The 57,017-nt window shown below is 45.2% G+C and overlaps 3 protein-coding genes across 9 annotated transcripts; all 3 read left to right on the forward strand.

Annotated features, from left to right (window-relative positions):
- Positions 1 to 7,268: 7,268 nt before the first annotated feature.
- Positions 7,269 to 24,287, forward strand: fam189a1 (family with sequence similarity 189 member A1). Of its 3 annotated transcripts, none has more exons than XM_060071739.1 (10): positions 7,269 to 7,411; positions 9,699 to 9,830; positions 15,098 to 15,205; positions 16,003 to 16,163; positions 19,707 to 19,842; positions 20,700 to 20,775; positions 21,116 to 21,892; positions 22,590 to 22,661; positions 22,859 to 23,130; positions 23,443 to 24,287. In XM_060071739.1, the coding sequence occupies exons 1-10, from the start codon at positions 7,313 to 7,315 to the stop codon at positions 23,644 to 23,646; spliced, it is 2,037 nt and encodes a 678-aa protein (XP_059927722.1). In that variant the 5' UTR covers positions 7,269 to 7,312; the 3' UTR covers positions 23,647 to 24,287. The 3 variants fall into 3 exon arrangements, with proteins under 3 accessions (XP_059927722.1, XP_059927721.1, XP_059927723.1); XM_060071738.1 differs by having other exon boundaries at positions 7,280 to 7,411; positions 9,666 to 9,830; XM_060071740.1 differs by lacking the exon at positions 7,269 to 7,411 and adding an exon at positions 7,424 to 7,682 and having other exon boundaries at positions 7,777 to 9,830.
- Positions 24,288 to 26,706: 2,419 nt separating this feature from the next.
- On the forward strand, positions 26,707 to 41,858 carry golm2 (golgi membrane protein 2). 5 transcript variants are annotated; one of them, XM_060072148.1, is made up of 10 exons: positions 26,715 to 27,710; positions 30,591 to 30,645; positions 32,073 to 32,175; positions 32,655 to 32,745; positions 32,968 to 33,082; positions 34,134 to 34,217; positions 37,545 to 37,916; positions 38,042 to 38,179; positions 39,394 to 39,561; positions 40,773 to 41,858. In XM_060072148.1, the coding sequence occupies exons 1-10, from the start codon at positions 27,384 to 27,386 to the stop codon at positions 40,847 to 40,849; spliced, it is 1,530 nt and encodes a 509-aa protein (XP_059928131.1). In that variant the 5' UTR covers positions 26,715 to 27,383; the 3' UTR covers positions 40,850 to 41,858. The 5 variants fall into 5 exon arrangements, with proteins under 5 accessions (XP_059928134.1, XP_059928133.1, XP_059928131.1 ...); XM_060072149.1 differs by having other exon boundaries at positions 39,394 to 39,480; XM_060072151.1 differs by lacking the exon at positions 39,394 to 39,561 and having other exon boundaries at positions 26,707 to 27,710.
- Positions 41,859 to 42,363: 505 nt separating this feature from the next.
- On the forward strand, positions 42,364 to 56,755 carry ctdspl2b (CTD (carboxy-terminal domain, RNA polymerase II, polypeptide A) small phosphatase like 2b). The gene is made up of 13 exons (XM_060072153.1): positions 42,364 to 42,577; positions 45,076 to 45,266; positions 47,611 to 47,734; positions 48,073 to 48,222; positions 48,708 to 49,007; positions 49,311 to 49,407; positions 49,944 to 50,055; positions 51,094 to 51,180; positions 52,004 to 52,066; positions 52,161 to 52,240; positions 52,960 to 53,086; positions 53,551 to 53,646; positions 53,811 to 56,755. Exons 2-13 carry the CDS (start codon positions 45,099 to 45,101, stop codon positions 53,874 to 53,876), a joined length of 1,470 nt encoding a protein of 489 aa, XP_059928136.1. The 5' UTR covers positions 42,364 to 42,577; positions 45,076 to 45,098; the 3' UTR covers positions 53,877 to 56,755.
- The last annotated feature ends 262 nt before the right edge of the window (positions 56,756 to 57,017 follow it).

A 57,017-nucleotide genomic window follows, 5' to 3' on the forward strand; every position in this document is an offset into this window, starting at 1 on the left:
GTTTCACTTCATTTTTACCTTTTTGACCTTTAGTTTGTTCATCCACTGCTTTGGCAGTGTGAATGTTTATTTCTCATGAAAAGCTCTTAAAGCTATATGAAATTAATTGTTTGAAATTGTATGGAAGGATGTTTAATGGCGAGACAGAAAGAGACCATAAAGAGACACTGAGCAAGAGAGAGACTATTTTAATACAATTATTGATGCACTTAAAAAATTGAAGTATCGAAAACGCAAACTAAAATGCAAACCCTTTTTGTAATAGCTTAGTCTCAGTCTAAATGCTTTTTCAATGTTCACTTATTTGTCTTTTTGTTCTATATTTATATTGTACTTTTCTTGCTTTTGCATTGTAAATAGAGAGAGAGGGAGAGGTGAGCCAGAGAGGGGGAGAGAGATGGGGAAATAGAGGGTGAAAGAGTAGAGACATTGTAGTGGGGATAGAGAGAGAAATGGTGGAATGGGAAAGGTATAAAGGTAAAAAGAGAGGCAGAGGTAGGAGATAGATGACGAGAGAGATATAGAGACAGATGGAGAGGTTGACGAGCAGGGCGCGAGACAGATGGATGAGAGGGGGGGAGCGACAGGGGGGGGGGGGGGTAGAGTGGGATAGGGTTGGCCAGAGGGCAGAAGAGAGAGGGGAGATCAGGGCTCTCAGATAAGGTCTGATGAATAGAGTCCTCCCAGGAGCCCAACGAGCCAGGAAGGAGCTCTGTGGTCGTTACAACGTGAACTGAAGAGCCCTTATCAGATGGCCGAGAGACACCAAGAGACACATAGAGGGAGGGAGTGTGGGTATGGTTGGAGGGGTTTATTAGTACTGTAGAATGTATTTGAGGTAGTTCGCTACTTCGGATTTGGATGAATGAAAGGCACTCCAGCTCCACTTCCTTATTTTGGAAGGTTTATAACCACTACATTACATTTATTTCGCTTTTATCCAAAGAGAATTACAATAGCTGCATTCAACCGTGAAGATACAACCCAGAAATTGATAAAGTCATGCGAGTGCAGTACAATTAAACAAATAGGCGAACCGCTTCCATTTTTCATATTTTAGAATTTGAATACCTTGCGTTGCTCACTTCTTCTCCTGTCTCGATCCCGCTCTCTATTCAACCAATGACAGGGACTCGATGCTTGACGGACAGGCTAGGCGCACAATTGGGGAAATATCATGCATTTTGAATGGCTGAATGTCTGAGGTTGCAGTAGGCCTGACTTGAGATGCCAAGAGCCCGAACCAAAACGAGTGTGGCCTCCTCCTGTATGAGGAACCAGCCTTTCCTCCTGATGTTGTGCAGCATGAGTCTGCAGGAGCGCGGGGGGGTTGATGCAGCGATGTTGGCAGCAGAGGAGTGCTGGTCCTCCCGTGTCAAGCCCAGGTTCCCGACCGTCCCGAGAAGCAGACACCACAGAGCTCTCAATATTGACGGGGAAGTCAGTGATGGTAGAAGAAGCCTTCTCTGGCAGGAAGAGCGGCTCAGTCTTGTCAGATCAAGCTTCAGGGGGTGGGGTGACATCCACTGAGAGATGTCATCCAGACACGCAGAGATCTGCACTGCCACCTGGTTTTCAGACTGTGAAAAATACAGTATCAGTTGTCATCTGCATAGCTGGGGTTGGACAAACCATGAGGGTGACCGACAGAACCCAGGAGGGAGAGGGAGAGGGAGAGGGAGAGGGGGAGAGGGAGAGGGAGAGGGAGAGAGAGAGAGAGAGAGAGAGAGAGAGAGAGAGAGAGAGCATTAGATGGGAGTGTCTGTCCCAGCAAATTACATTCCCAGAAAGAAATCCGGGTTCCTGTCTATCCGTCCCTCTTTCTGTCTGTCTATCTGTCTGTCTATCTGTCTGTCCATCGGTCCATCTCTCTTTCTGTATGTATGTCTTTGTGTCTTTCAGTGCGGTCGGCTGTCTCTTTATGTCTGTCCGTCTCCCTTTAAGTCCATCTAGCTGTCTGTCTGTCGGGCAGACAGACCACTATAAAGTCCTCGCTGTGCATCCAGCCGTAGGGTCGTCCCCAGGGAGGCCAGGCCAGGTCCAGATGTTAACGCTCTCCTGCAGCTCTGGTGGGCCCCGGCCGCGGGAGTGTCAGCTCGTCGTGTTCAGTAGCAGAAGCGGCAGCTCGCTGATCGCTCAGCGACGTGTAATGAAGTCTCCCCCAGCAGGGTGCCGGGGTGGGAGGGGGATCACGGCTGCTTCAGGGGAGCCGTCCCTGGGGAGCTGCTTCACCGTCGCCTGCCTCCTTCTGGTGCTCCAGATGTGGGGAAGAGCTGGGATAAGACTCAGCCATATGGGAGACGTTGTTCCCTGTGATATCAGGCTATAGCTGGAGTTCGTATGGGATAAAATGGATTCATGATATGATAATCAATTGAGCTCACATTATTCATATTACACTAATAATATGAAATAATGGTTATTTATACCGCTATAGAATAATTCCATCAAATGTAGTTAGCAAAAAGATATCTAAATGTGGTCATAGCACCAGACTATACAGTCTAACATGAGTCAGTCATATCAACTCTTATCTGACCAAATAGCCGAGGTCAGGGGTCACCAACACGGTGCCCGCGGGCACCAGGGCGCCCGGACCACATGAGGCGCCCGCAGGCCTGGTCTAAACATAGCACTACTCTTTCTTCAACAACACTTTCCCACCTTTTTTAAGTCATTGTTGATAATTATTGGGAGAAATCATTAACATAATCAGTGTCTTCACATAGATGATTATCATTAATCATTAATAATAATATATAACTAAAGGCAAACTGAGCAAATTTGTTATTTATGAAGTGTATCAAACTGGGTGCCCTTCGTATGACTCCGTACCCATGAAGTAGCTCTCAGGTTCAAAAAGGTTGGTGACCCCTGGCCTAGATGATCCAGTTTTAAAGTTTAACATCTAATCACATTTTGTCACTACTTTTTGGCCAATGCTAACCTGTTTTACTTGGAAATCCCTCCTATACGATAAGATACCTTCTCAGTGCTATCTCCTGTTGTATCCATTCTGACCAAGTCTGACCTAGAATTCATCTGAATGTACCAGAATAACCTCCACATCTAAACCAAAGCCTGCATAAAATATATATTCTAAGCAGAAAATAAGTGGGAGGGAAGAAAACAAACATAAAGGGACCCAAAAAACTAATATTAAAAGAAAAGGGGTCAAGGAAGCGCCATACATATTGATGATGTTTACAGGAATGAACCCAGTCACATTCGGCAGATAACACACTCAAGATGGACCACAGGTTCCTTATTTATTCTTTATTCCCTTCTGAACCTCGTCTTGTTTTGCGGCCATTTTAGGAACTTAACTGCACTTTAAGTTGTGTAGTGTTTTGTGTATTGCATGAACAGAAATATGCATTGGAATGGTGCTATGCACAGTAAGTGTATATGGATGTGTTGGTGTGTCAGTGGCCGCTTTACTACAACTGGTTTATGTTTTAAGCTGAGCGTCGGTTGGGGCATGGGAGCCCGGCTCCGATCCCCTTGGGTGCAGAGGATAATTGAAAATAAATTGCGACTTGACGCAGTGTCTCTGCTGTCTCGCTCTGGGAAAACCAGAATTATCTTTATATAGAATAAACAGCTTGTTTTTTCTGTCAACCCTGATGTGTCACCCTACTTGATCTACCACCGCATCCACACCATAAGTTAGTCAACTGGGCTAGGTGGGATCTGTCTTTAGCAAGTAGGGCAAGTCATGAGACAATATAATCCTGATTTAATTATAAACAGACCGTCTAAACAGTATCATAATCACTACATAGCTTATACATTTATGCATTAGCTTAATTTGAGACCAACCAAAGGGTTGCAGTAGTCTAACCGGGCACAATTTGATCTTTGTGTACTTTGCTAATGGGGAATATGTTCTTGAGCTAATGTAATGAGCAATGCTAATGCTAATAGAATGACTCTTGGGAAATGTAATTAGCACGCACCTTGAAGTGTGCAGATATCTAACATAGAAAACAAATAATGAAGCGCAGAAACTGATAACTTTGACCAAAGAGCTTTTCATAGCAAATACTTATTTCATAGACAACACTCTTTTGTGTGAAGGCATTCCTCGGTGTTGATAGAACCTGCCTTGACAATACAAGGTGCCAATATTCTTCCAGCTTTTCATAACAGCACAATATATTTGTTTTTCACACCATCGGTTTAAGAAAACAACCATGTGTTAATCTTTTAACACATACTTTACTGGAAATGCATTTCAGACCGTAGAAGCAATATTACAATTGTGTAGTATATCTACGTAATATCTTATCTTAAATTATATTTTTGTGATGCTTTGAAACAAATGACTAAAAAATCAATAATAAATCAGTCTAGCTAATAGAATAAATCTTAAATTTATTCTGGAAAATGCTTCCTATTCAGGGATGGTAAATGTTAGGGTAACTGACACAATATTTATTTTAAAACTTTTTCTGATAATTGCGATGATGAACATTGATGATGCAATGTAATGAACCAAAATTATTGTGTGTGTGTGTGTGTGTGTGTGTGCGTGAGTGTTTGCTTCCTTGTTGGAAAGCACTATCACAGCACTAATTAGTAGGTAATTGCGAGACGCAGCGAGAGAGAGGTAAACAGACATATAGGACACATCTTTGTTTAGTCACCAGTGAGAGAGGGATGTCATGTTTGATTTTGTGTTTCAATGATACTTTGGTGCTAATGATATGTTGGTTCAAGATGGTTGGTCTCATGTTGTGAGTGTAGAGTACGATAAAGGAAGGCCGGATCATCTGACAGCCATTAACGCTTCCCCAAACAAACAAGACCCTGGGTGGAGTGTGTATTTAGAGCTGTGCGACTTCACGAGATTGCTTTGCCTAAGATTGGGGCTTTGATTAAAAATGTGTGGTGGAAAGCCCAGCTGGCTGTTATTTGCTCACAGTGAGTATTATAATAGCCTGTACTCAGCTGGGAACCAGGCTAACACACATAGAGCTAATTTAAACATGTGTGTAGCCAACACAATCATTTCGCCGTCTATCCTATGGGATGAAGTCATCAACATCAAACTGTAGCGTACCCTCCATAAAGTGTGCAAATATGCCAGTACCTAGGTACCTAGTGGTACCTTTTATAGACTATTCCATATTCTATGCCTGAGGCATAGAGTAGACTATAACGGAACACACAGTAACACAAGGCCATCGTTTACAGTTGAATGATCAACTTTGAGAAAGTTTTTAGAAGCTGAGTTGTGGGTGATGGGAAGTGTGACTTAGTCATCTGACTGAAAACAGATATGTGTTTCCGTTAAGCCGGTGCAGCGTGGACATGTTCGCAGTCTGCAAGCCATTTTCTTTATCTATGATCTAGTTTCCTGATTGAACACCTGCTTCTCCTGGCCGCTGCGTCAACTCTATACTTTGTACACTGTCTACTTTTTATCTTTTACTTTAACTTTTATTTATCTTTAAGTGTGAAGTTGTCAAGAAGGAAAAACGATTAGACCCATTTCTTTTTTTCTGTCAGATGAGAGATAATGTGGTGGTTCGATGTTTGACTCCAAGCCGAACAGTTCTGTGTTCAATCCCCAATATCCTCACTCTACCCGTGAGCCATTCTTGATAAGATACCCTACCCCACTGCCAGCTCCTCGTTCTGTACCGGGATTCCCTCAACGTCCCGCCTTATGTGTTGAGCCAATGGAAGATAACCGGCGACTGAGTTCTTGAAGGAGACCCTCGACTCCTAACTGCCCCCCATGAGTTGTGTGTCACCTTGCGCTGTCTGACACCTGCGTGGACGTGTGCATGCGTCGACGGCGCGCACGCGACAAAGAAGACAAACCATCAAATTAAATATAAAGCGTTCGGAGTGGCGCTAGCATCTAGACAGCGCTACATCATAAAACGCATAAACGCAGTCCCTTTGCCCCGCAACGTCTTCTTTTATTTGCATTGAGTTATGTCAGGAATGTGGCCAGACGTTAATATCCGAGGGCGTGGGTCACAGGGGTCCCGGCCTAAGGCCTATAAATCGCGGTGAGGCGGGTCGCACTGTCCAGGCTGATTTACATCTCCATCCGCTGCACAGAGAAAGGGGCCATCATCATTAGCAGCTGTCTGTTTTAAGCCCTTCCTGTTGCAGTTGAACTATCATTTAAAAGTCTTAAAAGGCTCTTCCTATTGCTGCTAATGGCCTTGATATTAGCAGAATTGTCAGAAAAATAATTGAGACTCTGGGAAGTGGGGGTGGGCAGGATGGATGGTGATGGAGGCGGAGGCGCTGGAGCTCTGCGCTTCGGCAGCCGTTGAAAGCATTCCCCTCCCTCTGTCGCTTTTAGAGGGAATATATTAGAGAGAGGGAGATTGTCTCAGTCTCAGCTCGCTAACCCCCTAGGCTGATGAATACGAGGCGAGAATGAAATTTATATCCCATAACGTTTAAGTGCCCGGGGGGGAGGCGGCGCTGAGGTCAGAGCCGTCCTTCGGCTCCCATCCTGGTTATAGAATGGAAAGTTGTGTTAGTAGTCACAGAAATATAGTCCTGAAGAGTCTACTGAAGAGACTCATACGGATGGAATTCTTAGAGTTTATTCTCGGGAAGTCTCATTGAGCCCTGAATTAATTACATAGATACAGTTGCACCAACCGAAACTTCGCAAATATGGTAAAGCGAGATGGTGTCTACTAGCGTACGGTAGATCCCTCAAGTTGATTTCTTCCAGTGGTCACATCATCTTTTTGGTCAAACGTTGCTGTTTGAGGTCATATTACAAAATATTACTAATAGATCTGCTTGCTAGCCTGCGGGTAACATATCATCCTTACACGTTGTACTCTTGTGAGATGTCTTGAAATGCTGAGCTAACAAAATATCAAGTAAATCGACTGCAGTGAGAGGTGAACCAGGTTTAAGTGTGGGACGTGGGTCTACTTAATCCCTGGTCTGGTGGGAACGCTTTGGAATATTCTGTTTTAGGCCACGCCCCTCTCCTGTCAATCAGGGAAGGAGTTAATCTACATAAACTAACAACATTTACATAAATTTACCTCAGTCTCATTTACACATCTATTTTACTCTGATAAATAATGCCTGCCTGTTTGACAGGCCATGGATAATTGACTGAACGAAAACATTTATACTTTTTAAGTCATAATGTCAGTTAAAGACATTACAGTATAGGCCATGTTACACATAAAAATGTGTGACAGTTAATGTAATTCCTAATGTTCCGTCTGTGTCTGTGTGTGTGTCTGTGTGTTTGTCTGTGCGTGTGTGTCTCCCTCCCTCTCTCCCTTTGTCTCTCTCCCAGATCACCTTCTTCATGCTGCTGTCAGCGGTGTGTGTGATGCTGAACCTGGCCGGCTCCATTCTGTCCTGTCAGAACGCTCAGCTGGTCAACTCCCTGGAAGACTGCCAACTGGTGAGAGACATATTCACACACTGACGCAAACACAGACACATGCTCATACAGACAGACACACACACACACACACACACACACACACACACACACACACACACACACACACACACACACACACACACACACACACACACACACACACACACACACACACACACACACACACACACACACACACACACACACATGCATGCATACAGGACATCACAGAGCCCAGACGTTTTTTTTGTTGCAGAATTTATGAGACTAGCATACATGTGCCACACTCGTGGCATCACACACACACGCACGCACGCAGGCAGGCACGCACGCACACACGCAGGCAAGCAGGCAGGCAGGCAGGCAGGCAGGCAGACAGACAGACAGACAGACAGACAGACAGACAGACAGACAGACACATGCACTCACACATGCACATCGCCGCAGCCCCACAAACACACACACAAGCACAAACACATTCCAACGCTCACACAGACACACAGACACACTTAAATACACGCATACACTTACATACAAATACTTGCTCACACATGCATAGAGACACATGCATAGACAGAACACACACTCATACCAACATTGTTGTACTCTTGCACACACACACACAGACACACACACACACACATCTGAGTCCCCAGTCACCTGCAAACCAGTCTGAGGACCTTTTGAGAGGACCACTAGAAACGTCTTCTGGCCCACTTGCCTTTAATAAGCAAGGAGCTCGGGGATCCATATTAAAGTGTTCTAATGTCCAAATTCAGCTCCGCTTCATTAATCTCCACTCCGAAAATGACTTAAAGAGATATATTTTCCATTACACACTTTTTACAGCATATTCTCTAGGCACCCAAGACATGTGAGACGTTTTAATAAACGAGGAACAGACCGTGAGGAGCTCTCTCTTGAGGGGAATCCTGAAACATTTCACCTGCAGAGGATCACAAAAGGTCTAAATGTAGAACAGCAGAGTAGAAAATCGGACAATGTTCTTCTTCTTAAGGTGATGTCCACGGTTGGGGAAGCTTCGGGACTTCTGATGGTCCCTGAAGCCCCGCTGCCGCCCTCCCCCAAGCCTTTATAGTGAACACTCTTCCTTAACACTTGAAATTAGAAGTTGCTCTCTGAGCGCAGTGTGCCTGCTCAGCACAAAAGCTCCCTAGCTCGGCCACGTCATGTGACTCCTTTATGTGATCCTCACTTAGTCGTGACAAAAAAAACGCACTCCTTCATCCTCGCATCTCCCCGATGTAATTAACCCTCCACCTGCTAGGTACGTGTCCCCTATTCCCTCGGTATGCTTCTAGACGTCTCCTCTCCTCAGGCTGCTCCTTCAGGCCAACCCCGGAGTCCTGAATAGCCAAAACCTTGGCTGATGTCAATGTCTGCCTGGACTCTCGAAACAACTACTGCACAGCCTTTCATCCACACTTAAAAAGCTTTTGGCATCCACTAGATTTGTTCACAAATGCCCTCTCGAGTGGATAAATCTGTAAATGCTGGTCTCTTACAACGATATTGTGTTTATTAGGGTTAACGTAAACTTGTGACACGATCCAGACATCTGCGGCAGTCAAAGGGGTTGGCTGATATGCGAGGAAAGAAGGTCCTGCAACTTTTCAATGTGGAAAGACAGCTTTACGAAAAAAAAACGTTTTTACAAAATAGCACAATTCTTAATCTGCGACGTGAAACGCTCCACAGTTAGCAGGCACGTGTGACAAGGTGCTAAGCCAGGTAATAATGTGCTGCTGCCTCATAGCGGGCTTTAAAAGCCTGGCAGCAGGAGGCATGTCCCTCATGACTGATGAGAAGCTGTCTCATCGTTCCTCGTCATCATCATCATCAACACACCTCCCTTCAGACCTCTTAATCCGCTGTTCTTTTAAGAAACATATTGTTCCTTTAATCATATCCCCTCTCCCAGAGGCCCAGGTCTGATGTGTGTGTGTGTGTGTGTGTGTGTGTGTGTGTGTGTGTGTGTGTGTGTGTGTGTGTGTGTGTGTGTGTGTGTGTGTGTGTGTGTGTGTGTGTGTGTGTGTGTGTGTGTGTGTGTGCGTGTATCTGTGTGTGTGTGTGTGTTTCTTTTGTGCACGATCTTGATTTTGTGTGATCTTGTGTGTCCTCGGATGAATGTGCGTGCTCCCCTTTATGCGTGCGTGTGTGAACCTATCTGTCCTTATTTCGCTGGTGTGTGCGTATCCGTCTATCGTGTATGTGTGTGTGTGTCCCTGCGCATGTGATGTGCGTGTGTGAGTGTGTGTGCGTGCTCTCCCCTGCCGCCCCACAGCTTAAGTTTGACAGCGACGGCGTGTGCGTGTGCTGCGAGCTGCCGCAGCAGAGCTCCAGCTGCACCAACCTGGGCGAGACGCTGAAGCTCAACCCGCTGCGGGACTGCAACACCATCCGCCTGCGCCTCAAGGTGACACCGCCCTCTCCTCCTCCTCCTCCTCCTCCTCCCCCTCCTGCTACCTATCTGTCCAGACACCCTCTCCTCTCCCTCCTCCTCCTCCTCCTCCTCCTCTTCCTCCTGCTACCTATCTGTCCAGACACCCTCTCCTCTCCCTCCTCCTCCTCCTCCTCCTCCTCCCCCTCCTGCTACCTATCTGTCCAGACACCCTTCCCCTCCTACCCCTCCCATCCTACCGCTCTGTCCAGACACCCTTCCCCTCCTACCCCTCCCATCCTACCGCTCTGTCCAGACACCCTTCCCCTCCTACCCCTCCCATCCTACCGCTCTGTCCAGACACCCTATCCCTCCCCTCCTAGCTCCCCTCTAATGAACATACCCAGGTCCCAGTGGTAGCCAGTGTTATCCATCCTGTCTTCCATCTTATGTATCCCCCCTCAGCCCCCTGAGCGTGGTGTAAGTACCCCTTCAGCCACACCAAGCTTTCCCCTGGAACCGATCATACCATTGTCATTCAGCAAGCTTATTAATATTGTATTGTATGCGTTTCTTAAGCTTTCTCATCTCGGGACCCAAGAGTTATTCTCAGTGTGCCCGTGGGGTTGGTGTTCCTTCTGTTGCAGGGGTTCTGTGGTCCGGTTCTGACCCACTTCCACAAGTTTCTCAATCCATTTTGGGTCGTAACCTATAGTTTAAAAGCAGCTATAAGAATCAGAAAGTTTGAATTCGAAAAGTTTTTTGTTGATATGTTTTAATTAGTAACAGTATGACCATGAGTGAGCGACTCAAAGGGCACAGAGATCATACAGCACAACAAAATTACCTTTGACCTCAACACTAAATTCATTCAGCAACAAGAAGAGCAAGAAACTAAAGAGATATAAACAGCACAGTGCACATCTCAGTTAATGAGAATAACTGGGATCCGTGTTTTAAAGTCCAATTTCAGCTTGGCTTCTTAGGTTACTTCTTTGTACTTTCCACAAAACATCCTCAGCCTCGCAGAACGTGGTAGAGGTTTAATTAAGTTGAATTAAATGACCCTTACTTTGAAAATCACTGCAGGAACCGCAGGTCAGATTAAGTGCTAAGGATTTGAGAACTTGACCTACATGAGCCCCTTGACTCTGTGCCACGGGCTCAAGCCCTGGAACACGCTTCAGTGTCCTCCGCTCCTCCTACGTTCATTCCCTACTGCTGCACAACGCTTGTGTCTGTCCACAGGGTAGCACTTGACAGTATGCTTGCTTTTCTACCTGGATATCGTTTGTTTCTCAACCATTGACGCTTAGTTAAACACAGACAGCAGAAATAGCACAAGACTGGCTGTTGGGGTTTAGGCGGTGTTCACGCCAGCCTCTCTGACAGCCTCTGCAGGCTACGATTACCCATAATCGCCTTCTCTACGGCTGAATTCTCCCAGAAACGCCTTCTCTGCTGCGAGACGCAAAGTGCAAAGGATATAACGTATTTTTCGGAACATAAAGCCGCATTTTATATAAGCCGGAGGAGCGGTAAAATGGGGATGCATGTATCAAGATACAACAAATACTCTGTAGTATGAGCCACATCTTTTCACGCATCTTTGCCCGCAACCCAAATACTTACCAACTTAAAAACACGTAGCGCCCATTGCTGGCGTGAAACCATAACAGGGTTTTTAACTCGAACAAATTCCTTCAGGGCCACATCCACACCATGCTGTCGGGCCACTGATGGTTGAGTAAGCGACAGTGAGTAATTGGAGATAAAGCAGTTCTAAGTTTGGGACACATTGGGGAAAACGGTTTTCATTGTGTTTTAGTCAGTTGAAGTGATGCCAAATTGTATTTCTTCACAAGGTTATCTTTTACTTGCAAACCTCTAATGTAAATGAGCATATGGGCTCATTTACATTAGCCCACATGCTCATGTAAATGATTCAAGATGAACTTCAAATAATTAGAACGACACTGTGACTGCATTAGGAACTTCATGTTTCATAATTATATGGTTTTAAAGTGTATAGTTTAAAGTTAATGGGAGAAAGGGATGCGTCCATCCGAGGTAATGTTCATCTTAATCATTGTGAAGAACAGAAGAAGAGGAGGGCGCCTAAAATGTATTTTTATCAGATTATCTTGGAGATAATACTCTAAAAAGATCTTGTATATAATTACAACGACATCGTTAGTCTCTAGGCCAGTAGAGACACACAAAAAACAACAAATAGTTTAATTGTTTCGCGGAGGAGAGCGGGGAGCTCTGATGAATTGGGCTGCAAGCCGAGACTGGCAGCCACATTAGTCCTGACCTCAGACACAAAGCACTTATGATGCAGTGGGGAGCCGGGGAGCTACCCCTCCCTGGGCTGACTGGACCCGCCACACTCCCTATTAGAATACCCTCCTCCTCCTCCTCCTCCTCCTCTCCCTCCCCCCCACCTCTCTCCTGCGTTACGCAGGGATTTATGCTCCACCGGGCCTTTATTGGATAAGGCCAATCAAATCCATCCATTCCATGTCCCTGATTGATTATAAAACATTGATAACCAAATAAAAGGCTCCTTAGGATGAGGCATGGCTCTAAGAAGAGGAAAGATCACGTTTGACCAGCTGCTTATGAAGACACTATAAAACGTTCCTTAATGCCGCGGCAGGAAATTAACTGGTCAGATGGTGGGAGTAATGTGGGACATTTAATCAAAATTAAAAATAAGTCCTGGCCTTTTGTATCCGGGTGTAGCTCCATCCTCCTCCACTAAAGTCAGGCGGTTGGTCCAGGGGGCAGTCACCCCCAGTATAGCACACATAGTTTGGCTCCTTCAAGAGCAAAGGGGCGGGGGGGGGGGGAATCAGCTCTAGAGCTGCCAGCAGCGGTTAAACTTCCAGGATTAAAAACATGACAGTGCATGAGGGGCTGACTGACGTCTTTTCGTCAGAGAGATCTTTTTATGTGGGAAATCGTACGGCTTGCGCTTGTCTTCAAGCCGCCAGAAGACACAATGCATGACATTCATCTGACAGGCAAAGATGTGTTATTCAAACTGCAGTTAGATCTGCTTCTGTGTTTAATAGAGACAGGAACCTTTTATTGAGTCATGGATGCATATTGAACTGGCAGTGGAGTCCTCTTTCTGGTATAGCTGCTTGTTATTTTCACAGTTTCCAATATGTAAAAATAGTTATCACATAATATTTGGGTTTTTGTTCTCTAACTAATTGAGATGGATCAGAACCGCCAGGCAAACCTCACTCAATTATTTGGGTTATTGCTAAGCAGTTGTTTATCATGTAGTAGTTTCCTTATCAATGATGGATGAACCAACATATTTTGGTTATGTGTTTTTCTCATTGAAACCCTCATTCTAAGCTTGGCTTGTAGCTAGTATTGTAAGTGTGCATTTGGATTTGTCGCTATAGTTGGGATTATTATTCATTAGATGTATGATGCTTTGGATAATTAATGGGGTACAGTGTCCTGAACGTGCTGTACTGTGTCCTGCCTCGCCGCTTAGGAACTGCAGCCCACACTGCAGAATGCTAGTCTTGAACACAAAGTAGAGGAATCGATCATCAGACACACTAAACAGGGGACACAGATCCCTTGTGTGTGTGTGTGTGTGTGTGTGTGTGTGTGTGTGTGTGTGTGTGTGTGTGTGTGTGTGTGTGTGTGTGTGTGTGTGTGTGTGTGTGTGTGTGTGTGTGTGTGTGTGTGTGTGTGTGTGTGTGTGTGTGTGTGTGTGTGTGTGTGTGTGTTTTTCCCCAAACTGATCCCGATACAGTCGACCGCCTCAGCCAACTTGTTTTAAACACAACATTGTGTGATAAGGACTGACACTTTTAGTATAAACTTTTGAGAGAACATTTTGTGTTCTACAGCTCTGGGACCCTTGCAGTGACATCACAGCTGTCATCTTATCTAGCTCTGTCACCATAGCAATGAACCCACCCCTGTCATCTTATCCAGCTTAGTTTCCATGACAATCATGCCACGCTGACAGCCAGCGCAGTTACCTAGGTGATGACATCAACACTGTTAGTCCAGTTCTTTTCTTGACTAATGACGTCACCGCTGTAATCACGCTCGAAACCATGGCCGTGATGTCATGGCCCCTGCTCTGTTACCTTAAGGATTACATCATTGCTGTTACCTTGGCTGTAATGTAATTGCCACCTCTCATCATTTTCCCTCTTCTGTGTCTCCAGGTCTGTTACTACAAATATGGCGCCACTGCTGTAATCCAGCTATATTGCTTTAGCTATGAGATTATTGCTGTAATCCAGCTCTGTTCATTAAATTATTAAATCACAGCTGTAATCCAGCTCTGTTACTTTAGCTTTGATGTCCCTGCTGTAATCCAACTCTATCACCTTATGGATGACGTCATTGTCGCAAACAAGCATTATTACCGTGGCGATGATTTCATTGCCACCCCTCATAATTTACCCTATTATGTAGCTCCGTTCTTCCTTAATTATCCTCTCTCTCTACCCCTTTTAGTATCTCTGTATGTCTCTCTCAATTCAATTCAATTCAAAAAAGCTTTATTGGCATGAGAAATATACATTTGAACAATAAAATAAACAGCGTTATAAAGTAAAAAGGTAAGGTATATATTATAATAATATAATAAGTATAAACCGTTAAATACAAAATATCGATACATATCAAATGTTATACTATAAAAGTACTTTAAAAAGTTAAATGTGCGATATTATAAAAATTACAAAAATTACAGTATCTCGTATAAACGGATAAAGATACACTCTAAATACACAGTATTTACATTATGGAGGATGTGTGCAATAGTGCCATTATTGTGTGAAGAATGAGTCCAGGGGGATGAGTATATGGGGAGTTTGAGGTCCTTGAGGTGACGAATCTTGCTGCTGCGTTCGCACATTGTTGTATTTCTCTCAACAGGTATGGCAGTTTGTGAGCATCTGGAGTGTCTTCGAAGTTCTTGCATGCCTTTGTAATCCGTGGGAAGTTTGTATTCCTGATTTCTTCGTATGACTGGCAGGAAGTCAGGAAATGCAGTTCTGTCTAGTTGGTTGTGTGTGCAGTGGGAGCACAGTCTGTCTCTCTCTCTCTCGCTCTCTCTCTCTCTCTCTCTCTGTATCTCTCTCTCTCTCTGTATCTCTCTCTCTCTCTCTCTCTCTCTCTGTCCCTCTTCTCTCTCTCTCTCTCTCTCTCTCTCTCTCTCTCTCTCTCTCTCTCTCTCTCTCCCTCTCTCCCTCTCTCCCTCTGTGTCTCTCGCTCTAACCACCACCCCCCTGCCGTCTGCGTCCCCCTAGGAGCTGCTGTTCAGCGTGTGCGCCCTCAACGTCATCTCCACCATCGTGTGTGCCCTGGCCACCGCCATGTGCTGTATGCAGATGGTGTCCACTGACCTGCTGCAGATGGTAGGTGGTTTGGATTTTTTTGTCTTCAATGCAACTTTATTTAAAAGACAATAGATCTGAGCAGTCACCCTCTGGCCGCCATGATGTTCGGATTATTTAACGACATTTTTAATACATGAGCTGTTAGATATGTGATGTGAGGTCAAGTCAGGAATTCAGAAAGTGTATTTTAGACCATGACACACAAACACACACACACACACACACACATACAAACACACCAGTGTGTCCATTAAGACACCAACTGTCTGCCAGTGGTGTTATTTTCTGCCTGTCACACACAATAGGTCATAAAAAAAGACCCAGCCAGCGCTGCCCGACTACATAAATGAGTACTTAAATAAAAGCGAATGCGAGAGCTTTTAACTTCAATACAACCTGACTTTGCACACCTATTTATGAGCGGTCTTGTTGTGGGAGTAAGAGATCAGAGACAGCGAAGATTGTAGAGTCTTGTTATAGCTCAACGTGAGAGACAAAAGGTGGGAGCTCAGTTGTTTCAACATTGGAGCGAGAGAAATAAACAGCTGTACAGGGATATCAGGGCCCAGGGGCAGGGTTTGTCTATAGATTTAGACTGTTTAGAGTGAGACGATATATTCGGGTAAAGTGGAGATGTGTTTCGATGAGGCCAAACTTTTGGTTTGTTATGAGGTGAGGTGGAGAAGGGGGTGGAGAGGAAGGCCGGTGGTGTGTGTGTGTGTGCGTGTGCGTGTGCGCGTGCGCGTGCGTGTGCGCATGCGCGTGCGTGTGCGTGTGTGTGTGTCTAACCCCCCACTGACGTGTCACATGACCAGTTCATGCCTCACCGTGGCCGGGCCCTGAACGCGGACTGCGTGACCCCCCACGGCACCATCCTCCACCAGACCCTGGACTTTGACGAGTTCATTCCGCCCATCCCCCCGCCCCCCTACTACCCCCCGGAGTACACCTGCACCCCCTCCATGGACGGACAGAGGTACGTGCGTCCTTAGCGAGCTGTTAAGGCTTAGTTATGGTTCCACGTCGACGCACGCAAGGGGGTTAACAGACCCATTACGTCCTTGCGGACCCTCCTTGCGTCCACCGAAAAGGGCCTGGCGTGCGCCTCAGAAAAATGTAACCTTGACGCAGCAGCAAGGGCTGGGATTGGTCCGCTCACTGAAACCTGACGCAGAGCCAAAAGAGGTTCACGACTGCGTCGAAGCGTCTGCGTGCTTCAGCCTCTTCCCCGAGAGGGGAAGACCATCAAGGGGAACCGTCACGCTTGCTGTTTTGCTAATGTGAGAGAGTACTGCCTCAGTGTGTTATGACAAATAGTTCACGGGAAGGAAATGTGCCAAGAGGTTGACCGAACTTTCCACATCGGAAACAGTGGAGAACGTAAATCCCGGGCCAGTGACATAACTGCTCTGACTTTTTCGAAGAAGCAGAGTTGAACCACGCGTATGAGGCAGATCTCTTATATCAGCGAATAGCGAGCGTGAAGGTCCCCCTTAAGTTCCAACAGAATCTATTATTTTCCTCCTCACAGTGACCTTTATATCAAGAAGAATGATCTGGATAAATGTTAAGTAATGTTTGCGGAAACATGGTTTGAGAACTGAGAAAGTCTGAGAATCAATTTTATGTGCTGTGGTGTGCTCAATATATAGGCCTTTTCGGTCGGGTGCTGAATGAGATTATGTTTCCTGAATTATGAGTCAACTACAGATACGGGATAATGGAAGCGCATTGAAAAGGTCTGACTCTATTTTCTGGACCTATGTCTCTGCTGGTTGACGGGTGTGACCTTTTGCATGATCTGCGGCGTGTCTGAAAGCATTCGACCGTTAATGAGTTACAATCACCTGTGAGAACGACCATGCGTGGCGAATCAGAACGCTGAAGCTGCTGCCGGCATCTCCTCGCTGTGTGTTTTACGCTGCATTACACACCGACCGGTGAACAGGATGCGATGCCGTGGTCTAATGTCCTGTATTCTGGAATGAATGAATAAATAAAACAAAAGACCTGATGCGTTCGTCCCCGAAGACTTCACCTTGGCCCTTCGAATGTCCTCAATATGGACTCTTTTTATCCCAAGCGTCTCGGAATACTACGAGGGCATGCCTTTGTTAGAATGGGTGGCACCCAGTGGGATCCAAACGCCCTGACAGCTGAGCCAGACGGGACCGCCTGCTATGAACATGGATACAGGTTGATCCTGTTGCATTTGTATGGTTCAAAAAACCTATCGACGTCAGAACAAGGGATTCATTCTGCATGATCGATCGGGCACAGTTAATGGACAATAACGTCGCTCCTGGCTTCACGAAAAACATCCGCTTTCAATGTCATGTGAAGTGCATTTATCGTGAGTGTGCCTGCCATGAATGAAAAAAAGCAATGCAGCCCTTTCGGAATCAATGTGTGTGTATCAGTACAAGAGTTTGTGGGCAACATAGTAGTGAATTGCCTCTCAACTAATCTTCAAAAGGTCTTATCACAAAGACCAAAGTGATATATTGCTATTGATTACATTTGAGGTCGGCGCATTCACGCAAAATAGTCATCGGCAGAATCAGCACAGCAAAGGGATTTTGACAAAGGTTACTGATGCTTTGATCGGTGTTGTCCTTTAACACAGTCAGCTTCAGATCCCACCTGCCCAGGGCTTCAGTTTATACATGACTCAATAACTAACTGATGAGGCTTAAGCGATAAAACGATCTACGATGAAACACGAGGTTAAACATGGTGAGGCATTTTATATTGAAATCCTCAATGGGGGTGTACCTTTGAAAAGGTATTCTCTTGTCGAGTTGAAAGCCAGTTGCATGGCCGGTAAGTCTTGTTGTGTGCACCCACATCTCCTGCCTGACGTTCCGTAGTGGGAAGAGAAATAAGAGAAAGGGATAAAAAAAACACCCACATATGCTACCTGACATTCCCTCGAAGGAGATAAAGTGAGACAGAACACACTAGCCAACTGACAGAGGGGGAAACAGAGAGAGACGAAGACAGGAATAGAATCACACCCACATCCATTGCTTGACATTTCCTCCATGATGTTTCATTTAATAAAAACTGCCAAAGTATACACAGCACCTCACTCATGTTGGTGGTGGTTTATTAAAAACACTTGCATGAGGAACATTTCTCACTTTCCCAGAACGCCTTGTGAAGGCGAGTTGAAATGGTGAGAAAGAGACGTTAGCAAGTCAGCAGAGTTTATGAAGTATAGCACTTTTTACACAGCAAAAGTCTCAAATCGCTTCACAAAAGAACAATTGTTAGACAATAACGACTTTCATAATAATCATTCAAACAAAGACTAAGACATAAACAACAGCGGACCTTAAAACACACAGTTTGACCAGACAGTTTGAGTTTCACGAGACAATGAGGCAAAATAAAGGGCACTTTAAATGAAGGAGTGTGATGAGCTGTATCTGGGTTCAGTTCCGCTTGTGTGAATTTCTAATATCTGATTGCTCCCATGTGTTGCGACACAATAGAGCAGATGTGGCCCTGCATGAGAGAGAAGCTACCTGTCATTAAAGGAGCTTACATAGTCTCTGTTGAGAACGAGACAAACAGACAGACAGAGAGAAAGAGTGGCATAATGACAGTTTGTGAGAGAGAGTAAAGGAGAGAGAGACACACACACACACACACACACAGAATCTGACATACATATAAACAGACAGTGAGAGAGAGAGAGAGAGAGAGAGAGAGAGAGAGAGAGAGAGAGAGAGAGAGAGAGAGAGAGAGAGAGAGTAAAGAGAATAAGGGTGCGACTGATGTCTTATTTGGCAGGGAGCCATGGCTGTTTGACACCGCAGGTATAAATACAAACAGGCCTGTAGACACATTAACTGCACCGTACAGGGTTGTGAGTCATGACATCATCAGCAGGCAGGTGATTGGTGGATACTATGGCAGGCTATCTTTCACGGCGTGTTACTTTATACTAAAACAGGATTGTAATTAAAAGATAGGACATCTTGCATCGCTGCTCATCCTTAATTGGCCCCCAATAAAACGATGTTATGGTGCACATGGGATCATCCCTTTGTCTTGAGTTAAGGTTTAGGGATTATTCAGAGGAATATTTTCTTTTTAAAATTAAGGTACACTGGGGTAGAAAGAATAATTAAATAGGAAAAATAAACCATGTTTAAGTACACAAGGACCGGTTTGTGGTTCCCTGGAGAGCAGCTACCTAAAACAATACATTCAAATAGAAAGCAGATGAAAAACAACCCAATTATATATCCTTTGTTGATATCTGGATTGCTATCTGTGTTGAGGTATTCTGTAATCTGGTTTGTGTTTTGTTCGACAGACATGAAGTTCAGTCTATTCCAATTGTGTTTTTTGGTTTTCTGACCTTAAGTATATTTGGGCAGTTGGTTAGGATATTTTTACTATAGAGTAGTATGTTTGGTCTGTGAGTGACTCAACCTGTTATTCTGGCTTCATAATATGTTTTTGTAGTTTTCTGACCTATTCTATACTCTGGTTGTTTCCTGGACAGAGGCCTACAGCTAGACTTCCCCCACTCTCCGTTCAGTGCCATCTACGGCGTTCCAATCAACAGCCCGGGAACGCTGTACCCCACAGACCTGCCCCCGCCTTATGAGTCTGTTGTAAGCTACACCCCCGCCAGCCAGGTAAGCCCCGCCCCCTTCTGCTCCAGGTAGGAGCAGGACACATCTATTTCAAGTGTGAAAAATTATTATTAACTATTTATTTTGTTCATCTGATTTATTATATTTATTAGTAGCCCTTTATTTCCAACAAAAAATGTTGTGTTTTTAAATTATAATTATACATTTATTATATCCCTTTTAGCACACTTCAACAGAATCAATTCACATCGCAATATCGGTGATTACAGTGAAATTAACAGTGGTTTAATAATGGCCTTTATCCAATATGTGATGGATTTTTGGTTCCATTAATGGCAGCACTTAGAGAATACAAATGTCGAACATAACTGAAGAGGACACTTTGTATGCACCATGAGACTTTATATCTGATTAGATCCATTCGGTTGTGTTTATAACCAAAAAGTGGTTTCTAATTAAAGCTGTACAGCTAATGGTTACCCCAGCAGCCGACCTGTCCCCTGGATTTATTTCACGGGGATCTATTGTCCTCTAGTGGGGAGACTGTGGCATTGCAGCTGTGGCTTGGCCGCAAATCTCGAGAGTAGTTTTATACTTGATTACTTTGTAAAGGCTTGGTAATCACAGAAATTCATACAGTTAATCTGTGAAATTCAAAACAATACAATTACACAGGAACCAACAGTCTGTGAAATAACTGCAGACACTTAAATTGACCCTCTTATCTGCCCTCTCAGAAGTCTATTCAAAGTGTCCTCGATACAGCCACATAAATATAAATGATGGTTTGTGTGTGTGTGTGTGTGTGTGTGTGTGTGTGTGTGTGTGTGTGTGTGTGTGTGTGTGTGTGTGTGTGTGTGTGTGTGTGTGTGTGTGTGTGTGTGTGTGTGTGTGTAAAGGTAACCAGCAGCATCGAACAGCGAGCCACTGAGTCCAGTCTTTGTGAGGGAACCACCGCGGGCCTCAGCACTCAGGGTAAAGACTCGTTAACTCCCATAATGCAACATTCACATGTTTTGCAACATTCCCACAAATTGTACGCTTCGGTCAAGAGAGAACTGAAACAGGTCGGGTTTATGATGCATGTGTGTGTGTGTGTGTGTGTGTGTGTGTGTGTGTGTGTGTGTGTGTGTGTGTGTGTGTGTGTGTGTGTGTGTGTGCATGATGCGTGTGTGTGCATGATGTTTGTGTGCGTGTGAGTGTGTGTGTGTGTGTGTGTGTGTGTGTGTGTGTGTGTGTGTGTGTGTGTGTGTGTGTGTGTGTGTGTGTGTGTGTGTGTGTGTGTGTGTGTGTGTGTGTGTGTGTGTGTGTGCAGCCTCGGTGGACAGCGCCTCCCTCCTGGTGTCCGAGCTGGCCGACCTGCAGGACAACAGCTCCTCAGACGACCTCTGCTCCCTGGAGGTCCCGGGCGGGGGCTCTGACTCCTCCCCCTACACCACGTCCCACCCCGGCCACCCCGACGGCACTGGCCCCCAGGAGCTGAGGGCCCAGGGGCCCCCGCGGGGGGGCCACCAGCGCGGCCTCGCCGACACCACCTACAGCGAGTCGTCCCACACCCAGTCCCCCGACTGGTCGTCGGACAACGCCAGCAACCTGGACCACGACGAGCACGGCGACGGCCCCCACGGCGGCGAGGAGCACGGCGCCCGCGGCCTGCACGTGTGCGAGGAGCTGGCGTCGGCCAAACACGCGGCGGAGGAACCGCCCAGGACCGCCCCGCACGCGCTGATCAGGGCGCGCGTGTTCAGCCGGAAGCTCACCCTGCCCGTGGCGCTGGCCCCGCCGCCGCAGCCCTGCTCCCCCACCTCGCTGGCCTCGTCCGGGGGCACGTCGGGGCTCAGCCCCCTGCCGCCCTCCGCCTCGCCCTCGCCGCCGCCGCCGGCGCCGGCGCGGCCGCGCGGGTCCCGGCTGTGTTTCAGCGTGTGGACGCCTTCCTCCTCGTCATCGTCGTCCTCCTCCCAGCCGCCGGCGCGGAGCGGCTGCTCGCCCGGAGACCGGCCGCGGGGGTTCCGGGCGGTCCGGAAGTACCGCAGGCTGGCCCGCATGGTGCGCTCCACCAGCGACCCCATCTCCTGCTCCTCCACAACGGGAGGTGAGGGCAAGGCCGCCTTAATGCACGGGCTTGCCTGGGCTGAAGCCCCAGGGCCTACACCGATCGGGGGGCGATCGGGGGGATCATGAGCTGCAGTACAAAAATAAAAATAAAATCTTTTTTTTTTTTTTTTATCATGAGCCAAGAAAAAAGAGGGCCAGTGGTAGCCGGGCCCAGTGGCCCCTTGACACCACAGCCACAGTCGTCTCACCCCCCCCCCCGTCAGGATTTCTGACAATGGCAAAATGTCGGAAAAAAGTTACACATCTTCATTGTAAGATCCCCTCTCAGGGGGCCGACGAAACCCCTCAGCCCCAGGGCCCAATGGCAGGTTAAGGCAGGCCTGGGTGAGGGCCGTCCGTCACACTGCATATTAAATACAATTCACACAACTAGATTGACGTCTATCTATCAAATGTTTTAATTATCATCTACCCCAAGTAAAACTGCATATATTTAGATTTATGCATACTGATTTTTCTATGACGTATCAACCTCTCCAGGTTAGAAATCCTAGTTTGTTTTGATGTGATTCTCTATTTTGCTGAGGGCTATCTCTGATATTCAGATTTTAGTTAGAATTAATCTTCAGATGGCAGCAAGCACACAGTGCAAACACTGTCTTACAAGTGGCATGATCTTGACTAGAATAATGGGATGTTAATAACGTGTGTGTGATTTCTGTCCTTCTCTGAAGGGGATGGCTGTGGATGTGTGCCCGCTGGGAAAGCTCCTTCTGGGGACTCTGATGAGACGTCTCCCCTGGATGGTAAGGGTCCACCAACCAGCATTCCCTGAACGGTCCCACCTCAATGAAGTGGAGCACCTATAAAATATTAATTGTAAAATATAAATCCCAGAAGAGAAATTTGGAAGAAGTACTTTCTCCAGAGCTCAACGACGGTTGTGTAGATGTGTGTGTTTCTGTGTGCGGCGCGCGTGCCTAAGTTGTCTCTCCTGATCTAGATCAAGTAACAGTGTCAACAGAACCAGCAGACATCATCAGCCTCAAACCCCGAGCACTGCGCACACACTTGGGGTCCCAGGAGCGACCCCACTCCCTGGCCGACCTCAAGACGTATAAAGACACCAAAATCCTGGTGGCCAAGTTCCTGGAGCACTCCAGCTGCAGTCTCCCCCCAGAGGTCCAGCAGGTGGTCAACTCCATCAAGAGTGTTATCCAGTCGGACGAGAAGCACATGGAGGAGGCCATCTTCAGCGCCAATGTCATCGATCAGGTGAGAGTCTTCAGGGTGAATCAAGGGTGAGGATGCATAACGGTGCGTTAAATAACACGTCACACATTGGATCAAAGGAGAAACACCAAATTAAGACTACACTAGAGTACATTTCTGATTGCATTACAACGGTGCTGGTAGCTTTGTTGGGCCTTGAAATGTTTTGGGTTCCTATGTCTAGGTTTGAACTTATAGTACTTTCTCTTCCCAACACATTTTTATACAGAGCTCCACTCTTGCAAACAAACAAACGTTTATCATATTTTCAGATGCATAAGACTAGCGCCACTGAAAGTCATTTGTCCTTCGCAGGTAATGAGCCAATCCCAGCGGAGCCGAGGCACTTCCAGGAAGTGTTGCCATAGCGACATCCACCTCCAGAGCTGTGGCGCCTTGAGCTCTTCACCGTCCCTGCGCCGTTCCAAACGCCTGTCATCCCACCTGCTGGGCAGCCCCGACACAACCCGGCGCACCCCCTCCGACCGGAGCCTCACGTCCAGGGAGACAGTTCTCTGACCGCCCAACCACCACAACCACCACCACCACCACAACAAGGACTCAGCCCAGTGATGGAGGTGTTTTTCCGGGGGCCCGCCGGGCCGATGCAGTCGGGCCCAGCCATACAGCAGCAGAGATCTGACGTTGGTTTGCGGGTGTGCTAGATGTATCTCTGCGTGGGGACTTCAGAGAGGGCTGATACCCGTCAGCCCTCTTGACCCCAGTGCCATGTGAAGCAGCGCTCCGCCCATCAGCAGGAACGGTAGCATACTGGGATCCGAAGCAGCGACCGGTAGCTCTCGCACTCAACGGAAAAAAATACGACTAGTAGAAAATAACAAAAAAAAACATAAACATCAAACCAGAATGTTCTCCCTCAGGGGATTTTTCTTTTACTTTTCAAATTACATTCAGTTCAAAAGGAATACGTCTTGCTGTTTTTGCTCTTATTTGCCCACATCTGATCCATATCCGGTGCTAATGGGAGCAACTGAAGTTTGTATTGAACTGTCGCTACCAGCTCTGTTTAAAGACAGAGCGGCACTTAACAGAGCGGGGAGAGGGTAAATATTTAGTTGTGCCGCTGGTTAAAGGCTTATTTATCTTACCTCAGTGTGTTTCCATTCTCATCAGTGTTCTAATAAAACATGAGTTTCTAACTGGTTGTTTGTTTGTGTTTTTCCTCTTCCAGCCATTGTTTATTGTGAATTGAATATTGAAACGGATCTCAGATGCAGCAGGATACGAGAGGGGCAGTGGCGCCCTCTAGGGGGTAGAACACAGGGGACCTCAATCGGATTAACGAGCGCCTTGCCTTCCAACATAATAAACACAGAGGAGAGAATTTCTTTCAAATAAAATCTGATGGAGAACATTTATAGCCATAATTGTAGACATTTCAACACGAAATGTTTTTGTGGAGACACATGTGTTTGTGTAGATCTGCCTACTGCAAACATGGTAAGTCCAGGTCATTGTTTTTTGTTCTAAATTAATTAATTAAGTTGATTCAGTAAATATACATTTTCCAATAGCCTTACCAAGCAATATCATCCTTTGAAAAACGAGTCCTATATTTTCATTCTATAGATTCAACATTTGCGGCTGCAAATGGAGAACTAATGATGGAAAAGGGTAGGGTGGGAGTTGTTCAAGTACTTCCTGGAGAGGTACACAGCCCATCTCCCTTCTGTGAGAGAGAGATAGGTAGAGAACAGACATGAACCAGCTACCTGTGTGTAATGTCTGATAATGTTACTGCATTTTGATACAAAACCAAACGATATGGGTCTTGGTGTTCTAAATTGGACAGGACCGGTCACATTTAGAAAAAGTGGCTGGAGGACACTTTTTGCAACCAAATGGAACTCCATGCAACCAAATGGAAAAGCTGACCCTGCATGTGACCTCAGAGAAGGAGGCTGTCTCCCTGAAATAAGATATCCAGGGGCTCGATCAGCTCAGCCCGGCTGCAGAGAGGGTGACATTTAATTAAGAAGTGGCCGACATGGCTGTGGCCAGAAAAGCCTTTGAGGGTGGCTAGAGAACATATCCTGCAGGAGACGGACATCTTTGGTGAGGAGAGAAATTAACAACCGACGCACAGAAAGGCTTTCAGGTATGAGAAGGAAGTGATCTCCATTGAAAGGGAGGACTTCTGGCTGGAAGTGGTAAACATGAGAATGTTAAGAACTGCCTACTTGATGACGATTAATAGAGAGAGGCATTCCTCAATGAGGAAAATAACCTCAAGACTCCTCACCTGAACCTGAACCAGAAGCAGACCTTTGTCACTTCCAACAAAACAGACCATAAGGGCAAGACACCTGCTGAAGCGTGCCAGCGCCATTGACTTGGAGTCTGTTTGGATTTGCTGCGACATAAATGGCAATTGCAGAGGTCAGGACACTCGCCTGAACGCCTACTGGCCGGACAAGTTCAAGCAGGGGCATGGTAGATGCAGAGCCCTATATGAACCCAGGGTCATGTTGCTGTGGTCCTGTCTGAGCTTCTACATTCTCCTTTCTTCTCTACTCATCTCCTATAAATTGGTTTCATCCAATATTAATTCATTCAATTGTATATGTATAGCCCTTGATCACAGGTACAGTCTCAAAGGGCATTGAACTTGGCATACATTCTAGCATGTTTCTCAGTGCTTCCTTTAAACATGGCTAAATTTGACAGTAATTCATGTTGAACCTTATAGTAGCTCTATTTTATACACAAAATCCACAGTTACTATGGAAATTATATTTTCAGATCTCAAAATTCACTCAGTGGCTTCCAAATATAAGATAAGATAATCGAATAACAATAATACATTGTCAACACACACTAATCCATATACACAAGGCCTTTCTATATGTGTGTCAGGCTGGCCGTAAAAATACTGTGTGTGTGTGTGTGTGTGTGTGTGTGTGTGTGTGTGTGTGTGTGTGTGTGTGTGTGTGTGTGTGTGTGTGTGTGTGTGTGTGTGTGTGTGTGTGTGTGTGTGTGTGTGTGTGTGTGTGTGTGTGTGTGGGTGTGTGTGTGCAGTGCCTAATGCCTCAAAGCCTGAACTATCGGTTTATCAAGAATCCATCGTAGGGTAAGGGTTAGTCTCATGCCAATTTATTCAAGTTAATGTATCAGTTCCACCATCCATGCTGAGGAGAAGTAAGACTCATCGTCACGACTTCTCTAACCGATAGTAAAATAAACTTCATTTGTTGTAGGCCTATATTTATTTACTAATCCTAAAGGCTTATTTATAATGCCATACAACATAGTACCATAACACATAACGCCATATTTGTGTGTGCCATACACAGCGTGATATCTGAGTATGAATGGCACCAGAATCAATTATCATATTCATAAAAATAATAAGTAATTGGGCTTGTTATACCCCAGAGTGTAAAACGACGTTCTTTGACTTGCAGCATAAGGTCGGCAGTAGGAAATGGAAAATGTGGTGGCAATATTTGCGCTATTGGTATCTGCAGTTGTGCCCGAGCATCGTTGAGGCTCGGGGTTCGGTCTAAAAGTAAAAGCACGTGTATTAGAAGCAGGGCTTCACTTTCCGAAAGGGGGCGACGTCTTGTCAAGGCTTTTACTTTGAAGAGCCGATGCGCTTTCGTGGCAGAAATGGAAATACAATTGGACGGCTGTGGCTAGCTTCACTGCGTTAAAAACAGGCTGGATTGCGATATCTGGATTACTGCTTAGGGGGTTTGACTCTATTAGGTTTATTTCAAAATAAGAAACTACTGGGTTTGAGGTGCAGAGATTTCCTCGGATATGAATCGCTCTGGTGACCATGATAACAGAAGATAGCTAGCTTAGATGGTTAGCAGATCTACTAGCTTAGCCTGGGGGCTGCTCTCATATTATAAATCATTGTGCTGGGAGTATTCCTATATGTACCCGGATATCTCCCTGGCATTGCTATTGTCTGGCTTTGCTAAATCAGTGTTCTCCCGACCTCTCCACGTTCCGTGATGCCACGTCCCTGCTGTGTGGTGCGGCTGCATGTTGACATCGTATGAAGACTGGGAGGATGACAAGTGTACGGAAGGAGGACAGCGAGTGAAACCACAAGGAGCACAGTAGCCGATGAGGCTAGACCTATATCCCTGACTGTCGTCAACACGTTTGCAGCATTTCATCGGCATGTCCTTTCGAGAGGTTAGGATAGCAGGGAGACGAGGATATTTGCGTCGTGCTCGCTAGGGTTGCAATCACAAGCTTATAAAAAGTACTTTTTTACTGAAATGATTGGGTTTGGTGCAAACCGACGGGGAGGCCGCCTCCCGTCTCTCTTCCTCATTGCCCTGATGGTGATCATCGCCATACTTTCTTTCAACTACTGGACTGTGACCAGCAAGCACGTCCGCCTGCTGGATGAAGTGGCGGAGGTCCAGGCGCAGGTGAAGCGCACCGACGCGGCGCGGATCCGCCTGGAGAAGCGCAATACGGAGCTGATGGCGCAAGTGGACACGCACAAGAAGCAGATCGACCAGAAGGAGGGAGACAATAATGTTCTGGGGAGCAAGATCCAGGCCCGAGAGACTCTCATCAAGAAGTGCACGGATGACAAGGTATGGCGCGGAAGGCATTGAAGCTGTCAAGGGTTATTAATTTCCTGTATGCGTTTTTATGGCCAGCATCGCATCTCAACCATAGCTTTACCTGGAACCCTCCCTCCAATCCCCCCACCAAGGTGGTTGATTCAGGGTTGGACGACGTGCTACTATTTATCATAATAATTTCAAATATCACCATAGCTGTAGTGTGTACCTTATTATCTCGTTTACTCAAAATCAAAATTACTTATTGGAGATCTATTGGAGATGTAGGCTTACATTTGGGCAAGCATGCCTATGCAATTGGGACCATAATATGTGTATCCTAGTTGAAGGCCTTTCTAGGTACCATTGGCAGGCTGTATACAGTAATATTTAATTTGAGTCATAGTGTGGAGTGTGTGTGGATGATGGCTGGTTTAAGCATCCTCACCTGCCAGAGACTGATGGGACTGGTTCTGGGTGAGGCTGCACACCTGTTGTACATTTACCAGCCAATGTGCACAGGTTAAACCCGCCACTTCCGCACACACTTTGGGGAAGAGCTCCTGCATGGCAACATGGAGCACCAGGCCATGTATCCTTGTCTTCAAAACTTACATAAACCGTCTTTCAACACATCACCCTGCGCCCATGTGGTTGGTATGTATGGTGCCCAGTAAAAGCCACCTAGGTGGAGTGTGGCAGCCTAGGTCGTTAGTATCATGGACATTGCTGCACAAAGATACAACCAAATACAGCGTTCTATGAGAAGTCACACTGGTTGCATGACATTCCAGATTAACCAGTTTTCAGTGAATAGGCTGAATAACCTCTCAATCAGGGTAAAGGGTGTGGTTTATAGGTCTGTGTTTAGGAATAGCACCAAACTGAACAAGCAGGTTGTTGTCTTCTAATCGTTTGTTTGAAAAAAATAATTCTTGTTTAAAATGCTTTTTTTTTTTTTATTATTGTTTTCGACCAATGTGCAGCCGGTAATAATAAGTGGCCCAAGTAATCCCTAGTCTTTAAGTATTTTGCAACAATAGCACATAGCATTTCTTAAGGCCTTTCTTACAATGCCGGGGTGATGTGTCCTCAAACTGGTCAAGGATAATTTATTGGGAGGATGACTTTGTAATGCGACTTGGTAATTAAATTCCTGTTGTAATTTAAACACATTGTCATCCTATACCACCAAAAGCTTCATGGTCCCTGTCACTGTTCTAATTCCCCTGGGTCGAAATGTTCAAATGGCAAGCCTTGGTCTGTCCCCTGCTGGCTGAGTCTGTCAGTCTGATAGTGACCGGTGGACATTGTGTGATTAGCGCCGCCCTGTCCTGCTTAAGAGCAGCTGGGAGGCAGGGCTTCTCCAAAACCCAATCCCATCTGCACTTTTATTTAAATACACATCTGTACACTGTAGACTGTTGTTTGTGATAGCTCAGCCACAGGTAAACAGAGGTGGGTCCACATTGAATGATATTTGTCTGCATTACACAAAGGAAGTTCTTTTATTTTATTTTTATTGAACATTATACACTTGTCTTGGCAGTGTTTTCTATTGGCCTTCATCAAATCGGGGATCTTATTCCCTAGTCGCCAGTAAACTCCATTGATTTAAAAAGCTCAGAGTAATACCTGTCTGGTGTCTGCTGACACTAATGACATCAAGTCAAGGATGGGGACATGGTTTTTCGGTCTATATTGCTCAGCAGTGTTGGAGTCACCAGGATGAATGGAAACCATTTCTTTACTTTAATTTATATCCTGGGGAAGAGTGTCTCTTTGCAATTCTGGGTGGCCAGGTGACATGAAAGGAAAGTCTGTCTGTAGACAAGAGATGACTCGGATAACCTTTAGATAACCTGCTGATGGTGATGACATCCGTTCCTGCACTCTACTTCCTATATTATGTGTGTTGAGTGGTGCAGACTGCATCCGGCTGTTCTTTGTCAACATCCCTGACCTGTTTTAAAGGCTCAGCATCCTGCTTCAACGGCACAAAAGCAAATCAAACCCGCAGTTTGACTTGGCTGAATTTAATTACTTGGCATAACGTTATCCTTACACAAGCTAAGGTCAATGGACGTTTTCCATCCTGTTATGGTTCATGCCCTAACCAAGGACTTGTGTTTGTCGGTTGTTCAGGCTTTACCTTGTGTGACCTGTCCTGGGTGTACAATACTGGTTGGGCTGGTTGTATCTGTACAAAGCTGCTTTAGGTTCTAGGGTACAGGAAGTATGATAGAGGAAAGTGCTGCTTGCTGGACGGCAATCAACCAGACAGAGTTTCCTGTGTCATTAAGCAATGTCTGGAACCACCTAGATGTTTCTTGGCACAACAGAGAATCTGGCCAGTTTAAGTTTAAGAGCAGATCAAGTGGTCTCATGTGTGATGTCTTCAGTAATTAGATGGGCACTGCTACAAATCAATGAAGACAACATTACAGGGAAATTGATTTGTTTGACATTGTCAGCTAAAATGCAGTTTTTGGGTATTTTTTTTTCCATCGTTTTTTCCAAGCAATCAACCTCCGAATAGAAAACACATGTTTCTATTTGTATCTTTTGGTATGGAACTATTATTTGACGAGATCATCATTAATTGATTATTTGATCAATAGAATATTCATTGTAATTAATTTGATGCCAAAAATGTGCTAAATTAAGTTGTTTTTTGCCTTAGTTTTTGTTTCAGTTTGGCTCCTTAGCAAAAAATAGCTAGGAAATGTAGGCTTCACATTTTAAAAGCCTCTGATCACTTGTGATGGGCATTTACCATTGTGTATGACATCTTCTTGGACTAAATGATTAATCAACCAGGAAAAGGCCTCTGTTGCAGTTCTAATAAGCTTTCTGAGCCATGTTTGTATTGATCTCTCTGTAAACCTTTTCCTATTCTCCATTTCCCAGATGAAGCTGCACCAGGATTTTACGAGTCAAATAACAGAGATCACGCGCTTGAAAGGTAATAAAGTGCTGAGCTCCGAACCATTAGAGCTTTGGTCTGAGCCAACAGAACTCTGAGCTATCGGAACTCTGACCATTAGAACTCTTGAGCTCTGAACCATTAAACCTCTGAACTAATCAGGACTCTGAACTATTAGAACTCTTAATGAAGCAATATCACACAAGAGGGAGTGCTGTTGCACTGAATATCAGCACAGCTGTGATTCGGTCATAGGTACGAGGCCGTAGGCCGAGTGCCGAAGATAATCACAGCCGAACTCGAGTGTGATATTGCGTTTCTACAACTGTTCTACAAATTAGTTAACAGTAATAAGCAACGACTGATTATGATTTTTTTGTTTATTTATGATTTATTTGACTTCGCCAACACAAATGGATCCGCAAGTGGAACTGGAGTGAACTGTTGTGAAGCAACACATTAACACACTAGCTTAACATAACATTAACGGTTGAGAACACCTGTAAAGTGGAGTGATGCATGTATAGTTAAATGTCCCAGTGCTGTTATACTCTATATCAGCACTCATGGAATGCCTCTTATCCAATTAAATTACTTGGTCGTAACTAACTATAACTATTGCTACTCATGCTGGTTTGGATAAACCAGCAAGAGTAAGCTAGATCAGTGTTTTTCAACCTGTAGTCTGTGTACAACTGGTGGTACTTCAGTGTACAGCAGATGTGGTTTTATATGTGTAAATTAGACACATTTCCTTGCTAATTAATACATTTTAAAATAACCCATATTTCTAACCCTTTAAAAATATGTTCAGCCAATGCAGCATTATACCATTGTATAATACAGCATTATTTCCTTCTTGCGGTAATACCTGTGTATAAAGCGGGCGTTGGCACTATTTGCTCAGCCTCTTAACTTGTTATCTTTTTCTAAACTGTTTGCATATGAGGTGAAGGTATTGATGACGATTTAGTGGTACACCTTAAAGGTTAGGAACCACTGAGCCACAACTATCAAACCGAAACAAAATCCCAACCCTCCCTTAAAGCCTCCCTCCAAGGCCACCTGCCCAAAACGGTTGACTAGCTTGCTAGTTTGAACAATTGGTCTACCTAGCCTTGTGGAAGACTGCGGTCATGCACAATGAGTGCACGGGAAGAGCATGTGCTGGTTAGGTTGGTTAACAGATGGGTAGGCCTTCCAATCATTTAATTTCTGGCCGAATTAAATGATCGTACAGGCATACAGTACGACAGGCCTGCAACAGCCATATATACCAGATTTGACCTTTTTTTTTCTTCATCGTTTGGGATGTAAAGACTATTTCAACAAATATGCCTCAAACATAAATTGCTAACCCTAGTTTTGAACAACAGCACTCTGAGGATCTAGTTTCAGTGGACGTTAGTGTGTGTGTGTATGGACCGTATGTTCACGCCTTGCCTCTCCTGCTGCCTTCTGAGCAGAGCAGCTGAAGGAGATCAACCAGGAGTTCATGCAGCAGGAGGAGCAGATGAGGGAGGTGAGAAAGAACCGCACCACGCTGGAGCGGCGGCTGGAGTACGAGAGGTAGGAGTCCACCACAAGTGACGTTCGCTCAGGTGTGCTTGTCTGTCCGATACTCGGAGAACAGCGCTGAATCCTACATTTAAAGGTGACATTATACCACCAAATTTGAGTGTGATTAGCCATTACAAGCCGTTTTGAAAATCAGCCTCTTCTGACATCGCAAGTGGCCGGCCGCCTCCACCTAGATCAGTCTAGCAGCCTACCCAGTGGACTGTAGCAAACGTTGCTCATCTATCCGTCATGCATCTAGGTTGACACGCCCACTCATGATGTCAGAAGAGGCAGATTTTCAAAACGGCAAGACACCTGGTGGTATAATATGTCACCTTTAACCAATAACATCCACAGAACAACCCCTTTGCATCTCTGTGCTGTGTCTGTTTCCGTGCGTGGCTCAGACCTGTAAATAATGTATCGGTCAGTCTTGATGCCTTTGGATGGTTTGGGTGACGAGTTGTTTGTTTTCGTTTGCATCCTAGTTTGCAGTGCGGCCGTCAGATCAAGCAGCTGACGGAGGAGTTTGAGGAAAGCAGGAAGACTCTGGCGCTGGAAGTCGCCAAGCTGAGACGGGTCAGTGTTTCACATCGCCCCCGGTTCTGGTGTTATACTGCTTACTCTGCCATTACCATAACACAAAAACACACCAACAACAGCTATCTGAAGTTCTCTCTGGGTCTTTGTCGCTCCTTCCCTCTCTCTCTCTCTCTCTCTCTCTCTGTCCATGTCCTTCTGCCTCGCTCTATCGCCCTCTCACCCCCTATATCGCTCTCCCTCTCTCGCTTGTTTCTTCAGAGCGGACTGGACAGCAATAAGCTTGGTGTGCAGGCTCAGCCTCAGGCTGGGGCGGAGGTGGAGGCAGAGCGCCACACGGTGGCTGATCTCGTACAGGGCAACGTCATTCTCAAAGGTACAGTCACCAACACCACAACAGTTAAATATGACTTGCTGAATAGGAATGATTTATAACGATTATTGCAGTAACCCATTTTTTTTATAATAATCCAAAATTCTGTAGTTAGGATTAAAGATACAATTTCAACCTTCCATAATCAATCGAAGCTTGTTTTATATTTTTACTATGGACTTTTAATACTTTAATGGTACAAAATCCCTATCATGCCTCTGTGTACTGAAACTTGAGTTGGATTATTTATCATTACATTTAACACTACAGTCCACTCTATTTATTATGAGGATAAAGTCTATACGGTTACCCACCGAGGCCCTGGGCCCTGGGCCTTGCCTCTGCTCAGTCTCTGCATGAGCCAGGAGACATGTATCCACCTGCTGGGTGTTTTTTTAAACAGACAGCCACCAGTAGTGATGCAGCTTTTATAGGGTTGGTACCTGAAAACCTCTGCCAAGATGGCACCGGTTCTTTTAGGACTGGTACATTCCAGAAAAATGCGAATTGCAACGTAGATTTCGGTGCCTCTTGTTGGTGCCATGCCCAAGCTGCCAACTCTTTTGTGCTCTGATTCAGCCACACCCGCCTTAACATTATTGCCTGGAGCGCCCTGCCAGAAATCCTCTGTGGGATTATTTTATTAGCATTGTAGTGGTTATTGACTGTCAAAATACTGTAGTTGACTGAGTTCCATTTATCAATATATTGAACATTTTCTTTGAGCCTGCAATAAAAAAACAATCTTTCATTTGTATTTTTTAAATTAAAAGTATCAGTTCAGGCACCAGAACAGAAGTGGGCACCGGTATCAGAAGAAGCTCCAGCAATACCCAACCCTCGTACGAAATACAAACATGTACACACACTGTCCTCGGTCCACCTGTAAACAACCAGATCCCTTACCCCCGCCTTACCACTTACTTTAAGACTTGTATCAGCTGCTCCGTAGTGACCTATATCTGTAGTCACTGCTGGTATCTTTTGAATGAAAGTGTCACCGAAGTGATGATATGAATACTAACGCTTATGAACGTCCCCCTCTGCTTCCCAGATGAGATGGGCAAGCCAGGCAGCGACGCAGGCATGCCTGGGATAGAGGACAGCGAGGTGGGGAAGATAGAGGAGCTGCAGTTTGGTGCGTACCATTTCTCGCCCCAATATCTGTCTTGGAGAGACCAGTAGTATAGCTTGCTATAGTAAATAGTATCTTGTAATGGATATTGGAGCACTGGTTTATAATAGTACAGTACTAGTATGCTATTTCTGTATGGTGCAGTTCTTTTTCAATGCTACTGCATTAAAGATGAGGTGAGACAAATTGTATTCATCTCAGATGGAAAATATTGGTGTCTCAGCAGCAGAAGTGCAGGCCCAGGGTTTCCCACAGCTGTCAATAGGCCAGGCAGAGTTGAATGACTATCCAGGGTTTCCGCGGGGTTGTTAAAGGTATTAAAAGGTAGTAAATGAAATTAGCCCAAATGAAGGCCATTAAAAAGTAATAAACGTCATCTGACGAGGTATTACATTTTCAACAAGGCCTATGAGTTTCTCAATTGGTGTAATTTACGTGCAGGCCTATCTCCTAAAATTACTAAAACTTGGGTGGATTTATTTTTACGTTGCGAGTTGGACCTGAGCGATATCAATGATGTTGTGTGGTGCGTGCGCTGAAACAAACTGGATATACCCTGGATAAATTTTGGAGGAAGGAAGGAAGGAATCGATATTTAAAGAATGATCGCAAAAAAAACATTTGTTTGACCGGTTGCCATGGTTATCTCTGTGTGGTTAATATGCAGTTGCGGTGTTAATTAGCGTTGTTGTCAGCTTACTGTTACATTAAACTGTAATCAGAAAACGTGGTTATATGCTATAGACCCTATAGTATCTGTGGTATAAATGCTGGGATGAATTTCGAATTATAAATATGTACAATCCATAACGTTAGCTCTCTGGCTCATAGCTCAGCTGACTAAAATACCTCCCGTTGCCAGGTCGTAGCTAAGGTCCGTCCTATTTATGTGAAAAACGTTACATTTGGATTGTAAAACGCATGAAAATATAAATGACTTTTCTTTGGCAAGTGACCATGGTATAAGCGAGATAATGCCCTTTGAGGTGTCCAAAACATGTTTGATCGATCGTAGTTAAAGGGGACTACTTTTTGAGGGAGATGAACTCAAACAGAGTATACATTTAATAAGCATGCAATGCGAATAAGAAAAAGCATAATTAGTAAAGTATTTGAATTGTTTTATTATGTTGGCAAGCAAGAAGTAGAATAAATGGGATAATCAGTCTTATTAAAAAGTTTTTTGCAACCAACTGCACAACAAGACATGATTGCGGCTCTTGTCGCTCTCGTCTCTTTCTGCATATGACCTGCTCGTAGAACGGGGTATGGACGGTATGTACGGTATGGATTTTGACGTTACCGTGAGACCGGTGTGACCGCTAGACAGCCGTGTTTACCTGGACACTTATGATCCAATTAGAATTGGAAGAACAGCTCAATCGTAATAAAAAATTATTGTATATAGGGCTCAATCGGATTACAATTCTCTGATCGGCATTTAATTCCATGCGGAATAGAAGAGGTAGTGTAGTCCGCTATAATCGACATGTATACACTTATTCCGATTGGTTTGGGGTGGGTGCGGCTACTTTTTAACTTGGAGAGATGGCATCAGCAGCTGCAGTATTTCGCAATTGGTCAGTCGGTACTTTTATGCATACCGAACTTGACCACTGTCAGGGAAAGTGGATTTTTTTTGCCTGATTCACGTCTTTCTTATCACTCCGTATGTAGTCCGGCAACTTATCAACCCCAGCGCGTCCGGTTTCTATGCGACGTCAACGTCTTTGGCGGACTATTTCTCTGCTGTTTTGGCACGGAGCCGTGTAATAGAACGTCGCCGGTCATTATCGAAAATAATACCCTTCAGGGCGAAGCAAGACACCTCCGCTTCGCATCGCGGTCCGGGTCGCCCTGTCTGGGCTTATTTACCCGATAAAGAACGGCGTTCTGTACTATAGCATTATCCCTTACATATATCATATAAGTCCAGACCAACATAACGGTTGTGCGTGAGAGACATACGAACGTACGCTTACCAGTTTTGTAAATGCCATAGGCCTATATACAGTAGATTCGGATTGCATGATAGGAATAGTTCTATTCCGATTAGGAAACCTAATCGTGTCCATGTAAACGCGGCTAATGTTGTGCGTAACGCGTTACTATGATGTACTTTTTCATGTAAAACCTTTACACTGTAATAACAATATTAACGAGGTAATTATAACTTAACTTCAACACTGGGCTCAAAATCTCTCTCTCTCTGGCACTCTGTCTATGTCTACTTTGTGACATATTGATTAAAAACTATGGACCAAGTCCCGTTGGGACATCTTAATTAATCCAACTCTCTATGGTCTCTCTCTTGAAGTCGTGCTGGTATTAAAAAATATGGTGATGGTATTAAAGATGGTATTAAAAGGTAGTAAATTCAATTTAAGAATTTCTGTGTAAACCAAACTTCACTGAAAAACATGTAAAATAATCTGTCTCTAGTAGACTGTCCTTTATGAGCCAATTTAGCTTTTCTCCCGCTCCCCCATCCTTTCTGACCAATCAGGGCATCTCTCTTCTCTATTTATTTGGGGTACCATCGTGCTTGTCAATCACATATAGCTCTACCACAAAAGCATGAATGCAACACTTAGGGAGGGAGCGTTTGGGGTATTACTTTCAAACTCTTGCTCTCTTCTACTCTCTTTCCAGCTCTCAAATCTGGCCTACAGCAGCCTCTGATTGGTTTTGGTTACTATAATGTACATGATTTTTATTCTAACCAACAAACTTTGACAGAGAATTTGATTTAAACTCTAAACATTTTAGGGTACAGCTGTAAGCTATTGCTTGCTTTTTCCTCAGAAGCCCTTCTTCGTCTTCTAAACTTTTTTCAGTGGTAAACCCTAATGACACTTAAATAATAAAAAAAAGAGCTAGTGAAAAGTTTATAATTGAATGGTGTCCCACTACAGCAACCTATTATGCTAGTGCAGCAACTGTACAGTGTACAAGCATGCTACTTCCGTTCTGCACTGTATATTTAGCCCTCTGGATGTCCTCTTGCATTACTAAATTCAAATTCAACGGTTTTTATTCGTCACCTAATCATACAGGATGTGCAGTGTAATGTTTGTGCCATACTCTGTACTTCTGTGCTTAAAATACAATAGAATAAAAATACAATAAAATACAATATAAATTTAACAGAAATATATATACACGCAAGAAAGATAAAGTATGAAGTTATTTCAAGTGTTTACAGATGTAAGAGTTGTGAAATTAAGAATATTATAAATAGATATCAAATCAAAACAAAATGAACAGGGAGCTATCTGTGATCTGCCTTCATGCCGTCTTCATTTGAAACCTCGTCCTCTTTTGTCACAGGAGTAAAAAAAGCGCAGATTGCTCCGAAGCAGAAGGAGGCTCCCAAAGAGGTCCCTGCAGCTGTGGCGGCGGTCCCAGCCAAGGGCTTCAGAGAGCAGGCCCTGGACCAGCCCCTCCTGCAGCAGGACAGAGTGGGGCTGGGAGGGGGAGCGGGAGGCGGAGGGGAGGAGGAGGAAGAGGAGGAGGAAGAGGAGGTGCAGGTGCAGCAGCAGCAGCAGCAGCAGGCGGCGGTGGCAGCCGTGGTGGTGCCCCCTGGTCACATTAAGCAGCCGGTACCCCAGGCGGTGGTGGACAAGCCTGTTCTGTTCGACGAGGACAACAAGGCGGCCATGCGGGCCGACGAGTTTGGAGAACAGAACAGACAGCTCCAAGGTGCAGTATTAACCCGCCCTAGAACCTTTCTAAATATCTAGCCCAAGGCTAATTGATGCTTATGATTGATGCCCCATAGTTGTGACTGTGTGGAAGCCTAATGGGCGTCCTGCTGGTGTTTTCAGCTCCAGTAAACGTGAAGGCCGAGAGTGTACAGATGAAGGCCCTCCCGGTGCCCCCAAACCCGGCACAGGTGCCCAAGCCCTTGGAGCCCCACAGAGTCAAAGACCAGGTCCCGGTGCAGCTGCCTCCCCACCACCAGAGTGAGTTCACCTGAGGACTAGGGGTCAGAGCGTCGGACTGGTTAGAGCTGGTTTGTCGGATGGAATGTTTAACCTGCAGTGGATTTCAGCCAAATCGTTTTTTCCCCCATGGGGAAAATAGACCCTCTTCCCCACATATATGGATGTAGGATTTTGCAAGCGCAATATTTGGCATTCATCTAAATAAATAACATGAATACAAAAGTATTTGTTACATCTGCTGCTCTAGGAAAGTCCTCACCATGTCCAACTCTTGTCATGCAAGCTTCTGAAATGTGACCAATTCAAAGACAACTGCCATTCGTTGTTAAATGAATGTGGGGAACAGGTTATTGTTGGATTTAGTTTGAGGTTGGTTTGTGTCTTCAGGTATCCTGTGTGTGTGTTTGTGTGTCAGGTTTAATGGTGTGATTTACCTCCCTGTAGAGGACTGTGTGCCATAGGTTTCTCATAAGAAGCAGGTGGGGATACTCTGGTCGGTGGCAGCTGAATGGTGTCTGGTTCCCTGCCCCCTCGACTCTTAATCCATGTCGATCCAACATTTCCTCCATGAGTGTGAAGCTCTCCCCTCCTGAATGTAGTACGAAGTCTTAGGACGTGATTGGTTGGTTCTGGGTGGGGAAGTGTGGCCGAGGAGGGGGAGGGCAAATGGGGAGTGGGTTCGGGGGACAGGAGGCCCAGCAGAACGTGCGTCTGCTGCCTGCTTTCTTCTCGGCTGCATCCTCTCCGCTCCTTCTCGCTCTCTTTCCAGAAGGTTCCATTACTCCTGCTCCCTTTTGCTCTGCCGCAATCTTGCCCCTATATCTCAAACGCATATACCTTCTCTCACAAAAAACTGTGAAGGGAGATAAGATGATGCTTTTAAGGCAACAAAGCAAGACATAATCTTTATTTTTTTCAAAGAACAACTGCTTCTAAGTGCTGTTTTTTTACGTTTTTCTACTCCTCTCTTCATTGGCTGACTTAACTTGCCCAATCTCGTTACTGCTCTTATCTTCCTTCAAAATGATCCATCCATTCATCCCTACTCTTGCCCCAAATCATCCGAGATCCGATCCCTCCTCCTCATGGATCGTTCTCTCCATGGCCCCTCTCTCTTTCTCCCTCTCTGTCTCTGTCCGTCCCTCTGTCGACCTTCTCTGCGCTCGCTCGCTCTCCGCTCTGCGCCTGCCTGGCTCGCCCTCTGACGAGGCCCCCTTCTCTGCGTCCTGCAGGCCGCTTCTTTGACGAGAACGAGTCCCCCGTAGATCCCCAGCGCGGCTCTAAGCTGGCGGACTACAATGGGGACGACGGTAACGTGGGTGAGTACGAGGCCGACAAGCAGGCCGAGCTGGCTTACAATGAGGAGGAGGATGGTGATGGTGGGGAGGAAGACGTCCAAGGTGAGCCGGGGCAGCGGGTGGGCGGGGTAGGGGGGGGGGGGGGGAGGGAGGGAGCGGGTACCGCTGGACCGCTCGTTGTCCAGATGCATATCCATCATTCCTCTGTTGCCTCCCCTCGCCGCCACTCCCTCCCCCCCCACCCCTCCCCACCCACCCTTCATCTGTCCCAGGCTCTCCCAGCTCCCACTGGGGCTCCCCACATCCCCTGACCAGGGGCGAGAGCGAGGCGGGCATGGTGATGAACCACCGGCGTCTCTCTCGCCGTCACAAAGATTAATTGCCAAGTGAAAAAACTCAAGGTCAAACCTGGAAGGTGGTTCCGCTGCTGTTTTACAACGGCCACCACGAAAAACTGTCCTTGGTGTAAGCGCACTAAAAAAACGGAACCCCAGCCCCCCCTCTTCCTTATTATTCTGGGGGACTACCTAACCAAGGGATGGTTAGGTAGTCCCCCCCCCCCCACCTACTCCCGTCTGGGCCGATCCAACATCTGTGACCTACATCTAGAGCCGTAGATAAGAATAGCCCTGCGTGTTTGTCGATGTGTCTGGGCTCTCCTTGAAAAAGCCCTGCATGTCTGATCAGCTTTCGTTGCTGTTTTTGTCATGTGTGATTTGGTACTGTGTCTGTTCATCTTAGTATGAGTTCACTCATTTGTGCTTTGATGCTTCCTGTCATTTTACATTGTTTGTTTTACGTTTGTTTTAGGAATTCATATGGAGAGAAAAATGTTTTTTCGATTTCATTCACAGAACTCCACTACTCTGGCTGCAGTCATTCCAATGCTCTATATTTGTTTTTGATTGTTTTTTTTACAGTGCCATTGTGTGTGATTTTTTTTTTCTTGTGACTGCTCACAAAATATGCATATTCTCTTCATTGTTGATATACTGCTCACTTGTTAAGATAGTATTGATTGATTACAAAAATAGCTGAGTTTTGATTTAAAGTATAGGATTTTTTGTTGTTGTATCTATTTGCTTTTTAGTTTACCTCATGTGAAAACATTCCCAAACTTGGGTGTCAAATCCCTATTGTAAGTTCATATAATTGTCAGACTCAACAATATCACAAAACTATAGAACACCAATTGTATATTGCCATACTTCTCCCTTTCGCATTATCCCCCTGAAGGGGGAATTCTGGGATAGCTGTTGCAGGTGTCTGGTACCACATCACTAATGGTCCGCCTGCTCTCTCTCTGCTTCTAGATGACGAGGATCGGGACATGCAGGGAGGCCGAGCCGGGGAGTATGGGAAACGGCGTCAGGCTGCTGACATCCTCTAGAACCAGGACTCAGTGTTGTCATTCCTCTGATTAACAACAAGGTCCTACCGCGACCGTCCGCCACACGACAAACCCACACTCGCTGGCAGCAGTAGCCCTGGACTTCACTGTGCCCAAGAACTTGTGCTGTGTGGTTTATGTTCATGAACTATGATGGACGGCACGACATAATGAAGGAGTTTGTTGAGACGTACCGATTATTAAAAAATGGCTTGTGATGGCAATGCCTTGTCAGCTGGATAGAATGTTTTTGTTTTTTGTTAGTTCTGATGCCCAAAAGATTGTACAAGGAAGATTCATGTTGTTTGTTTTTTTTGTTATAAGAATAATAATGAAGAACTTATTGGTAACCCTATTGGCGCCAACCTCCGCGTCGTCCTATCTTTCTCTACTTTCCTGGGGGCGACCGATGGATCGGTTCGAGCCCAACGTCACAGCAACAGCTCGGACGATGTTGAGGGCTCTTTCAGCATCATAATGATGGGAGCATACATAATGCACTGCCAAGGAGTTTGCTTGTGGCTCAAGTTTTTCTTTCTTTCTTTCTCGACTTCCCAGACACGAAAAAGGAACTACTCAATCTGTTTTTATAGAATGCTATTGCATGATTTAGAAATGTTTTGTTGATTGTCAAAATGAGCAAAATATTAAGGCTTTAGCAATACTTGACCAACATTAGTATCCTCCTGTGACGTGCGAAACAAGAGCACATAAGGACCTAACTGACTGACATCTGTGTTCATTAGGTACCTTGTACATATGTAGTGGAACTGTTGCCATTTGTATTGTAGATGTATTTCTTTATATTCTGGGACTTTGGACATAAATTTGTTTGTGTAGCCATTAAAATTATTTCTCATGGGAAGGCATATTGAATGTAATTGCATTTGTTTAAAGGTGTTTATTCATGTCATCTATCACTAGTATTTATATAGGCCTATATATGTTCTGTCTAGCATCGCCTATATGAACCTATAAACCTGCACTTACATTGTGTAGATTAAATATGCTGGTTTTTTTATTCTTGCAAAAGATTCCTTCACCCAAACCGGATTTGTAAGGTTTGGCATAATTACATATTCGTGTACAAAACAATCACTTTAAGGGTATGCATAAGAGTGCAATATTTGACGCACTAATAGACTGTCAAAATGGCTTGTATGAATCAAAAAGGTGGATTTTTTTGTCCAAACAAATTGTCTGTAAATGGGGCAAGAGCATTGCATGGAACAATGCATAATACATCTGAAATCCCATAAAAAAAATCAGGCGGGATATTGCATTATTATTCAACAGGTATGTATTTCAACAACTTGCACTACATGGATGAATAAAAATACATACATGTGTAATAAAGCAGGCAAATTATTCATCAAATTCCAAGGCATACCTAGTATTGCCTGAAGGCACTTATCAGTGGCTGGGGAACCACTAATGTTGCTGGCCTTTTCCCTGGCTCTCTGATGCGAGGTAAGGGGGTGTGTCCGTGCGAGGTAAGGGGGTGTGTCCGGGACCCATACGGGTATCTGCCTCAGAGAGTGGGCAGAGGAGGCGGGAAATGGCGCCTGGTAACAACGGAGGATCCTCCGGACTCGGCCTCTGAGTAGCGACAGCGTGAAGGCGGACCGGATCACGTAAACAACCCGCTGTTGTCCCATGTTTGTGGTGGCGGCTGGCGGAGCCCAACTCGTTTCACTCTGCTGCCCGGCTGCACTGCGGATCACTTGTGTGAGTACATACCATGTTGTGTTTCTTGCGTGGGTGAGGGAACATGTTTTCATATAGTGGCTGTTCCCCCATGCTAGCCCGGAGCTATTCGGCAAAAAAAACAAAAACGAAATATGTCTGAAAAAAACAACCATGTTGACGTAGCTTTCAATGGAGTATTTTACACCCACAACGGGGTTGTATCGACAGCCCTTAATGGGGTGATTAATACTGAATGCTGGTCCACGGAGCCCCGGTCCGCCGAGCTGTGTGCTGGTAGCATCTGAGGCAAAGTCAATGGTTTAGCATGTTAGCTTTAGCCACAAAGCTTACAGCCCAGACGGAATGTCATGTTTCTTCACTACATGGTGAGGTCTAGACCCTGGCCATGGTCACCCAGTTCATGTTATTTCGTGTAAGGATTGATAGAAGACCACCCCTTGCTCTGTTTAAACACATGACATGTATTGAAGGTGTATCGGTGGTCTGGATCGTTTCCTTCACTTGATTAATCACTTGATTCATTTCTTCACGGTAACAAGTATCCCCAACAGGCGGCTGTGACACATTTTGCAATTAATCTAAAATATAGCTCGTTACACTGATGTTATACTCATTTCATTGTTATATTCATTTCTGTTTCGTGTTCAAATGCTAAGGGCAGCTTTGATGCTAAACTAGCATCTAGTTCTGTCCAGGTCTGGTTTCATGTTATCCTACTTTCTCAGCATCTGATAATCTTTAAACATTACATTAGTTGTTCAAATGATCACATGTGGTTTGACCCCAAGAACCTAAAATACAACCCTACGCTTCCGACATGTGTGTAACGTTACTTGATGGGTGTTCATTGAACTAACGTTACAGTTGCTAGCTGTCCACCTGGTAGGCGCTGTGTTGATTTTATTATCCACAATCAACATGTGGTTTTCTGTGAATACGTTTGCGGGCTTTTTTTGTTTAAATATATATGTTTATATATAATGTGGTGGTGTTGTTTTTTAAACTTATGTGTAGCTCTTCATGTAGGCTATTGAAAAGGCCCCGGTGGCTAATGATAGCTAACAGGCTAAGAGGCTTGTATTGGCATCGTTGCACCGTTTCCCGCTCACTTGTTGTACCTACATGAGCCCCGGGTGGCTGTCTGCACACATCTCCCACACTATGTATTATACCTAAGCATAAACGCATTGAGTAAGTCTGGCCGTGTAATTAGTTTTAGTTTCTCGTTATTCCCCCTTTTAACTATATCAGAGACGAATTTAAATGCACTTAACCCAGGGTAAACAAAAATATTTAGCACATGTGAATCACTGGACACGTCACTTGAGGAACATTAATGGATTCTCCTCAGTACTTTACATATGTACTATCTTGTGTGTGTGTGTGTGTGCGTATGTTTTTTTGTCACACCACATCTTATTTAAAAATGGTGTCTCTTAGTAATCGTCTTAATGTCCTGCACATTCTGCTGTGGAACCCCAATTTCTAGGTTGGGGTAAATAAAGAACATCTTGTCCAATCACCAGTTTTCACTCTAACTAATCCTGTCAACTCCTGAAAGACACAATGCATCCTTGAGTATCTTGTCAGGATAAGTTGAAAAAGATCACCAATTGATTTGTACAGCCTTAAGCTGATTAACGTCTGTAAGATCAACATAATGACACTGGACTCCTGAGATGCGTTGGTTTATCTTGTGCGAATGGGGTATAGCGGCGTATATACCTACACACCAACTTCATCGGTTTGCAGATACATCCTTGTGGAAATGTAAACCAGATGTAGTTCTGGTGCAGGCACTGGATATGTCCTAACACATTTCCATCTAGTTGTTACATAAACCCAAAAGGGGTTTGGCTTAGGAGGAAGATCGTTTTTCTTTTTTTTTGGTTCGTTTTTTCAACTTAATAGTATATTGCAATTATTTAAATTATCTTAACAGCTGTGTTTGGTTATGCATTTCTCCAAGTTGTCTAAGCAGCTTTTACAAGTACATGGTTTGCACCTCATCCGTTTCTTATGAATTATTTTTATGTTATGTAAATGGGAAATTGCGGAGATGGGGTTTAGAATTGGGAAAGATGCCAAGATGTGCTGTGATGTCAGTGAAATGGGATCCTGAATGCTACCAGATGTTGGCAGAGGCCTGCACTAAAACTGCTACACTACTACAGCACCAGACAAGTACCACAACAATATAAGTACCAGTATCACTACTGTACAACATAACTACACCACCGCAAGTAAACGGAAAACTAGTAGATCTAAATCATTACCGCTCTACAAGACTATTATGAATACTAGTATTACCACTGCATCTCCATTAAAAAAAAATGTGTACTGATATTTAGTCTATTTTAACTTTTAACAAGGAGTTTTTTTTTTAACTCCTTGATCGCCTTTGCTTCATGAATGAGCGTTTCAGCCTCCTACTTCTCTGTGAATGAAATTTAATTTGAAAAGTGTCTAACGTGTTGCTCCATCTCTCTCCCTCCCCCCCCCCTGGTCTCGTTCAGCCGTACATGTGACTGCTGAAACCATGAGGCTGAGAATGCGTAAAGCATCCCAGCAGTCCGTCCCAGCCGTGGCGCCCCGCCCCTCGCGGACCAAGCGCAGGCATTCCGACGTCGAGGAGGACACGCCCACCAGTGGTGGGAGGGGCCTGCTCTCCACTATTAAGAAGTTCATCAGGGGGAGCACCGTCAAGGTAACATCCGCTTAACTAGCAGACCTGTTTGACCGGTCTGGAGTTGTAATTGGTGGCATGGCTTGGGGTTGTGTGAGGGGTTCATGGGAAGCAGAGTTTGTCAATCAATGAGTAGACTCCTGCCTTTCGTTCCCAGCGGCAACCAGTTACTGTACATGGGCGATGGGGTCCACAGTCGAGCGTTGAACCATTCTTCTCTTGCCCACCGGTTGTCCAATTGGAGAAAGTAGCGTAGTATTGGCCAGGGTGTATTTTTCCAGCTGTAATTCCAGTGTGTGTCTGAGCATAGTGTCGTCTTTCTCGGGCTTACTGGAATGCTGCAGCTCGTCCGGTGAGAGCTCAGGCATCATTCTAAATTTAGCTGCTGGCTCACACAGTGGGTGTGTAGCAACAGGCACAAGAACTGGTGGAAAAGTCCTGCTTGGCTGAAACTCTTGTCCTCGCAGACGGACTCACTATATACATTACCGGCCCTTTGATTCCACGATGCGAGAACTACATGCAGGAATTCTGTACCAGACTACTATGCTGACAATTACACCTCCTACCACCCTGCTGTTTGTTTTGAGAACGACAACCGCCTCAGAGATGGCAGATTGCATTTGGGAGTAGAAAAGACACGGACGAATCAAAGGCATATGTTCATCCAAAACAGTGTTTTCATAATATTCCACCACTCAGATGATGGATATTTCCTCCCTTTGGGGTTTTATAGATCCTTCCTGTGAGGTTGAATTCACAGTAATACAATGCTGTGTTAAAATTAATCGAGGCATGCTGTTACGCAGCAGGCCGTCATCTGATGCCCAGTTCACACCACTTTCTAAACTGTTGCACTCATGATAACAACAAATATAACAACAACATAGTCTGTTGATGGGTTTCATGGATGGGACTTAAAAAAAATCTATTCAGATCTTGTTTTGTGTCCTTCCTATCTGATGGATCAGGGGATCAGTTCTGTACTGCTCATAATGGTAACTTTCTTTAATCTATTATGAGATTCTTCTACCAAATTTACCTCGGATGAGGAAGAGGTTGCTCTGCTGTCCAGACTTCATAAAGTGGTTTTCCCATTGGCGCCTTTGTAATTGGACAGCATCCTTATCTAGGGTTTCTATTGGATTGACATGCCAGGGGCAGAGGCGTAGCCGTGGTAATAGGTATACAATCAGACCACCATCATACTGATGCCATAAGGAGTGATGCTCTGATTGGATTAGTGCTCATCCCTGCCCGTAAAGTATATCTCCAATTATTTATTTTTTTCTTCAACATTGTATTTCCATACGTGCAAATTAACATCTCCAAGACAAGGTTAAACCTGAAGAACTCATTCATTCAATGTGGGATCTCAGTGTACGCACGCATACATACACACACACAGGCATGTATTACTCACACCTTCTGCAGACCAATTCCATGAAAACACAGTGGCACGTAACACTGCCCCTCTCCTCCTGCTGGTGTCCTGTGTCCACATGTATCCGGATAGGCCTTGGCACGGATTACTCACACCTTCCATTAAAACGTGCGTGCGGCCCAGTGGACTTGTGTTATTGTGTGTGTCTCCCCCCCAACTCGACATGTGAATCACCAAGTAAACCAGTTCCGGTGTAATGCTGTAGCACCTGGCCACGAGCATTAACTAGCATTAACTAGCATTATAAGCTGCTGTGAATTTTGGCTGACCACAGAGGAGATGGCAACCTTCCAGATGTTGGACTTTAAATCCCATTAAAATATTAGGACCAGCTCATGCACAACTAGTCATGGGTGTCATCACTTGTTTGCACTGGTCAGGGCCAATGATCATGTCGGTGACGCATGTGTCCTAGGAAGGAAGCAGTCATCAGGAGCTTCATCGGCCAAATGGCCGTGCTCATACTCGTTCTCGTACGTCATAGTACAAAATACTTTTATGATTTGGATGCGAGGTGTATCTGGGATCAGTGTCTTCCGCTTTACAGTTGTGATGAGATTATTTAACATTAAAGGCTTGCGTGTTTTCTTCACCTTCTTTTCTGTCCTGTCAAACCTAGCAAGTATCCACCATTGAAGTTGCTACAACTGTCAGGGTGTCATTTAGGCTGTGTTCTATACAGTCTGCTAGGGACATGCATCTTATGATAAAGTATGACTACAACGAATATTATGCTACGTGTGTCCATTTTGAAAAAAAATCAAATTTTCTTTTACATCAAGACTCGCACCATGATTGAACAAATATACACTTTCTGTCACACATTACACCTTTTAACCAGAACATTGTTGAAGGACGTGAAAAGCCATGCTAAATGTATCTATCCTCCTGTGTTGTGACGTTTATTCATTATTGTTCCAGGTCCAACAGGATAGCCCAGCCAAGAAGGCACGTCTCCACTGTGATGTGGACAACAACCTGATCTCTTCGACCCCGACCGGTAGACCCCAGGCACGGCCCAGCCGGAAAGGCCCCGCCAACGGACGTGAGTGGTGCTCCCAGCCCGGCGGAGGGATGGGTCCCACTTTATCCATCGGGAGGACATTGTTCTCCCGCTGGGAAAACCTTGTGTGGCAATAGATTCAGAGTACTTTATAAATCAAGCAAGGAAGCGCTTTCTATCGCAATTGCTCAGCTCCAGATGGAAAATTGAAATGTAAAAAAAGCAATGCAGTACAGAAATGTTCATATGAAATGCAGAAAAACATTCACATATAGACACAAAAATGTACATGCAAAATGTGCTAAATACAGCTAATTAATTCAATCGATTCCCTTTTTCATTTTATTCCAATGGTCCATTTCCTCCTGCTGTTCCCCCAGAGACCAGCAACCATGACAGAAGTAAGGAGAAGGCCAACGGAAAGATGGAGGAGACCACGGAGGTGGAGCTCCCCGTCAGCCCACCCCGCTCCACCCTCCTGGGCACCATCTTCTCCCCCGTCTTCAACTTCTTCTCGCCAGCTAAAGCCGGTACTTGACCAGAACCTTTTCCAAGTGTCCTTTTGCTCCGTTTTGTTTGTTTGTTCCCTTTGTGGGTCCAAGGGGGATGGCTCGAAAACTAGATGTTAAGGATTTTAAACGGTTTCGCATATTCACACAACTGGTGCCGAGTTTGTAATGCTCATCCAACTAATAACATTAGAGCCATCATACTGTGGAACATAATGCATTCAATCTGGGCAATATATATAAATCTATGGTGATGGTAAATGGTAATCTGTCCATCTGGTATAATATGTAAATCTGTTTTGTGCCCTGTTGATAATCTTGTAATCTGTCCTGCTACAGTGGTAGTAATCTGGTAATGGGTTGGGACGGTTCTGTCCTGTTGCTAGTACAAGTAATCTGGTAATATCTCCTGCTAGTGTTATGGCCGGTTGAGAGCTTATTTCGGTAGTTTTTGTGTCCTTTTGTCTTTATGTTTCTAATAATCTGGCGTGTGTGTGTTGTGGCAGCGCCGGCCGGGTCGGACTCCCCAGACCAGGCGGTGGAGGCGGAGGAGGTGGTGAAGCAGCTGGAGATAGAGCAGGTGGAGGAGATCCCCGCCGGCACAGCCACGGCGGTGCAGGACCTCCCCAGCGCCGTCCCCCTTTACCCCACCAGGCCCCCGCCGCTCCCAGCGCAGCAGAGCCCCATCGCCTCGGCGGCCCCCCCGCTACCGCCTTCCCCTCCTCCACCACCTCCCCCCCAGGAGGAGGAGAAGACGGAGGCAGCGGGAGAGTTGGAGCCGGACATTGACCTGCCGCCACTCACAGGTAACCGCCATGGGCACAGAGGATAATCATGACGCCGGGATGCAGATAATCGGCATGGCAACACAAGAGCGTTCTATCCCATCACTGCACTACTGCACACGCTGTTCAACATGGATGTTTAAACAACAAACGATTAGGGGGTGGGCTCCGCGAGGTGCGCCTCACACGTGTCCTGGGTTCTGGAGAACCTCACTCTTTTTCTCGTGAGTTAGCAGGGATGTACGTATGCATTTTATCCCGTGGAACACAAGGTGTCTAAATTGAAATCCCTTTTTGGCCTGTTCTCCCGTCCCCTCCCAATAGCTCCAGGGTCCACTCCGGACACGGCCTACGTGGACGTCGCCCCCACTACGGTGCCAGCCGAGCCTACCTACGAGGAGGACTGGGAGGTGTTTGATCCGTGAGTCTGCTGCTGCTGCTGCTGATCGCATTGCTTTAGTGTTAAGAAAGAAGTGGACGGATGTCTGTTCATTCCAAGGCAGTTAGGTAGTTCTCTTGGCTCACTTTTTGATATGGCTTTCTTTTATAGGATTGTACCGATCAGGGTGAACAAACCTTGGTAACTGTCTCTGCTGCTTTCACAAAGACATCCATCACCAATATCATCAGTCAAAATCACTTTGTCATTTCTGTCTAAGAGCATTTCGCATAAACGCACCTGCCAGGAATGTAAACAATATAAATATAGCACTTTGGTCTTTGCGACGAGACATTTAGGGAAGTACTTGTATGGCGAGTCACTGATTTGTCCGGAAACCTCATACTGACTGACGCACACTGACTGACCCCCCCCCAGATGACTGCTGGATATCAGCCTACCTCATTTGTTCCAGCCTATTAGTAGTTTGTTTGGTTTATTGGTTGTCCATTTTAATGAGTCTGTTGTACTCCATGTTGCTCTACGTTAACCCGCGTCATCTGTGTTGTGTTTTTCAGTTATTTCTTCATCAAGCACGTTCCTCCTCTCACTGAAGAGCAGCTGACCCGCAAACCAGCCTTGCCTCTGAAGACCCGCAGCACTCCTGAGTTCTCCCTGGTGCTAGACCTGGTCTGTACACACTCTTTCTCACACTGTGTGGTACACAAAACAGCCTTACCTCTGGAGACCCAGTGCACGCCCACGTTTTCTCTTGTGCTAGGCCACACACACACTCACTCACTCATGTTACCTTCCTCTCTCTCATTTTTTTTGATTGGTCACACATTTGTTTCCACTGTGATACAACTTTGATTAGAGTTTTATGTTTCAGCAGTGTGAGCACACTGTACACACAGTCCCACACCTACTGTACACATGCTTAACATGATGCACTAATCAGCTTTGACTCATGCAGAGTTTTCCGTGATGTTAGGGAGTGTCAGGGAGTACAGCGGGGTTGTCTGGCCCCGCTCTACTCCAAAGTTCGCGTAGAGCGGAAAAGTTGCTGTTTCGGTCCCTGGCTCCTAGTTAAGTGTATGTGTCCCTGAGCAAGATGCCTATTCCTAAACGATACTGACACGCTGGCTGTTGCCTTGCTTGGTGGCTTGGTAAATGAATGGGTGAATTGAATGCAATAATTCTAAAGTAATGCGAGTGGCAACGGGTCTGAAAAGCGCTATATATAAATACGGACCATTTACTACATACTTCTCATGCTGGATTCACTCATGTCACCAATTCACCCTTTTAAGTAATTTATTGTTCATAAATGCTGGAAATTATTAATTTATTCCTTTTAAATACATCAGTTTCATTGCCATCAATGTTTCAGGGATGTAGTAGAGGAAGGGATGTTGTTTATCACTAACGCCAGTAGTGGAACTACAGCACGAGACCCTGTGATCTGTGCTGCTAAAGCTGCTGCTGAACGGCAAAGAAACAAACGGGAGAGATAAGAGGCTACAGCTTCAAAGATAAACGCCATAAAATATGTTTCCATGACAACCAGCCACATGCAGAGCTTTGAAAAGCATCGGTGTGGGCATTGAAGTCTAAACAAACGGGACTGTTGTAATAGGACAATAAGGCACTCGAATGCCTACATTAAGCCCTTCTCCTGTTATTGAACTGTATTTTTGAGTTGTCTCTGGACCTGTGTTTCCACAGGACGAGACGTTGGTCCACTGCAGTCTGAACGAGCTGGAGGACGCCGCACTTACCTTCCCTGTCCTCTTCCAGGATGTCATCTACCAGGTGAGGCTCTCCGGATCCCCTCATTAGGACCCTCTGGGGTCTCACCAGTGGCTTTATGGCGCGTTTCCACTGCAGGGTGCGGATCGGATCGCAAAGGTGCGGATCGGGTCGCGTTTCCACCACCAAAAGTGGGCTTAGCCGTACCCGTTTTGGCCTCGTTTTCAGGACTCCTCCGTTGGGGTACTGGAGACGAGACGCCTGAAAGGGTCCCGGGAAGAAACATCACTTCCGGGTGACGCGGGGATAAAAACAAACAAACAGTAGCCTCGAGGTATTATTCTTTACAATTAACATGTCGCGTAAAACGCTTGCTTGGGCGAACAAGGAGGTGGAGACGTTTCTTCTGCATTCTTGGGGAGGAAGACGTTGTTTACGATGTTTTCGTAGCTGCCGCGGCGATCGACATCCGGCCTACCACAAAGGGTACTGTCGGCGGTGGAAACGCGACCTCAGAACTGAGCTGGGCTATACCGCCCCCTCCCTACCGCACCTTTGCGATCCGATCCGTTCCGCACCCTGCAGAATGTCACAGACAGTGCCCACCTTTCAGCCTAGAGTACTGGAGAACCTGCTAGAACAATAACAATGGAAAAATGTCACATATGCAATCCAGAGATCCATTATTTTCCCCTTCTGTTAGGTTCAACAAATCATCCCAAATTTTTTGGCATGAATGTGTGATGAATAAAAAGACATATCTTAAATATATTTATGCATTTTCATAATAGCATGTTCTCGCTGACAATTAAATGCATCAGATTGCCTCATGTTGTACTGTGAGATGTGTGTATGTGTATGTGGTTAACGGTGGTGTTTCCTGCAGGTCTACGTGCGTCTCAGGCCGTTCTTCAGAGAGTTCCTGGAGCGCATGTCCCAGATCTATGAGGCAAGGACGCCTCCAGGGGCTGCAGTCGAATGTTGAGACTGGTCAGAATTTGTGTCTGTGGTCACCGTGACTGATCCTGTCCTTTGTCCTTCAGATCATCCTCTTCACGGCCTCCAAGAAGGTGTATGCTGACAAATTGCTCAACATCCTGGACCCCAAGAAACAGCTCGTCAGGTCGGACTCTTTAAAAACCACCATTCGTTCATTTTGTTTCTTATTATGTACCATTCATTTGTTATGATTACTGTAGGCCACGATCCCACTGAATGCTTTTAACGACTGGGAGCGGCTAGTTTGTCATTGTTGTCAATGGGAAGCAGGTCTTTGGACTAGGGATCGACCGATACAGATTTTTTAGGGCCGATACGATACCGATATTTTTTCATCAGCCTTAGCCGATACGCCGATACCGATTTTCTTGAGCCGATTTTATTATTATTATTTTTTTAAAGGAACAATTATTGAACTTCAATATAAAAAACAATATTTAACAAATAGTAAAAACAGGTGAAGTAGAACAAGTAAGAACAAGTAGATGAACAATATTTAACAAATATTAAAAACAGGTGAGGTAGAACAAGTAAAAAAAAAATAATAATAATAATAATCAGCCAAAAAAAAGCCGCGTATCGGCCGATACGATACACGTAAAAAACGCGAATATCGGCCGATAATATCGGCCGACCGATATATCGGTCGATCCCTACTTTGGACCACGGCTTTTGCGTTGCTCTGCGCCACGCTAAGCAACTCAAGAAACAAGCAGCCAACGTCATCGTCCATTTACATGCAGATTTTCCATAGTTGCTTTGCAACAGTAAAAAGGCTTAAACCTAAAGGCAGTGCAGTCCACCTGGCGTCTGACTCGTATCTCGATCTCTGTGTTGCTGCAGGCACCGGCTCTTCCGCGAGCACTGCGTTTGTGTCCAGGGGAACTACATCAAGGACCTGAACATTCTGGGCAGAGATCTCTCCAAGACCATCATCATTGACAATTCACCACAGGCCTTCGCTTACCAGGTGAACTGGGAACCCATCACTCCCTGGAGTGGAGTGTCTCTGTTCTGTATGATGGCAGGAACACATTAAAACCTCTTGGTAGTCTCACAGTTGGTATAGACACCATTTGGTATGTGGGCTTAACAGTCGAGACGGTTACAGTTTTTACCAAATGATAGAACCAGTGCAGAGATAGTATAATGTAGAAGTGATGGTTGGATAAGTGGGCAGGATCTGTGGCTAAGCTGTAATGTCTACAGTCTACCTGTAGGCTGTGTTGAAGGTGTCAGCTTTGACTAAATTGTAGTTATTAGGCTGTAATATAGACGGTGTATTGATGGGTTTTATATATGTTGGGACTGTAATGCATGTATATCGGAGGGAAATGTTTGTAAACATGGACTGAAATGTTAGCGGCTGACGGTTGGTATTTCAAGAACAACAACTTGTTGACATGGTGATTAAACCCTCCCCTCTCCCCCTAGCTCTCCAATGGCATTCCAATAGAGAGCTGGTTCATGGACAAGAATGACAATGAGCTGTTGAAGCTGGTCCCCTTCCTTGAGAAGTTGGTAGAGATGGTGAGTTCATTGCTTACGGACATGTTTGTTAAATACATAGTCCTAAACAGTCCTACACACGCTGTTCTTGTCATAGAACAATGTGCTCTGGACCATATAAGGAATTGTGAGTATTTTACATTGAGATGGATGTTTTTTTTTCTTTTTTTATGTCGTCTCTCCAGAACCAAGATGTCCGCCCACACGTACGAGAGCGGTTCCGGCTACACGACCTGCTGCCCCCGGACTGAGTCACCGTGGTTACAGGACAACTGTCATCAACAGCGGACATGTAAAAAGCCCTCCTTCAGACGAACTCGACAACATTACCATTACTGTTAAATCATCGGCCCCTTTTCCTTCCTTCCCCGTTCACTTTTGTTTTTTAAACCCAAAATGATTTTATGACTAAACATCATGATGAAGAAGAATATAACGATTTTTAAAGCCGGGGTTGGGATATTTTTTTCTACCAACGACATGAAATGGAAAAATGAAACCAACTTCTCCGGAGGAGCTGTGTGGACTCCTTTTTGTTCTCCCGTTGCTGCGGCAACACCTGAAAACCGATTTTAGGGGAAGACCACCTTTTTAAAAATGACGATCTCCTAGCTCTGGCTAGCCCTTTTCACGCCAATACCAGCCCCCCCCCCCCCCCCCCCCCAGGTGCTCCTCCGCTCGGTGTAAAAGACTCCAAAATGGACGAGGACTTCTTCGTCTATAGGACTGCGTTGGACTGCCACCATGTCCCTCCTTTTTTGAACATGTAGTAGCGTCTAAGATGTCATTATGCATTCCTCTACAGCTGAATTTTGCATCACTCTGGCTGCTGGCATTTTGTTTTTAGTAAAGAAAAATATAAGAAAAATGAACTGTTTGTGTATAGGTGGGTGGTTTGGGTAGGGTGGGGAGAGGGTCCCTGTATGGTCACATGAATAAACGGTATGCTGAGGTTTGTGTGCCGTGCCGGTGTAAGCAACCGGGCACGCTCAAACGTTAAGTAAACACATGATGGCTTTCTAATTAAGAATTGGCTTGAAGTCTGCTTACCTGAAACACGCAACAGGTCATTAAAGGGCATTCATTTTTAAAGTGATACGTGTCAAAGTTAAGTTTCTATATATGTTTTTTGTTTTTAACGGTCTTTTGGTCTGATATCAGTATTGTTTTCTGCTCCCAGTCGTAGTTCAGCTCGAGGCTAGGCTAACTCTCACGTGTAACTAGATGGCTATGTGTTTGTACCTCTTGGAGATTAACTCCTGTAGCACCTCTTTGCCAGCATGTGATGGATTCTGGTCAGCCTGTGGGCCAGGCCCTGTCTGGTACCCACGTCTGTTGGCCGTTCCCAATGCAGCACCAATTCCCCCACACCTCCCCGTATCTCCTGGCAGTGTCTCCTTTCCTTGACCCTGTTTTATGTACGTTCTCTGATGCCTTTTTTTTTTTTTTTTTTTTTTTTTGGAATGCAGTTTTACAGTGATTTCGTTGACAAACGGCAACTATATGAATGTGTTTCTGCCCCTACCGCCGTGCTTTTGGACAGTGGTTTAGTAATACTCGATGTCCCTCTCCACGGAACCCTCAGAGGGTTGGAGGTCGTGCCCCCATGATGTGTCGTCGTAGGATAGGTTTTTGTTAGTGCTGGCGGCGTGACCACCACCACGCTGGAAAGCGGACCCCCGCCCCGACTCCCCATGTCCTTACTTCTGCGGCGTTGGGTTCCGGTGTCGGCTGGTGATGTCTGATGCAGCGCTGTAGAAATACTCCTGGAGTCCTCGCTTTCGTCGGTGCGTTGACGTTACAGTAGCACACATCTTGGTTTAACCCCCCTGGGTTTTGTAGAAGACAATCAAGACCTCTTGTTTTAAGATGTGGGGCTCGGTTTTATTTGTTGTGTCGTATGTAGTTGTGGTCCATGAACAAAGCAGTATGGCTTCCCTTTTTCCTTCTTCCGGCTTGTAGAGCACAAACGGCTCACTGCGTATCCATGCCTCTCCTAGCTGGAGAACCATGACTCGAGTCTAGCCTGATCACTCCCTGGGCGCTATGTATGTATGTTTGTATGTGCGTACGTGTGTGTCCAGACTCTGAATGTAAGCTACGCAGAGAGCTCCAGCTGAACAGGCTCCTTCATTCTCCACAGCTCATCGCTGCCTATTTCAGTTTGAAAGAGGTACCAAAACCTGAAACCAAATGGCAGCAACAGCAACCCCTCTGGTGAAACAATGCACATACTGCAGTTGCCGTTTTCTGATTGGCTGTAATAGGTGCAGAGCGATGCCATTCAACTTGTCAGCTAAAGCATAGACATCCGCTGGTGCTAATGATGGGGTTTGGTGTCCCTGTGCGTTTGGTTACTCCTTTAACTGATATGGTATGGGGCATGTTACACAGACCCTCGGGATTACCAGGCGGCTAGAGGGGAGTTGACAATGAATTAGTTATTCAGGGGGTCCCACCTTGATAATGCTGTCCCTTTACGATGGGGTACCCCAGGTGTTGGAGAGATGGTTATGGGAGCATGGTGCGGATTGTGAGCTGGGCTTGTTTTATTTTTATTTTTCTGAAGGATCGGTCAGGAGGTGTTTTGATATTTGTCATCCAGCTCGTTTTTATGTGCATTACCATTTGTATTGTACACTTGGGTGTTGTACAATAACAAACTGATTCATGTTTAAAAAAATCCTTGAATAAGGAAAATCTTTTGTATTTTTGATTTCAAAAGGCATGTCGTATCTACTTTTTAAATGTATTAATGAAGATTTAACTTTACATAAGATGGAGTGTCTTTTTTTCTTACAACTATCTGTATGTATGTTTAGTTTAGCACAGTGTCACTAAACTGTTTAACTTAGCATGTAGAGATTCAAGCTTGCTATATGAGGAAAGTCCTGGTTAAGCTTTAATCAAGGCACTTCATTTCTGCAGAAAAAAAGCAATCGTGTTACAGATCCTTTTTTTTTCTCCCCAATATCTGTTCAGCCATTTTACTTGCAGGAAATGCTATTTGTGCTAAAGATGTATTTAAAAAAAAAAATGCTTAAAGACATCTTTCTTGGCCAAAAGGCTATGCTATTGTAAAGTGTATATACAGTTACAATGACTTTCTGAAACAAAGTTTTAAAGTTAACCTCCTGTGTGTTTTTGTCTTCATTTTGTGCATGCTTGAACTTCCAAATTTGGCCTGAGAAAAACACTGAGAACCAAACTTCCACCGCAGCTAAAAGCGTCTAATGCAGGCTAATTACGTGTTGGCTATTCCAGAGGCTTTCCTTGATTAAGTGATACCTTGCCCTCCTAGACCATATTCGCTAATCTGATAGAGGCTTGTTTTATTGCTTCAAATAATTCCCCCAGGCAAGTATTCTGAATAACTATTTCCACAACAGCCC

Source organism: Gadus macrocephalus, chromosome 14 (assembly GCF_031168955.1).
Source record: "Gadus macrocephalus chromosome 14, ASM3116895v1".
Lineage (NCBI taxonomy): Eukaryota > Metazoa > Chordata > Actinopteri > Gadiformes > Gadidae > Gadus > Gadus macrocephalus.

Coding starts and splice junctions, on each gene's coding strand:
- ctdspl2b (XM_060072153.1), top strand. CDS start 45,099: ATGAGGCTGAGAATGCGTAAAGCATCCCAGCAGTCCGTCCCAGCCGTG. Junction 49,408..49,943: donor GACTGGGAGGTGTTTGATCC/GTGAGTCTGCTG, acceptor TGTGTTTTTCAG/TTATTTCTTCATCAAGCACG. Junction 53,647..53,810: donor TTGAGAAGTTGGTAGAGATG/GTGAGTTCATTG, acceptor TCGTCTCTCCAG/AACCAAGATGTCCGCCCACA.
- golm2 (XM_060072148.1), top strand. CDS start 27,384: ATGATTGGGTTTGGTGCAAACCGACGGGGAGGCCGCCTCCCGTCTCTC. Junction 30,646..32,072: donor AGAGATCACGCGCTTGAAAG/GTAATAAAGTGC, acceptor CCTTCTGAGCAG/AGCAGCTGAAGGAGATCAAC. Junction 38,180..39,393: donor GCTGCCTCCCCACCACCAGA/GTGAGTTCACCT, acceptor TGCGTCCTGCAG/GCCGCTTCTTTGACGAGAAC.
- fam189a1 (XM_060071738.1), top strand. CDS start 7,313: ATGCTGCTGTCAGCGGTGTGTGTGATGCTGAACCTGGCCGGCTCCATT. Junction 9,831..15,097: donor CCATCCGCCTGCGCCTCAAG/GTGACACCGCCC, acceptor GCGTCCCCCTAG/GAGCTGCTGTTCAGCGTGTG. Junction 22,662..22,858: donor TGAGACGTCTCCCCTGGATG/GTAAGGGTCCAC, acceptor CTCCTGATCTAG/ATCAAGTAACAGTGTCAACA.